Raw genomic sequence first — 72,089 nt, 5'->3', positions numbered from 1 at the left:
CAGCCTCTGTGGTACATGCAATCCCCCGGGCCAGTGTGAGGAGCACTCAGCACAAGTCCTGGGTCCTGCCGTTGAGCGGACAGGCAGCCAGTTATTCACGTTATGAGAGGCTCCTCAGGACCTAGAAGGCATTATTGACCACACATTTGGGGACAGTGCAGAACCCATTTTAAATGCTATAATATAGCCTAATATACAATCATAATAATACTCTAACCAATAGATGCATGACACACATGCCCAACTGAGGCCCAGACCAGTGAAGAGACCTACTCAGCTACCTTCAGGGAGTGAAGGGCACAAGGGAGCCCCCAGCCCAGGTGGTGTGACTAAGGCCAGTCCTCTCTTCCAATGATGCTGAGTTTCAGCTTCCACTTCCCAAAGGGTTTCTGCCTTGGCCGGTGTTGAAATGAGTTGATAAAACCTTGCAAAGGAAGAGAGCAAAGGGAAGCCAGCAAACATTTGCCCCAAATCTTCCTAGAATGGATAATCAGGACATCATTACATACTCTCACATTATTGATGGAGCATTTTGCTCCTTACTTCTTCAAACTCCTTTATTATCATCAAAGCTGCTTCAGTGGGGCTTTGGTTCATGTCCAGGAGGAAATTCTAATCCTAGACCATTAATTTCAAAATGCACTTTTCAGTGTCCAAAATATTTCCATCCCCAACATCATGCAACCTAGAAGAGCAAAATGGTAGAGTCTATAACCCTGTTTTTCTGATGAGAAAATTGGTCGGCTTGAGGTAAAATAATTTGCCCAAAGCCACACTCCTCAAGAGTGCCTCATACAGACCTAGAATCTGGATCCTCCAACACCATGCAGAGTCCCAGCCTCCAGCTGGAAACAACCTGGCACAGCCCATGCCTCATTATTGACTCGTCCCCTTTGGGGGACAGTTGCCCTTTGGGAACTCAGTGTTCCTTTGAAACATGAGAGTTTGGAGAGATGACCGCATGTAAGAACATTCTGAGTCCACGCCCCATCCAGAGTCCAAGGCACCGTCAGTACCTCTCAGAGCTGGGGCTAAAGCAGGTACTGCTTTTCCGTTCTGGAATGGATGAGCAGAATTTCAGCCTCCCGTTTTAAAGGAACAAGATGTGAGAAAACACATCAATCAGTCTGGAGTGATGGAGAGAAGATGGAATCTCTTCATCAGTTTTCTGCTTGGGAGTTTCTTCTAGAACAGACGAAGAAAGAAGGGAATTGCTAAAGGTGGAAAAGATGAGCTAATGCGGGTGTTCACTCCCCAGACTAGTGTCTCACCAGCAAAGCAGATAACAGAAACTATCTCGGAGAAGAGACAAGCAGCATATAAACCCCCAAAAGAATAAGGAAAGAATTACTTCCTCACAAATGTCTCCAAAAACAAAAATACAAGAGACACGACATGTGTGTTGCTTATATCTGAGGCATGCGCAGCAGGAACTCTCCCTCAAAATCTCCTGATATTAAAAAGATTTTTTTTTAGAGAGAAATGAGTTCTTCTTGCACAATTCTACCTTTGCGCCTACCAAGCTCAAACAGACTTCTCTGTAGAAAAATACCTGAAAGCCTTCGATTTCATTGGAAACGTGCGCACTGTGTAAAAACCTGTATCTTAGTCCACGCTCTCACCCATCGCTCCTCTGGAAAATGGCAATGGCCTCAAAACTGGCTTTCCTTTCCCTGGTCTTGAGCCACCTCCACGCTGCTGACTAGAGTCAGATCTGACCACCCCTCCCCCTTGACTGGAGACTGCCCAGGGCTCCTTATCACCCACAAGATAGAGCGCACTGCAGAGACACAGAGTCCTCACCTCCCTCTGCGATCTCAGCGCTCATCATTTCCTGCCCCACAGTTCATACTCTAATAGCATGGGGTTCTTCATAATTTCCTGCCCACAGCACACGGTTTCTCTCCTCCACGACTTTGCTCACACTGGAACCTCTGCCAGGAGCTCAACTTATAACACATCCTCCCCTAACACATGACACATCCTACCTTCTTCTCGTCCCCGCCCGCCCCCGCCCCCACCAGCCACAAAGCCCAGGTACATCTGTACCTAGAATTTAGAATGTCCGTGTCTACTACTATTCTTTTTTTTTTTTATTTTCTATTGAAGAATAATCTACACCAAAAACTGCCCAAATCTTAAGTATGTTGAATACTCACAAACATTAAATAGCACCCAGAAAACAAACAGCCGTCATATTTTGGAGGTCAGAGGCTGCGTTTTGTTCATCTTTGTAAACTCAGCACCAAGCACAAGGCTGACGTGCAGCATGGACCCCACAAGTGGTTGCTGAATGAATCAATGACTGGTTATCTGCTTGACTCCCTCACCTTTTCTACCAATTTCCACTTTACCTGAGTTGCCCAAAGGATAATTCAGGATTTCTTGCCCACGCTTTGAGAGCCTGAGTTCCGAGTCTGAGTGAAGACATGCTATGGTTGGGAGTAGCAGGACGGGGAGAGGCCTGTCTGTTGTGCAAGACCAGGGTTTGAGACTTGGTGAGATCCAGGGCCCGCCACCAGTGATGACAGAAGTCTCTTCTCTCCTTAGACTCGAGGTGATGATCGCAGCTGCCAAAGCAAGTCAAAGTACTCGCGTCGGTGAAGAACAAAAGAAGTCACTAGAGAGTCACGCATTTCAGCCTTTTTGCATTAGATTTGAGAACAAGTGGCTTTCATTTCCTCCACCCTCAGCTTCTGTGTCACCTTAACTCAATGGTTGGCAACATACCTGGGAAGGTAAGAGTCTATTCTCCCCACACCCATATAAGTAACTGTAGGATGTGTCACACGGAGTGGGCGCTCCCTAAATATTAATGTCCCTGTCTCCGCACGTTTCGGTAGAGTCCACAGCAGGAAATCATAAACCTACCATTTATTTGGCACTTACTATGTGCCAGGCACTGAGCTAAGTAACCACTTACATATATTATCACACTTACTTTTCAAAGCTACTCTCCTAAGTAGATGATATTACCCTCATCTGACAGATGAGAACACTGAGCAAACGTAGCTGGAATTTGAGCCCATATCTTTGATTCCAAAGCCAGTGATAGAACCAGTATTCCACGGCACCAGGGCTCAGCTCTGCATGCCCCGTGCCCCTGCTCCTAACAGGATCAACGGCGCTCGGTGAGAACCCCGACCTAGAGGACTCTCCAAATGAAACCATGAACCCCGGAACTCACACTGACCAGATCTGCCTCTAGTTGGGCCTCACGACGGGGTGAAAGCAGGCCCATTTGATGGCTGGCTCCATAGTCCCAGTCTCCCTGCTGGGAACTGGTTCAGTGCTACCCAGGACTGCTGCCTGACTTCTTTTTTTTTTTTTTTTTAATATTTTAATTATTTATTTGAAAGAGAGACAGCAAGAGTGAGAGACGGAACACAAGCAGGGGGAGTGGGAGATGGAGAGGCAGGCTTCCCACTGAGCAGGGAGCCTGATGCGGGGCTCAATCCCAGGACCCTGGGATCACCACCTGAGCCGAAGGCAGACACTTAATGACTGAGCCACCCAGGCGCCCTGCTGCCTGAATTCTTATGGCAGATTTTTTCCTGAGGAGTCAGAACTCCCATTTGTGTCCATTCCGAGGCTTTATTTTGAAAGAAGTGTTTGGGGGAGGTTCACAGTACTTCCTGCCCTGCTTCTCAAGGCAGCCAAGGGAGACAGGTCCTTCCAAAATGGAGGAGAACCGCTTCCCAAAGGAACATTCTGGAGATCAGCTGGGATTTCCTCAGCAAAAAGCACAACGTCAGAGAAAGTATCCTTCTACCTGCACTGAATGAGTGTTCCTTGCAGAGGGGCATGTCGCCCTGGGACTAATGCAACCCCCCTAGACAGCCCCAGGAAGGGACATTCTTCTAACCCTCTTCAGACCAATGACCAAGCCAGGGAACCTGGCAAATGCCCTGTGGCCTGAGGACAGACACAAAGCCACCCTGTTCCCCAGCCAGACCTCTTAACAAGCCAATCCTGCTCCCCACTGCTCAGACGTCCCCTGTTTACATTCTACTCAGCAGCCAGACCTAATCCCTGGGCTCCGGATCTGCACTTAATCCTGTTTCTGTATATCCTCTAGATCAATACGTGTTAATAATAGTCATCACCGTGGGTAAGAACCATGTTTGAGGACTTCTGAGTCCTTCAGGTTTGGTGCCAACAGGAGAAAATATGGAAAAGGAAACCCAAGCATTTACAAACATTCCAGAATGTTTAGTTCAGGCTGCCCCACGTAAATAAGAGACAGTCCAGGAGATACTAATTTTCCCGAGACTCACTTATTTTGTTCCAAATAAAGTTTGGCTTAAAAAAAACCAAAACACACACACACACACACACACAAAAAAAAACCCAAGTCACCAGTCTCTGCTTCTCTCTTGCTTCTCAGGGCCATAAGATCTTTTTCATGTAGTTTGCTTCAACACTATTGTATTTCTTCTGTGCTTTGAAACTGAGTCCCTCTCTTTGATGGATATTAGCAAAACGTGCTTTTGTGTCTCCCTAATGAACTTTCACTTGGAAAATACCCCAAACGAGGAAGATGCTAGAAGTGTAACGATATTTTGTTTAAAGCAAAGAGAGACCCTCTCTTCTGGTCCCCTCCTCTTTGGTCCGCCCCAGAGGAATAATCAGCCAAGAATCACAGATGGGATCATTTACAGTTTTACTTTCAAGCTTCCTCCGCCCTTCCAGACTGTGTTTATTCGGTCAAAGTCTTCAGACCCACAGGGTGGGCCTCCCGACAGCCCCCTCTTGCCCGCTCTCAGATACCCTGATTGGGATTTAATCCGTGCCGATCTGTCACAAAGCGACTGATGGAGAGGCTTCTTTGTGATGCTGGTGGTAAACTTGAGGGGACGGAGGAGTCCAGACGTGGAGTCGGTATTCTTCAGGGGACCCATCCGCCCTGGCCTGGAGTAGCCCAGGAGAGCAGGCCTGCAGTAATTACTGGCTAAACAAAGGGAAAAATCCACCCAAAATGGAAGACAGCTTGGCGCCACAGTGAAAACCCCCTTTATTGGGAGTGTTATTTATTTATTTATTTTAACAATTGAAAATATCCTGTGGGGGACGGTTCTCTAAAATCTAATCACGTTAATCTTCAAAGTAAAACTAAGAATAGAGGAAATAAGCAAGCAACAAAACTTAAAGCCATTCGACGTGCCGAGGTTGGCTGTTTGCTTAGGGAGAGATTAGCGATAATGATTAGTATTTTTGTGAGCAACATTGGGTGAAGCTGGACAGTTTGCCACAGATCCAAGACAACTGTCGAGAGCACCAACTTCTCAGTGTGACCCAATTGAAAAGGAGTGGAATGGGCCTCAGGAAGCCTGTGTTCTCCTTGCTTCTTTACTTACTAGTTGTGGAGGCTTGGGCAAGTCTGTCTTTCAACTTCTGCTTTTCTGCTTCTTCATCTATAAAATGGGGACACCCAGGTTCTGTCCTTCACATCCTGTCCAAAATCTGGGCATCAGGCAAGGCCATGAAGGTGACAGCACGGAATCCCCAACATGTGACTGCTTATCATCACCCACCCTTGGTGTGTGCACTTTAGAAGCAGAGATTCCCTCCTTCATCAAGGGCACCCTCTGTCATCATTCCTAACTCCCCAGTTCGGGGGTGCAAGGTTTCTCACCCCTGTGCTTTTGCTCATATTATTGGCTCAGCTTGGAATGCCTACCCCCCATTTGCCTCTTCTACATTTCCAAAATCCACACTTCTCTCGAGGAGGCTCAGTTCAAACGTTAACTCCTCCATACGCTTTCTCTGATTTTCCTGCCCACCGCCCTGTAAAAAGTGACCATGCCCGCCTCGAGTTCCTGCAGCACTGGTCTCTTAGGACTTTCAGCTGCCCTGTCTTCATTCTGTCATTTCTGTTCATCACCTGACCTTTCCTACCATTTTGCTCAAGTGTGGGGGCTGTGTCCAGTTGCGTTCCAGGACTGAGTCAAGCATGGCGCCAAGCACCCAGTGGGCACTCACTTTTTGCTTCAGAAATGAGAACTGCTGTTGTCACATTCTTTACCCGAATTTCACTGAAAAGCAACTACAGATTGTCATTGCTCTGCACAAAACTGTGTTCTCACTCTGCAGTCACCACGCCTCCGTGCAGGGGGCACACCCAGTTCTAACGTCACGGCTCCGTGTCTCAGTTAATTGGCACTGTCCAAAGGGTGGACTGCCTGTATACCTAAACAATAAATATACAACATAAATGTAATCTGATCAGGCGGGGAAGAAAGACCAGCAAGTTGTGTGCACTGAGGGCAGCCAGCCACATAGACTCAATGCAGAACTCGTACAGCATCTCATAAATCAGAGCCCTGGCAGAAAACAGCATTGCGTGTCCAGTCTCGGGGCGGGGATGCTTTAGCGATTGAGTGACCGTGTTGTTCCCATTTCAGAAACATTACAGTGGCCTCTGGAAGGCTGTTTATGGAAGTCCTTTCTGGGGACAAGAGGCAATCTGAAATACGTAGCTTAAATGTTGAAACATGCTCATTTCTGGAATATTTTGGTAGCTTTGGGGACAACGAGACAGAATATTTATCCTCTGTATGGTCTCAGGAATGCCTTAAAACCCCCTAAAATTGAGTAAACATCAGCCCCTCTGGTGTCCTACTTCTTCCAACAGTGAGCACTGTGGCTGGCGGAGAGACCCCCAAAACAATACATTTTAAGCCACTGAAGTACCTGGAGACTGCACAGCAAATCTGTTTCAAAAGCTAAACACGCTGAGTTTATGTACTCTGCAAAAGAAAGGGACACCAGACAGTTAGAAATGATGGAAGATGATGATAAACACGAGTTGAAGCAACTTGAAAGGGAGCCAGGCTGTCTGCCGCTGCCCGAAGCATGACCAGAGGGCAGAGCACGGGACCCACAGTGAGGACCTCAAGGTTGTGCTTCGAGCTCCCAAGGCTTCGGGGCGGGGGTGGGGAGGGGGGGTTGGCTTCGCTGGCCTTGCTTCCCGGCACCCTGGCTACGTTTAGGGTGAGGGCTACGTTCAAAGTCCACCAAAGACAAAACGGAGTAGAATAAATGGGGGCTTTGGAGGTGACAGTACGGAATCCCTAACATGTGACTGCTTATCATCACCCACCCTTGGTGTGTGCACTTTAGAAGCAGAGATTCCCTCCTTCATCAAGGGCACCCTCTGTCATCATTCCTAACTCCCCAGTTCGGGGGTGCAAGGTTTCTCACCCCTGTGCTTTTGCTCACATTATTGGCTCAGCTTGGAAAGCCAGCTGGGGTCTTCTAACTTCTTTGAGACCATTCATTCGGACAAGTGAGAAGAGTTACAGGAGAGAGTCAGTGATGGTCCCAGAGGCCGGCAGCCTTGAACAGAGGGCATCCCCTCTCCTCATTTCCATTTCTTCACCTGTAAAATGGGAGTTAGGAGTCTGCCATTTGCAGGGTTGCTATGCAGATCGAATTAGGATGTGTATGGACACACATGTACAAATCCAAACAAGCGTAAGGGATTCTTAAGACCACTTCTAAGTCCTTCTAAGAAGAGGAGGACACCATGCGAGGACAGAGGCGGAGGCAGAGATTGGAGGGGTGTGGGTCAAGCCAAGGATGGCCGGCCACCGCCAGCAGCAAGGAAGAAGCAAGGAAGGATTCTCCCCCAAGTCAGAGGGAGTGTGGCCCTGCTGATGCCCAGATTTCAAACTCCTTGCCTCTAGAACTGTGGGAGAATACATTTCTGTTGGTTAAGCTTCCGGTCTGTGGTACTTTGTATGGCGGCCCCAGGAAATGAATACATGTAAACGAACAGGGAAGTGCCTCTTCCCTGTTCAGTTTACATTTGCTCAACGTTCACCCTGTTAGACCTCTCCAAACTCCAGAATGGAGCTCTACCTGTAACAAAGCTCATACTTCTGTTTTATTTCTGAAGAACTTTGCCATTATGTTAGCAGCCTCTCCTAAAATCTCGTTAGGGAACTGCTTACGACAGATCTTCAGAGTTGGTCCTTCTGGAACCACCCTAAGCAAAAGGTCTGTCTGGTCCTCCCGGGAAGTAAATATTCTTGGGCCAGCTGAAGAGGAAGCAGCATTCTGCAGAAGGGGTGGGCTATGATGGATGAAGAACCCCATAATACACTTTTGAAGAGCCTACAGTGGGCTTGTCATTGCCCCTCTCCTTTAGCCCAACAGCAAAATGGGTCCATGGAGCTTTCTTCCCATTCTGTTCACCAACAGAAACTAAATCTACCTTGACTGGTGCCAAACCAAGAGGTCTGCACCCTGAGTCCATTGGATGAGCCCTGGACTTGGTACCAAGGACCCCGTTCGTGATCCATTCTTGGTTTGGGCACTCACTGGCTCCCCCAGACTCATCTATAAAATGGGGAGACCACCTCCCTGTGGGGTGGTCCTGGGCCACAGTGACAAGAGCCTGGATGTGCGTGTAAAATCGTCAAGTACTGTGCAAATGGTGAGTGGTGAAATCATTATCTCCCTCCTCCTCCACCGGTTGTCAGCGCCTGCAGGGTGGGGACCCTCCAAGAGCACCAGGAAAACTGGATCAAAGTGTCCAGCTGGTGAAAGAAGAGTCAGCTGCAGTGCCTGATCCTCTGGTATTGGCTGCCCAGGGGGAGAGCAGTTGAGATGAGCTCTCCCGGTGGGTAATAAAATGAGTCTACGTAGGGAGGAAGCAGGATGTATAAAGCCCAGGAGCCTGATCTGTTTCTGAGATCAAACAGAGCAGCATTGTACCGGGATGTGGAGCTGATGTCAGCGTCTAGAATGCTGGTCGGAATCGCCCTGGTTACGCAGCTGGACCGGAATAAGGCAAGTCTGTATCTGAACTCATTAATTTTTACAACCAACTGAACTGTTCTGCCTTTTTTTTGGGGGGGGGGACATTGGGGGAGGTGGTGCAGGGGGAGAACAAGGGAAGGAAGGGAAAAGGGAGGGGCTAGTATGTATGGAACAGGGGGCTTCCCACCAGCAGACACTATCTCATTATTCCCCAGCAAACCCTAGCTTCAACCTTCCAGCCAGCCCCCTGGACAGTTGGGCAGAGCTGCTGCAGCAGGGGGAGAACCGAGAACGGGGCCAGTGAAACGTAAGGATAATTAGAGTGGCACAAGCCACTCCTAGGAGTTCAAGTTATGTCAATGTTTCCATTATATGCCTCACTTTTGGGGGGTTTATAACAGAGCTATAAAAACTCACGCCAGCTGAGAATTTGGCAGGCCAGGTCGCAGCAAAGGAGGGACTGTTTTTTAATTCAATTCAGCTGCTTGTAACTTGGGGTGGGGAGCACATTGTACGTTTGGACAAGTCGGAAGGGCTAGTTTCAAGTACTGTTGCTGCCTGATCCCCCTTCTCCTCCTCCTCCTCCTCCTGTCTCCTTTGTGCTGTCACCAAAGAAACAGCATTATATAAACACATCCCACCAGCTTTCTGAGCAGGGAATCCACAGGAACCCTCCCAAGTGCCAGATAACTCGGCTTTTCCCCATCCCTCAGAAGGATATGGCTCAACCCCCTTCCAGCAAAGGTGCAAACCATTTCACCCAAACCTCGACACAAAAGACTGTCAAGCCTCTGCAAGTGAGCTGTTTGGTGCAGGAGCTACTCCAGACAAAACTCAGTACTGGGGGCCTTTCACACTGTTGTTCACAGGATTTGACTTGGCTGGTATTATCTCCATCTCAGGGGTGAGTTTGTTGGCCTCTCAAGCACAGAGTTAAGAGAGTGTCCTCCATATTTTATCCCACAGTCTCTGATTCCGTCGAAGTCCCCAAATCCCACTGGATCTTTAACAATCCAGTGCACAGGCCACCCCCACCATGAAGCCTTCTGTGATTCTCCTGCTAGAAGTCCTCCCTCTCACCCTTGGTCTCCTGTCTGCTCTTTTCCTATAAGCCATATATCATTTAATTGCTGGTTATTGTTCACCGATTTGCACACATTTTATTTCCATACCATGAGCCCCTTCTGACAGAGTCCTGAGCTTATTAATCTCTACCTACTCCAAAGTGCCAAACTTTGAGTAGGTCCCAAACCAGATGAACTCTGCTCAGGAAGTGTGAACAGAGTTAATCACTTAAATAATTAATAATGACATTCAGAAGCCAGGTGGCTGACAGCAGAGGTACAAGGAAAGCTCAGAACAGATAGGGACTTACCAGCTCCTTCTTCCTTAATGGAAGAGAAAACAGAGGAATACATAGGTTAGTAGAAAGGTTTAAGTAGAAGGGTGAAGCTATAGGTCACTGGAGAATACCAAGGACTTATAAGCAGGAAACCTGAGTTGGAATCTAAGCTCTACCACTATAGGTCACCTTCATTTCTCTGAGCCTCAGTGTCTTCATCTATAACATGGGGTCAATATGACCTACGCCACCAACATCACAGAACTGTAGTAGGTTGTATCAGTTAAGAGTGTGTTTGGCCGACATGGATGGAACTGGAGGGTATTATGTTGAGTGAAATAAGTCAAACAGAGAAAGACATGTATCATATGACCTCACTGATATGAGGAATTCTTAATCGCAGGAAACAAACTGAGTGTTGTTGGAGTGGGGGGTGGGGTGGGAGGGATGGGGTGACTGGGTGATAGACACTGGGGAGGGTATGTGCTCTGGTAAGCGCTGTGAATTGTGCAAGACTCTTGAATCTCAGATCTGTACCTCTGAAACAAATAATGCAATATATGTTAAGAAAAAAAAAAAAGAAGAAGAAGGTAGCGGGAGGGGAAGAATGAAGCGGGGGAAATCGGAGGGGTAGACGAACCATGAGAGACGATGGACTCTGAAAAACAAACAGGGTTCTAGAGGGGAGGGGGGTGGGAGGATGGGTTAGCCTGGTGGTGGGTATTGAGGAGGGCACACTCTGCATGGAGCACTGGGTGTTATGCACAAACAATGAATCACGGAACACTTCATCTAAAACTAATGATGTAATGTATGGGGATTAACATAAGAAAAAAAATAAATAAATATAATAATAGCAGATTAAAAAATAAAAGAGTGTGTTTGGCTGCAAGTAACAACAAATGGATTACCGTGGTTTCAATAAACAAGAGTATATTTTTCTCACGTAAAACAAGTCGAGGTAGGCGGTTCAAGGTGTGAACCTCAGTGATGCCTTAGGAGATCCAGGTTCTTTCTGTATTTCTATCTTAACATCCTTGCCATGTTGGTTCTCCTCCTCATGTTTGTCATCTCTTAGCCACAAGATGACTACCGTAGCTTCCGCAACATGTACACATTCAGGAAGAACAGGCAAGGGGCAGAAGCCCTTCTCCTTGTGAGTCTTTCTCAGCCAATTCATCCCCACATCTCTTTAGACACTGTGGGGCACCTGCCCACCTCCCAAGGGAGCTGAGATATGCCATGACTGATGTAGACCCATCATTATACATCTGGCACTGAGGTAGAGACAAAGCAAAGAATATTTCTGTGCTACCAGATCGATTCAGCAGGCAAGAAGGATGGCAGCTGGGTGAACAACCAACAAAGTCTGCCTCATGGTAAAACATGATAAAGCTGAGCTCCTCAAAGTGTGATCCCTACATCAACAGTATTAATAGCATCTGGGAACTTGTTAGAAATGCAAAGTGTCTGGAGACACCTGGGTGGCTCAGTCAGTGGAGCGTCCAACCCTTGGTTTCGGCTCAGGTCGTGAGATTGACCCCTGTGTTGGGCTCTGCTGCTCAGCCCAGAGTGCTTGGGATTCTCTCCCTCTCCCTCTCCCCCTTGCCCCACCCCCACCCCCTGCTCACACACTCACATGCTCTCTCTCTCAAAAAAAAAAAAAAAGAAAGGAAAAGAAGTCTGCCTCCACCCCAGACCTACTGAATCAGAAATTCTGGAGTGGGGGCCAACAACCTGTGTTTTAACAAGCCCTCCAGAGGATTCTGATGCTCACTCAGGTTTGAGAACCACTGGGATAAAGTTGAGAAAAAAACTTAGCAACCAAGCTGGAGACTCAGTGGTATTAATGACATGTATTCTTTATCAAAGCCCTCCTCTGGGAAGAGGGGAGGAAAAGAGGGAAAGGAAGGGAGGGAAGGAGAAGAAGCTAACCTGTACTGAGAACATACTCAAGGTGGGCAATGTCCTTGATGCCTTCACCTGTCTCTTCTCACTTAATCTGAACAAACCCCATTTTCACAGACTTGTCCAAAGGTATTCAACTGATGAATCATACAGCTCAAATTCAAATTCTGGTCTGATTCCAAGCCAGTGGACTTCCAACTGCTACACCTAAAAGGGAAGAGTCCTGGTAAACTTAGAAGGACTCAATTTATAAAAGTGTGATTAAAAAATAAAACTCATGTTCCTTTACTGGGCATTCAGAGCCCTCTGCCGTTTTGCTCTGATCTATCTTTTAGCCTTACCTTCACTACAGCTCCTCCCCCCCGCACTTCCATACCCTTATCCTGGCTCAGAGCCACCCCGAACACCTCCCCATTTCTTCAGCTTGCCATGCAGCTTCAAAGCCTCAACTCAACTCCTGCCCTCTGTAATGCCCTCCCTTCCCTTTTCTGCCTGTTGAACTTTATTCTTTGTAAATGATTAAACAACTAAAACTGACCCTCTATGCGTTCATGGTATAGTGCATGAGACCAACTTGGCACTCAACAATTGTGTAATAAATGAATGCAAGAATGCCTCCTTTGAATTCTTTTCCTACCAAGAGGCACCTCCAAGTTTTTCTCTCTAACCCAACAGCATTTTGCTTGCATTTCTGATTTCTCAATCTGTCCTGTGATAAGATGATATGTACGCCTCTGTCTCCCAAGCAATGTGTGAACTCCCAAAGCCAAGGTGTGGTCTCACTCATCTCTTTTATCTTCCATAGCACCCAGTGCAGGGTCTTACACTTAGTAAGTGCTCAAAAACCACACATATAGCATGGAACCACATAACCTAAAATGTACATCTGTACATTTCAAAGAACTTCAAACAACTGTATTTCTCAATTAGCTGATGAATCCTACCACTTTTAATGCACAAAAGCCTATTTCATACTAATGCTGTTGATGAAGGAGCAAACCTTTCCCTTGGATCAGTCCAGTGGATTTTACCTTGCCCAGTGCTTAGCTAATCCAATTCTGAGAATACAGCGTCACTGCTGGATGTTGAAATGGAGCCATTTTGGGAAGCTGAGCGGAAAACCTCCCAGTAGGAGTTATTTACGCACCTGCTGGATTGCCTATAATAAATGATACTGGCCAACTCACAGTGCGATCCCCTAGCCCTCTGTACCCTGGCCATTCCCTCTCTGCCTGCATTTACTGGATGACTTCCAAGAATGTTAGGAAATTAAATATATTTTGCAGCCTCCAGAAAGTATCAAGGGACAACTTTAAAAGTGATACTGAGCTGTAGATAATTGCATTTATTTTTTAAAAGTCTTTAAAAGAACACCTTTTTACAATAAATTTTGAGTGTTGGGGGAATGGATAGTGAGGGTTGGAAGGAGGGATCAGAGAGAAAATATGAAAGTGGTTGATAAAATCTGGTACTTTTCAGAAAATAGCACAGGTTCAAAGAAACCTTATAAACATAAATACCAAAAAAGGCAGAAAAATATATTCCATTACTCTGTCACTCTTGTTTGTCTCCTTAGGCATTCTCCAGCATTTTCTGGACATTCATTCCAAATAACTATCCAACAAGGACTTATTGAATACCTTCCATACCATGGGCCCAGCCTATGAGATGCAAAAAGAGAAAGGACACCAAAAGAATGACTGCCATTTCTTTTTCTTTTTTTTTTTTAAAGATTTTATTTATTTATTTGAGAGAGAGAATGAGATAGAGAGAGCATGAGAGGGAGGAGGGTCAGAGGGAGAAGCAGACTCCCTGCCGAGCAGGGAGCCCGATGCGGGACTCAATCCCGGGACTCCAGGATCATGACCTGAGCTGAAGGCAGTCGCTTAACCAACTGAGCCACCCAGGCACCCCATGACTGCCATTTCTTACACTTTTTTTAGCTTTTAAGAACTTAAAAATGCTTTCAAATACTTGATCTCATTCAATTCAATCTCACTGTATGGATGAGTAACCTGAGAGCATATGAGCAGAAGCATAGGAGCAGGATCATATGGTTATAGGTAAACTGAGTCAGGGCCCACGCACACGTCTTCTGACTCTAAGTCCTGTGCTCTTCCATCTCTACCTTTCTGCCACAAAGACAAGGACTGTTTTTAACAAGTTTACAACATACAATATATACTCCCACAATATGATAAACTTTAAAAGATGTCTTTTACGGAGTCCTGGGTAAAAAAGCATCGGAGTTAAATGTTAAACTTCTTCTACACAAGGTCCCCAATGAAATGACCCAGAGAAGAATAAAAAAGAAAAGGCTTTAGGGAAAGGGAGAACAAGAACAGGACAATATGGTTTCCTCATGGTAGAAAGTGTGGTGCCATCCCATCCAACCCTGCCATCCCATCCCACCCTGCAGGTGGGACCAGGTGACAGGAAGACACTGAGGGGCATCTCACAATTCCACCTCCTGAGAAATAGCAGTGCTTACAGGAAGTAAATGAGACTATGAGATCCCCACCAAACTTGACTGGCCCCCTTGCAATTGTGAATTTTTAAGGGTCAGAGGCAGCAATGATAAGGGTGCTGGCTCAGAGGAAGCAAAATTTACAAGAGCATAAAAGACACTTAAAAAGCCATAGCTAATTAAAATTTTCATTAAAACCAATAAAGAAGGGGTGCCTGGGTGGCTCAGTCGTTTAAGTGTCTGCCTTGGGCTCAGGTCATGATTCCAGGGTTCTGGGATTGAGCCCCTCGTTGGACTCCCAGCTCAGTGGGGAGCCTGCTTCTCCCTCTCCTCCCCGCTCGTGCTCTCTCTCACTATCTCTGTCATTATCTCTGTCTCTCTCAAATAAATAAATAAAATCTTTTAAAAAATAAAAATTTAAATTTTAAAAAGTGATAAAGAATAGAATGGGCACTGCAAAAAGTCAAAATCAGTGGTACAGTAAAGAAATTTGAAAAACTGCCATGGAATGAGGAGGAAGAAGACGAGGTGATTGAAATATGGGAGAAAAATTGTTGTAAAAAACATATAATACAGAAATCAGAGATGTTGGTGGGGGAAAAGAGAGAGAGAGAGAGAAAACAGAATAAATAAAACAAAGAAAATAAACAAAAACATAAAAGAAGAAAACTTTCCTGAGCTCATATATCCATAAGGATCCATCAGTCTCCTGTGACAGAAACGCAACACCAAACTTAAAAGAGTCTGGGAAATATAATTTCTATTCCAAGCAGCCATGTGCCCACATGAAAATCAAGAATTATGTTAGTAAGAAGGAAAATATGGATTGGGGGAACCACTATTAACCTCTGCCATAACTGAATAAAACATGCATATTTGCAGATCAAAAGATCTCACTGAGTATCCAGCAAAATTACCTCAAAGACTTCTACTACAAGATATATTCAAGTTCAAGAAACATAGAAGAATTTCACAATTATCCAGGCAGGGAGAAAAAAAAAAGCAGGCTAGCCTCAGTCCTATAACAAACATCAGATGACAATAGTGACACACCTATAGTTTTGAGTGTAATTGCCAGTCAAGAATTCTAAGCTCATCCACGTTGTCATTCATGTCTAAAGGAAATGCAGGAAATTTTTCAGCTACTCAAAGACTCCTAAAAAGTACATCCCTCACATCCTTTCTGAAAAAAGTACTTAAATTATACTCCCACCAATTGAGAAATGAATCAAAATAAGAAAGGAGAAGTTTTGATGAAATGGACCCCCCAAGGTGAGCACTCAAAGCAACTAAATATACCATCTAAGTAATTTTTAAAGGATCATTGTAAATGAGTTTTTAAATACAAACAATAATTATTGAAAAAGAAAATAATGTTAAAAAATAACACCAGGCATACAGTCTTCAAAATTCAATGAATATACACACAAAAGTTTTGTGCCTTTTATTGTTTGTAAATTTCACCTCAAAGTGGGGGAAAACTGCAAGTAATTATTAAACTCTGGTTAATGACATTTGTGCTGAAGTATTTAGGGCAAAGCACTCTGACCTCTTCAATTCACTTCAAAATGCATTTTTTTAAAAAAGATGGGTTGAATGGATAGATACATGATAAAGCAAGCAAAGTAGTATGGCAATGGTGGAAATGAGATGCTGGGTATAGGAGTGTTCACTGTAGAATTCTTCCAACTTTTCTGTAGTTTGAAAAATTTTATAGAACAATATGTTGGAAGAAAAAAGTAATACCTGGGTCTAAAATCCCAGATTAAATAAATAAAATAGGGAACTGAGTGAACTAGTGTAGAAGGGGGAAATAACAGGGCATTTGTTTCTTAACCTTACATAGGAGACAGTTGATAGGTAGCATTTTTTTAGATCAGTAATTAGAAAATTATAGGTTCCTATACCTGTGTTTTAAATTATCAAGGCAATTCGAATATAATTTAAAAATAGGACCTGTACATTCCATATTACTAGCAGGGGAAAAAAGAAAAAGAAAAAACAAACAGCATAGCAAAAAAACAAACAAACAAAAAAATTTAAGCAAAGAGCACAAAGTAGTTTAAAAAACAGAAAGCGTAAGCAACTTGACTAAAGTAAAAACTAACATAGTAACCATGACAATAAATATAAATGGTTTAAACTCCTATATTTGAAAAACGAAACCTACCAATATGCTATCCCAAGACAGCACCTAGAACAAAGAAAGGAAAGTATCAGAATAAGGAAAGATAAGCTAGCAAATATATCACACATGTAAACGCACAATCTATAAAGAAATCAGGATCACAATGTTCTCCATCCAAGTAGAATTTAAATGAAAAGCTTAAGTGAAATTTAGATAAATCCTGACAAAGTGAGCAGCTCATAAAGAAATATAATTGTCATGAACCTTTATATGTCACATAATATACAATAAAAAAAATAAAACAAGAATTCTTAGACATTCTGAGGAAAACTGATAGAAATGTAATAGTAACAGGAAGCTTTAAGACCACGTCTTTGATAGCTCAGAGAGGTAATATGCATACAATAATATAACAGTAAGTTAGGAAGCACCCCAGGTTGTGTTTCGGTCAGTGTAGAGCTGATCAGGACAATAACTCTGTTCACTGTAGAAGCTGTATTTTTCTTAATGAAAGCATACCACATGCAAGCTTCTTTGGCATCACATATGTGCACTGACATTTGGTATATGTTATCTACAAACCCCATCTGCACATGCGCTGCCAACAAACCATTCTCTACATGGGAGATCTAGCAAGACTCAGGAGCTATAAAGTCTAGAGAGGTTTCCAGTGTTGATTTAGAGGAAGAAGCAATGGGATGGGTTATAAGAACTGGAAAAGATTTCTTGTAACTGTTAAACTCAGATATTTCAAAGCGGCGGGTCCTAGTAAAAGATCAGATGATAGAACGAGGAGGTTCAGGGTCTCCCAAGCCAGTTTTGGTTCCCTAGGGCTAGATCCTGCTTTCACAAACAGAAATGAGAGAGTTGGGAAGATGAGTGAGGTGAAGGGAAAGCTGATAGATGGACATGAGGACATTATGAATTTGCAGTAATGAAAAGATAGCCCACTGGAGATGCTCTGGAGGCTGTTGGAAATTTAGAACAGGATCTGGGTTGGAAATGTGGATTGAAGAGTGACCATCACCAAAGTCAGTTAAGACCACACGATTCAAGTTACTGGCAGAGAGGATTTAGGATTAGCAAAACCCACGAAAGCCAGATGATGCGGACATGGAGAGCCAGGCAGAGAACTCTGTGCATGAATCGTAGGCAATGTAGAGCCGACAAAGGTTTTGGATCAGGAAAGTGGTTCTAATTAGTAGGAAATTTCCATTTTGAAGCCCAACTCTGCCTCCCTACATATCTGTCAGCAGCTGGTGCTTCTTCTGCCCTATGGGGTAACATAGAAATCATCTGCTGCCTCTTCCACATGTCAATAGAGGGAAAAGCAGAAACAGCATAAAGCCTTCATGCATTAACAGGGCTAGAAGGAGAAGACACAACGCACTCTGAGAAAACCACATTAATCATCAACCCAGGAAACTGGAACACTCTACAAAACCATTGCTATAAATTCAATATTTACATAAAAATCTGGACATTCAAGTTCTTGTTACCACAGGGAAGGAAAACATGTAAAGCTGCCAGAAAGAGAAGCCCACTTGCTACCTAGACTCACCGAATTCATAGTTGAGTGCAACATTCTCCTTTCACAGAGAAGAGAACAAAGTTGCCAAAAGACAATTGGCGTCTTGATCAATAGCATGTCCACACAATTTACAATTCCCACTTGACCACTCCCATGTTGGGGTTGAAGAAACCGTAGCCCCGGGGGCACAATGACCTGCCGTATGTCACATAGCCAGTAAGCATCCAAACTACGCGTAAACCCAGTTTGCCCTGCCACTCAACCACACAAACCAACCCAAGCAAGCCAGACAGGCAGAGAAGAAAAAAAGAAAAAAATGGCTGCATTGTGCCCGAAGAAGCAAACCCACGCAAACCTTATCTGTTCTTCGGAAAGATGAAAATCCCAGGTGATGGAGGCACTGCATACGCTCAGCTGGGTTTGGGGCGAAGTCACTGGGACCCTCTCTACAATTCCTAAAGAAGAAATAGCATCTGCCAGCTTCCCGCCCAGGGACCTTCTTACAAGTATGGTTTGGCTGGAGCCCAGCCAGACTTCCTGGGTCAGAATCTCAGGGTGGGGCCCTGGAACCTGAGTTCCTCAAAAGCCTCCCCAGTGAATCTCACTTAAACTCAAGTAGGGGAGCCACTGGGGTTTACATTCTTGAGCAACGAACACGTGAAGAGTGAATCCAGATCTTGTCCCCAAATCTGGGGGCAGACCGGACACAGATCATCCTCCTGCCTTCAGTGCCCAGGCCCTCCTGTGCCCTTCTGGCCCCCGCTCATTGCTCAGCTCAGCTCAGCCCAGAATGAGTCCTCCTGAAGGACATCCTTCTGCCATTTTAATTTCTAAAACCTGTCATAAAAGCAGCTCTTCTCTCCTAATGAGGTGATTGGTGCCATAATGCCATTAGGAAAGTGCCCCTGGCGTGAGGCTCAATTAAGAAAGGTGTATTAAATGATTTACATTTCTTTATTTAGCTGAAACACTAGTTCTAGACTTGCTAAGTAATATAATGTTAATGAGCCAGAGTATGGGGCTCATTTAATTCTATACTGTAGCTTTCTAATTGATGCGTTGTTCTTCCTCACCCCACTGTCCAATTTTTCTTCTCCTAATGCTGGAAACAGAGAGAGAAAAAAAAAAACCTATTCAAGGGTCAGGAGGCAAAAGGGAAAACCTACATAAAGACGGCTTCTCAGTCAGTGTGGCAGGCCGACCTTCCAGAGGGACAGGACTCTGTGTTAACTGTTGACCTTGCAGGTTTATTCTGGGCTTCAGCTAAACCCAGAGGCCAGAAGAGCGCCAATATGGAGGGCCTGGCTGCAGTGTTCCCAGCCCGAAAGATCTGCGGCTCTCCGGAGAAGCCCGGGGAAGGTCTGCGGTGTAGCCCACGGGGCCAACAGTAGCAACAGCAATTCCAGAGAGCTCACTGGAAATGCAGAAGCTCGTGCCCTACCCCACACTTATTAAATCAGAATCTGGATTTAACAAGACCCTCAAGTGCTCCTGACGCACTTTGAAATTTGAGAAGCACCGGTCTGGATCCTTCCAGAATAAATCAGAACTTCCCGGGCCTCCCTCAGAGAGATTTACCCACTAGAAGCCAGACCATTCCTATCCTCGTGGCAGCATTTCTCTTTTCTGAAATGTGACACCATCTTCATAGGAGAAAAACCTCTCTTTTATTTATTTATTTTTTTTTTTTTTAAGAAAAATTCCCCAAGTAACAGAAAAGACCAAGAAAGAGTTTCTGGACTTAAGAAGTTCGAAAGCCCGTATTTCATTTTACTCACATAACCACCAATCTCTCCTGCATCACACCCAAGGGCTGCCACTCTGTCTCTGCCAAGCCACAGTTACATGAAAAGCCAGGAGAAAAGCTCTCTTTCTGACACAGGAGAGCCAGGAGACCAACCTTCTCAGCTCACGGAATCACGGCATGTGGGAGCTGGAAGGGGCCTCAGAAGGCCCTTCCCACGCCTTCACCCCACAAAACAAGACACAGAGGCCCACAGGAGGCAAGTGATTTGTTCGAGCAACCTCTGCCCATGAGTGGCGGAGCCGGCTGGGACTGGGCCCAGATCCCTTTCCTCCAGCCCCGTTTCTGTCGTGCCGGGAGCCCCCGGGGTACTGTGCACGAGGACTAGCTCCGTGCCCATGTGCAAAAGCCATTTCACAAATTTGCACAATGTGAACCAATTCTTCTAAAGCAAACATAACACTGCACAGTTGTGAGCACCGCTGGGGAGAGGGGCTCCCCAGAAACCGCTTGGCTGCTGGTCTCCAGATCATGGATCAGCCAGGACATTGTGCAGACAGTGAACATCAACCCAAGCCATTCTCAAAAAACTTGAACTCCCTATCAGAGCAGAAAAGGGAACCAACTCTTTCTTTTCACCATCTTTTCTTTTCCTTTTTTTCTTTTCTCACTCATTTTCCCCTGGCAACCACCAATCTGTGCTTTGTTTTCTATGAGTTCAGTTTTTTAAGATTCCACATATAAGTGAGATCATATGGTATTTATCTTTCTCTGACTTATCTCACTTTACTCTCTTTCCTTAACAGGCTGCTCCATTCCAATTTTTGTACTGGAGCATTCTCTGCGTGAGAAGCCTGGTACCACCAGCTCAATGGAATATCTCCACAACTGACTGATGGCTTGCTTGTCCAAACTCACCATTTTTTTTCTTCAAATACACACAGTCTGACTTGGGGATGAAGACAGAATAACATAAATGTCCCTTAAAACCAGAAGTCTCAACCAACTGCCCCAAAATCTAGCAGACCCCAAGAAACTCAGATCCAAAATGACCAAGTAATGGCAGTGGAAACATCCACGTGAGAAAATCGGCCATGAGGAGGGGGCTTCATAAAATCCAGCCTCGTAAACCTCAATTCCCCAAAGCCCCTTTCTTTGCTACCTGCAGCAGCCAAACCACCTCTCTTCCCGTGTCAATGTGTCCCTCCAAGGTGGCCATCACCTCCTGTCCCTCTAATGCCTAAAATGACAAACATCAGCCTCATGCTCCTGTCTACGAGAAAGTGAGGTTTGTATACCCAGGGCTCCTGGAACGGACCTCCTGTTTCCTTTTCTTCCTTCCTTCCTTCCTTCCTTCCTTCCTTCCTTCCTTCCTTCCTTCCTTCCCCTTTCTTTATCTCTTTCTTTCTTTTTTCTTTCTTTCTTTCTTTCTTTCTTTCTTTCTTTCTTTCTTTCTTTCTTTCTTTCTTTCTTTCTTTCTTCCTTCCTTCCTTCCTTCCTTTCTTTCTTTCTTCTTTCTTTCCTTCTTTCTTTCTCTCTCTCTTTTTTGTCTTCCTTTTAGTCCACCCTGTCATTTTTCTAAAATGGAGAAAAGGGGGGGGAAAGCAGAGAAGCACACGAACCTTCCCCGCAGCGATGTGAGTGACTGCTATGTTTCCATGGCTCGCTTTCCACTGTTCTCCGTGACCCCTGCAGACTCCCCTTGTGAGTGAGTGTCCCGGAATGTCTCTTTATTAGGTGTCTGGAGAAGTAAAGCTGTCCTGATGCCAGCGCCCCCACACTGAGGACTTTATTAGTTTTTTAATTTTCTGTCTGGGTGCTCCTGCCGCATCAAACTTTCCACAGCTGTTAGGAGCTATTAAGTAAGTAGCTTCATCGGCCCTTTCCCCACCCCACCCCCTCCTTAATAACAAGAGAAATTTCTGGACATGCTACATGGAGCCTTTAAAATAAAGATGCTTTGTGTCTCTGGGGAGAAATTGTTGGGGGTCTGAGTGGGGAGAGGATGTCCTGCCATCAGGAAAGCACCTTGCCTTGTGGGTGCCTTGGCTTGGAGCAGGGGGGCCATGCTGACCACACGGGGGACCGTGCAGAAGTGGGGAGCCACTCCCTCAGCCATTCTGCCCAGCAAGTAGGGGACCGGGGGTAGCTCCGACTGTTTTCAGAGCGGACTTGGAATCCGGCCCAGAGCTTGATGCCCGGTTCAAAGCGTTCCCTCCTCAGTGGACATTCTTAGACCTGCAGCGAAGAATAAAATAGAATGACTTGCAAACGTTCCCTGGGGTAGGCACACAGCTGTGGTTCTGCTCAACAGGCCTGGCTCTTATTGCTCACGTCTCCCCTGAGAAAGAACTCCTGATCCCCACCCGCCCCCAGAGCCCCCTCCCTGCCTGTGTCCTCCCTTGATGCCCTGAGCCCATCATCCGCAGGACTCCTTGTGTGTAAATCCAAAGATGGGTGCACGCACACACACACACACACACACACTCACTCAGACACTCACAGGGCCATGTACTATTCGACCGGGCAGCCGGGTCCTTACCCATAGCACCCGAGGATCTGGAAGGTTATGGCCACTGGGTGGGCAGAGGAGGGCAGACTAGGCGCTTGAGAGCCCAGAGCTTTCTGAGCATCCCTCCCGGCTCCAGCCTGCCCATTTGCTTTCCAGCGGCTGCCTTTAAGCCTCTCTTTGAGAAGACCTTATTTGCAGGGTGAATGTGAAAGCCCCGAGAGAAGAAAACCCTTTGGTGATGCCCGCCTCGGGAACAATTTTGCCTCTGAGAGCAAGTTGGTATTTGGGGTTAATCCCTCTGTGGAAACACTGGGTTGAAAGCCCAGAGGAGGTCAGGGGTCTGATTAGGGCTTCTGTTGACATATAAACTTCCTGGTCCTAGGAGACAGTCGCAGGGGTGGGGGCAGGGAGCAGGGAAGAAAAGAAAAGAAGAATTTTTTTAATTAAATGGCCTTCTCTCTTAAAAATAAAATCAACGAAATAAGGTAGAGCTTGTGGAATCAAGGTTTGATAGGAATGTCTAGGTACGAATATTTTATTTTTTCAGTCAAGATTTACATAATAGGACTGAAGCATCTTTCGAAGTAAAATTTGAAATGAAATGCTGATATATATACACTCATATATGTATACATGTAATATGTATGTATGTGTGAATAGGCATATTAAAAAAAAAAAAAAAAAAACAGGAAGAAATAAGTTTAGTTATCTCCCGAGAACCACAGGAATGGTTTTGTTGTATTTTTTAGAGTGGGCTCTGATTTGTGTTTAGTTTGGTTTGGTTTGGTTTGGCCAGAGAAAATCATCATGAAGACTCTACAACAGGCAGATAAGCTGAAAATGATGGTATTTAAGCCAACTAAAAACTGCTATAAACACATACATACAAGAGAAGCCTAGATGACAGTATTAAAGACAAATAATACTTTCAAAAGAATTAAGAGAATAAAAAGACTTCTTCCATATGCTCAAAAAAAGGCAAAGTAAAACTGTGCAGTTGAGGTGGGGGGTGAGTGGGGGAAGGGGTGGGGATGCCAACATGGTTATCCAAAAAAGAGCAGTTAATTTTTAAGATCTATAATTGGAACCATTTTTTAAATTAAATTAAATTTTTTTAAAAATTCAAGTATTATTAACATACAGTGTTATATTAGTTTCTGGTAACGAGCGATTTTTAAAAGGATTAAATTTAAAGACAAAATACTTTTTTTTTTTTTTTTTTGAGAAAAAGCCAGGGTGTCAAGAGTCTGTCCCAGACATCTTTAAGAACATTAAACAAAATATCCATGAAGAAACTGTGGAAACCCTATTGTTTGGGACATTTGCAACCAGATAAAACTCAGGGATGTAGGATTTAAATCCCAAACCATCCCGTAATAGAAGAGAGATCCCCAACCCTAATGTCTAGTCTCCTTTTGTATCTCTAGCTGGTGAAATTTTTTTGAGGCTTTTGCAAATATTAAAGATGCTTCTCACTGTTTACTTTGTTAAAGAAAAAGGAAAGCATTTCTTTAAGAAATGGTCACCTTTCCACTCTGAGTCTCTAGCTAAGGAATCTTGGAAAGCCAAGCATCTAACATTTTGAAAATGAATTTGTCAACAAAAGTAACCAAAAGAAAGAAAAAAGTGAACAAAATTTGAAATCAAATCCTATAGACCATTCATTGCCCCTTCGAAAGAATCGAGAAAATTTCTAATTCTTTCATTTTTCTCAAGAAATCCTATAATCTCCCTAATTCATCAGCTACTTGGTTCAGGCTTTGCCTACTTGGCCTTTTTCCTTTTATGTCTCTCACCCCCTAAATGAGAATGGTTTCTTGATATTTTCCAACACAAATTCCGTCAAAGCATCTGACAGCAGGAAGATGGCTGTTTCAGTAGCAGGAATAAAAAGGAGACTAGAAGGAAAAGGAATGACGCACAGAAGTTAGTAACACACCTGCAGATGTAGAGTTCAGAAGTTCACAGGCTAAGGAGGTCCAGCAAGGGCACTGCTGAAGGCACGCACTGTGGAGGGCACCCTGACACAGAGGTCTGCAGCTCTCAGGAGCACTGATTTCGGTCAGCCCCCTTGCAGGACCACTTCGAGAGGGCGAGGCTGAATACAGTGGCTGGATAAAAGGGAAAGAATTCGGGACCCACAGGCGAGTATCAGAGGTTGTCAGAAAGCTAGTGGTGAGTCAGAGGGTGACATGAGACTATGTTATACGGGCAGAAGCAAGCCTGACAGTGCGCTCCCCTTTAGGCTCAAAATGCCAAGTGGCTGGGCTCTGGGGTCTGCAGTGAGCTATGTAGTCAAGATGACTACATAATTTATTCCCCCATCGGGACACTTCTGAGAGTCAAAGTCCGGGAGTCTATTAGAATTATACTGGGATAACCCATACAAGCTGGGACCACCCCAGGCAAACTGGGATGATGCTGACCCTAATTATGAATCTCCCCAAAGTCTAGGAGATAAAGTTTAGCTGCCCTCAGAACTGACTGCAGACAAGGCTACCCCCACCCCCACCCCGGCTGAGCTCCTTTTCCCCAGGGGAGAGGCCTCTCCAATGGCAAGGAGTGGACCATGAGGAAGTGCCTTGGGCAAATAAGTGTGGGAAATGGACCATTCCTACTCCCACTCTCTCTGGGAGACTCACAATATACATATTAGTAAATTAGAGAGTTTGAGAAGGCCTGCAGTAAATTAAGCTACTTAGCATTGTTCAACCGGGGGTCTTCCCAAAGGTGTTTGACCACTATGAGATCGTTTGTCTGCAGAACTACCTAGAACATTCGGGCAAACTGAGCCTTTGGAAGCCAAGTGTACAGGGCAGGGCTGGGATTCCAGGCCCTCCCTGGGAGATGGAAGCTGGCAGAGTACGCAGGAGCTTCCAGAGCTCCTGAGGATGACACTAGCAGATGTTCAGCTGGGTCAGGTAATACAAGAACCTACCCAGGGACAGCCAAAAGGCCTGTAGAAACATGTCTGAAGCCAACCCACGCTGTGAGCACGGAGCCTTTGAGTTCACAGAAACGTAGGCAGGTCTCCCTAGCCCACATGAATCCATTTCCTCCAACAAGGAAGACAACAAGGACTGCACTTGATATTAAGGCAATGGTAAGCCTGACCCAAACTCGGCTGAGACAGAGAACCCCTGTCTCCCTCTAAGCGTTTCTTCCACGGGGACCGGAGGCTAGACTCACCCATCCTGCCATGTCTCTGGCATGCATGTCCTGTGGGGAGTGCCCCAGAGAGTGTGGGTGAGGCGGCCTCAGTCAGAACCACTCCAAACGAGCAGATGGGTTCTGGTGAAGGAGGTGAGGGGTGATGGTAGAGGCTAGGAGTCAAGCCAGAGATGGGCTGGACACCAGCTTAGGCACTTGTCATGGGGCATGGTGGAGCAACGCTGACACACAGCCCATGAGGCAGAGGCTACTGGTTCCAGGGACACTCCAACCGTTCTCACCTGGATTATCACGAAGTCCTCCGACAGCATCTCTCTTGGCAGGTCCCTCGCTCTTCCTGCTTGTCCTTCGTTTGGCAGCCAGAAACATACAGACTCAATGTTCAGAGCATCAAACAGTGAGTTGGTGAGCAGGAGAGCCCTACAGGAAGATCATGGTGGGGGCGGGGGGAGCAAAGGTCAATGATTCTCCTCAATGTCCAAACATCACATGGTGCCTGTCATGAGAACTCTCTAAGAAGACACCCCAATCTCTCCTCCCTTCCAGTCACTTCTATCCCCTCCACTCCATCTACTTATATGCAGCTGCTCTTCGATCCCCAAACATACCACTCTTCTCACAATCCCTTGCTTTTCCTATTGCTGTTCCTTGCCCATAATAGCCCTGTCTTCCTAGCTAAGTTTGACTCATGTACTTTAAGACCCACCTGAGAGTTCACGTTTTTAGCTGAACAGCCTTCCCCACTGCCCCTGTATCAATGCTACCCGAGCAGATTTCGAGCCTTCCTCCTCAGGGCACTCGCATCTCCTTGTTTGGCTCTTAGCACACCAGAGGCAGTCTCCTTGGCTAGACTCTGAGTGCCTGCTGGCAGGAAATTATCACACCAGTTCCCTTGTCCTTGGTGCCTACCCCAAAACCCATTGCAGAGTCCATGCCCGGTTACTGTGGGGTCCTGGAGAAACAAACACAACTCTGTGGAGTCACGTTCAAGATTCAGAGTTTTCCTCAGGCTTTAGCATTTTAAATTTGGAAATGAAAGGCACCAGAAATGTCTTTAGGTTAGAGTCTGCAGGAAATGATCAAAATGATGAAAATGTGAAAATGGTTCAGGACTCTACAACCATGGTCGAGCAAAAGGATGTTTGCTAGAGTTTATTATCCTGTGAGTTCATTTCTCAAGACGAATGGTAGCCTGAATGGCTAACACCATTTCAAAAGGAACAGAAGCCCACCCGCCTCAACCCCACCCAATAGTCGTGATCTCCATGAGTCCTTACAGGAAGCAGGTGTGAACATTGGGGTGAGCAGGTACTTTCAGCTCAAAGAGTAAGGATTTCTTTTTTTTAACTTTTTTTTTTTAAGATTTCATTTATTTATTTGACAGAGAGAGAGAGACAGCGACAGAGGGAACACAAACAGGGGGAGTGGGAGAGGGAGAAGCAGGCTTCCCGCGGAGCAGGGAGCCCGATGCGGGGCTCCAACCCTGGAATCGTGGGATCATGACCCGAGCCAAAGGCAGACGCCTAACGACTGAGTCACCCAGGCACCTAGGAGTAAGGATTTCTAAGATGGAAGAAACTTGGGGTGTGGGGAGAGGCAAGGACTGAAGTGACAAAGAAGAGAATCAAGGAGAATGACAGGATCTAGGAGGTGAGAAGAGGACCAGAAGACTTGACAATAAAAATACGAAGCTGCAAGGAACCCCAAAGTCCTCTCAGAGAAAAAGGATCCGGTCCAAGAAGTACCTATGGCACAAAGATCTAGAACACAGAAGTAGGAGGCAGGATGGACTCATCCTCAAGATGTAAAGCTGAGTAAGCAAGCCTGTATTTTTGCAGTTCTCTGGTTAATTTCCAGCCATAAGAAATACGGCCCAAGACTTCATAAAAATATCCCTAAAACAGTCCACATGCTTCTCAAGGCAGAGGTTAATTGTTACGAACAAATCCACACAAATTCTTGTGCCAAGAGCAACAAATTAAGAATAGAATAAAGAAGGAACAAGAAACATGAAAAAGGGGGCTAGTCAGAAACCAGAATGACAAACGTGGGCCATCCTCCCCTCCCAGCAAAACCAGAGGAAAGTGAACCTTTACAGCACCTCAAAGGCTTACTGCTATTAAGAAAGATCCAGCATAGCAGTCCTAAAGGATATTTTCATCATGGAGAAAGCTCCAGGAGCACTGCTGAGGGGGCATCATGTAGATCAGGGTCGTAACTCTGCACAATCAGTCCTTGGGATCACAGCCTCTAAGACCTGGAGGGAGATGACTAAAGTCAACCCCCATCCTATCTCTGCATCACCCCCATGGGCTCCTTCATGTGACTAGCCAGTTTCTGCTTCACCACTTTAAGGTATCTTGACTTACAGAAAGTTCTTTCTTATAATGAGCCAAATCTTTCCCCTGCAGAGTAGGGGCAGGGAGGAAAAGTTGGGGACTTAACAGAGTTGGCTACCTTTCTCTATGTCAGGTCCTCAAGAATATGAAAACAAGTCTAATGCTCCAAACCAAACATCCCCTTACTTCCTGTGACGTGAGCTCTAGTCTGTCGCTCTCTTGGCCAATGTCCTAGGGCCACGCTCTGGTTGGAACTGAGCACCAGGCCTAACTCCTGTCTGCCGTTGTGCAGCTATCTGTAGCCTGTTCTGGTGCAACCGCAGTAATATCTCAAAGAACAAGAGCGCACCCCCCAAAATCAGCCAGAGTTTGCGCTGTTCCTGCCAAAAATCCATGGGAAGGAGATTGGGCCCAGCAGAGGCATCCCTGGGCTAGTGTCATTCATCTCTCCTTTCCCCTCTCCACCTCACTGTGGTCCTTACGGTGCTGAGCTTGAACCAATGGCTCCTCTTCCATTCTCTATAGGTACAACAGTTCACCGTCCCAAGGAACCCTTCACTGGGAGGGTGCCCCTCACAAACAATTGCCCCCACAACAGAAGAGCTCATTAAAAGCACCGAGGAAGGCTGAGATGCACTGAGTAAGGAAACCTTCCTTTCCCCCTCAATAAAATGAGAGCCTAATCCACCACAGATGGAAATGGAGGGCGGCTCCCAGACTGGGCAGGGGTGGCTGGACTCCATGGCCTCCAGCACTGGCTCCCCAAGGCATCCCTTCCTTTTGGAGACCCCTCTGGCGTCTCAGGTCTGGAATCCAGCCATCTCTCTTAATGGAATCAAGCCCCAGCTTTCCAAGGCTGGCCCAGATCAGAGACTCTTCGAACAGGAGAGCACCCAGAAGGAGGCGGGGCTGTTCAGATGCAGCTGCATGGCAGGGCTGGCTCCTTGCTTTTGGGCAACACCTTGCCATTTAGTGACCGTTTTTCCATTTATCACATCATTTAGTTCTCAGCATAATCCAGTGATACAGATAGGGCAGGAGTTATTTTAACTTTCCTGATGACGCAACTAAGGCCTGGAAGAGAGAAAGCGATCTTCCCAATGTATACAACACATCAGAGTTGATTCTAGAACCAGGGTCTCTAGCCTCTGTCTGAGGGTCATGCACAGCTACACTAACGGTCATTTCAAAATGTCCCCATCTTAAATACTTGATACAAACACCAGCAGCCCGATGGAAAGTCTTAAAAGTTGACCCTTTCCGGGGACCTACTCTGGCTCCAAACAAGCAGCTTCCAGCCTGCAGCTCCAGCCCTCAACCCGTGATGGCGCAGTGACATCCTCTGTGATAAAAGGCATCTGTGAGGGGCCCACACGGCCACACCCTGGGGCACTGCAGGCCCTGCTGACTCAGGAGGAGCATTCCCACGGGTGACCACAGCCTGCTCCAGCCTGTTGCCCCGGGAGACAAGGGAATCAGCAAGCAAAGAGCTGCCCGCCCTGCCCAGCCTCTCAGGGGCCATAGCTTAGCCCTGCAGCTGGCAAGCACCCACCCCTTAGGTGTGACTCGGCCGGGTGCCCAGCCCTGCAAGCCCGTCCAGGTCTCAGTTCCCGGTAACACCCTCATGCTTCGCCCTCCTGCATATGGGAGAAGAGTCATCCATCTGGCAGCAGCCCAACTCAGCAGCTGATTGGAACAGGGAGCGGCAGAAACCTGCACCAGATCAACCCTTCTTCCGCGAGGTAATTCAAACGTGAGTTTGAGTTTGAAGCTTCTGTTTCAAAGGATTGAACGTCAGGCTCATATAATGTGTCTCTCTTCTAAACAAGTGCATTTTCTCTGCCACGAGAGGAGCACCTTCGGTGCTCTTCCACCCAGCATCCTGGAAAGACATTCCTGCAGGTGTCATTCAGCGAGCGTCTATCAGGGTGTCGTCACATGCATGTAATGAGGGGATGGCACTGGCTGCCCTATGGGCAACGTGCTAGGTGAAGGGCGATGTACAGATGCTAGAGAGAGTATAAGCTTTTCGGTTCAAATCCCCGTTCACTTGCTTAATGGCTTTGTGACCTTGGGCACATTACTCAGCTTCTCTGGGCTTGTTTTCTTCTCCGCAAAATGAGATACCAGTACAGCGCACAGGGTTAGGGGAGCTAAATGAGACGGTCATACCGAAAGCACCTGAAAATGGTGCTGCGACTATAAGCCCTTGATTAATGTCAGCCATTATTACAGGAGCATGTTGACTTAATCCTTTCAACAGCCCAAGGAGATGGGAACTATCATACAGGTGAGAAAATGAGTTCAGTGGCATTAAGCACGCTTCCCAAGGTCATAGCGCTAACAAGAGGCAAACTCAAGCCCCTAAACAAGCCCCATTCTCGCATGTACAGCACTGAACAGCGCAAACGTCTCCCAAGAACTCATTGTCTTATTTGGCAGGAGGGAATCAGTATTTGTTTTGTGCCTATCAAGTGCAGGACACTTGTTGGGGCTTTGCATATATTAACATAAGTAAACAAATAACTCCGGTTCAAATCAAAATGTGATTAGAGCCTCACTAAGTGCCACTGGAAGTCAGAGGAGGGCTCCCTCTTCCCTCCTCGGCTCCTGAGATGTGTGTGTGGATCAGGAGGTCAGGCAAGCTCCTGGACCCTCTGGCAGCAGGTTCATGCAGGCATCCCTAGTCCGTCTCCTTTGCACTATTCTGAGGTCACCAAATATCAAGCCTGTAAGAGCAAGCTCCACACAATTAAGAGTTTTACTCAAGTATCCCTACCCCCTGTCCTGGTTCCATCCTCAATAACCAGTATGGACTTAAAAATTGTTTTCTTACCCATCTCAGGAGGGCAACTCTACAGAGCAAAATAAATTTAACTCTAGGCACTTAACATTAATAATATTACTAAAGGTAGTAAGTATTCAGAAGAGATAAGATATTTCAAGGGAACGGTGTCTTCACTAAAATCTAAAATGTGGATTTGAACCACCATATTTAATACATAGCCTGGAAAAATCCATTCAAATGTTTCTTTATAAAAATTTGGGAAACATTAAAATGTAAAGAAATTTGAAATGTTCTTTTTTGCATAATATAAACTTGCACATTCAGTCTTACTCGATTTTGTTTCACATATACGCATATATCCGAAAAGCCTGAAATACATCAAAATATTAATAGTGGTTACCTCTGGAGCATGACTTAATGGAAATTTTATTTCCTTCTTTATATATTCCTGTATTTTACAAGTTGAATATAGTAAGTCTGTTATTTTTATAATATAGAAAGATACAAAATTTGTTTCAGTTTTAAATTAGGTCAAGGGAAAAGAGATTTGCCCATGTTGGCAACCAGTATTTTAAACTTGTGAAAAAGTCTAAGAATTCAACAGTGATAGGAAAAGAACTAATTAAGAAAAATCAAGAGGGAGTGCCGGAGAGAGAAATAGGTGAAGCAATTTAAGAGGTACAAACTTCCAGTTATAAAGTAAGTAAGTCACAGGGATGAAAAGCACAGTATAGGGAATATAGTCAATAATATTGTAATAACATCTTATGGTGACAGATGGTAACTACACTTATCTTGGGTGAGTACTTCATAATGTATATAATTGTTGAATCACTATGTTGTACACCTGAAACTTATATAACATTGTATGTCCACCATATTTTACTCAAACAAAGAAAAATCAAGCAATGAGTTAAGGAATATAAGGGGATCATAATATATAATGTCTTTATAATTTAGCTCAAATTTTTCAACAAAGGACTAATGATACATGTGCAACAGACTCTGTTTGGCTGTTTGTATCCATTTACAAAAGGTATAATGCATGCAAACCTATTTCTAGTTTTAAGCAATAGTGTTTAACTTTGGGGAAGAGGAGTCATAGACTCATTTGAGAATCAGTGGAGAGCCACAAACAATAAGCCTTTCCCCACAATGAGGACAGAAACACACACACACACACATACACAAACGCACACCACACCTCAGAAGTTTACATATAAATTTAGAAGCTTCCTAATCCTTGATACCCATCCACTTCTTCCCTGGAATCCATGAAACACAGATCAAGAAATTCTACACCAAGAATTTTCTTCTTTCAATCTTCCCCAAGTTTTGAATTAGGATTACGTTCAAGCACTGAGAAAAACTGAAAGAATAGAACAATGAACATCCATACACGTTCCACTTAGATTTAGCAGTTCTTGACATTTTTGTCATATTACGTTTATTTACACATTCACTGAAGCATTTGAAAATTATAAACATTATAACACATCACCCATAAACACTTCAGCATGTGTTCCTTAAGAATAAAGACGTTCTGAGCGCCTGGGTGGCTCAGTTGGTTGGGCGACTGCCTTCGGCTCAGGTCATGATCCTGGAGTCCCTGGATCGAGTCCTGCATCGGGCTCCCTGCTCGGCGGGGAGTCTGCTTCTCCCTCTGACCCTTCCCCCTCTCGTGCTCTCTCTATCTCATTCTCTCTCTCAAATAAATAAATAAAATCTTTAAAAATAAAATAAAATAAAAAAATAAAATAAAAAAATAAAAAATAAAAAAGAATAAAGATGTTCTGGGGAGCCTGGGTGGCTCAGTGTTTGAGTGTCTGACTCTTGGTTTTGGCTCAGGTGGGATGATCTCTGCGTGGGATCATGCCCCGCATTGGGCTCTGAGCTCGGTGGGGAGTCTGCTTGAGGTTCTCTCTTTCCGTCTCCCTCTGCCCCTCCCCCACCCCGCTCTCTCTAAAATAAATCTTTAAAAAAAGGAATATGCTCTTCTCCATAACAACAAACAAATTACACCCAAGAATATTAACAATAATTGTGTAGTATCTATTCTCATAAACCTTTTTCATATAATAAGAAGTCATGAAGAAGCTAAAGTCCTAGGAGAGGGCATAAGAGCTGCAGGTGATGTTCAGAAAGACTGTAGAGATGTTGCCCCGGAAAGAGAAGTGAGCAAAAGCATCTGTGTCCTGTGTCTCAGCAGATCTCTGGGCAGGAGCTTCCATGCCCACCACACCAGGTCCAGAGAGAACATGCGGCCCAAGTCCTTACAGCAAAGGAGGAGACTCAGCAGGGCAGCTGCCCGGCCGGTGGCATCCCGTCCAGTGGCATCCCGTCCAGGGCACGCAGGCTCTGACCTGGGCTGCAGGGCGGCCACAAATGCACCTCTTCTACATTCTCCGTCACAGACAAAGCCAATGACCCATTTCATGGTGTCCAGGTCGGCACCTCCCAGCGAAGGAGCCATCAGTAATCTCCCCCCAGTTCCTGGTCTTCAGCTTTCTCTCATCTTCCTGCCAATTCTCCCACACCTCACGACAACTGACAGGCTTGGCTGAACTTAGCCAGACCCAAGAAATCTGACTAGGCCAGTGTTAATCCTCTCTATTCAAACTGGACTTGTTTTTTCAACCTGATGGCTTTCTACAGTGATTTCCAAATGCCAGGAAATTGTAGAGTTCAAAGGTTAAAAAAAAAAAAAAAAAAAGCACACCCATCCCTGCCCTGCCATAACCTCCACATCAACTCCGCACGTAAATTCTCCTCAGATCCCCCCAGCACTTGCAACATAGCTTGTCTGTGCTTGTTCTTTTGACGTTGTTCTTCCATTATTTGCCTCCCCCACTAGACTGAGCTCCTTGAGAACAACAACCCTGTCCTTTTCAACACTGTACCCCACAGTGGGTCGAATGGTGACCCCCAAATGATATGTCCAGGTCCTAAGCCCCAGGACCTATGAATGCAGTCTTATTTGAAAAAAGGATCCTCACAAATGTAATTGAATTAAGGATCTCCAGATGAGATTAGCCTGGATTATCCAGGTGGGCCCTAAATCCAATGTCAAGTATCCTCATAAGAGACACACAGAGGAGAGACACTCAGGAAGCAGAGGGTCCATACGAAGCTGGGGGCACAGACCCCAGGGATGTGCCCACAAGCCAAGGAACTCCGGGAGCCACCAGAGGCTGAAGGAGACAAGGGAAGAGTCTCCTCTAGAGACTTTGGAGGGAGGGTGGCCCTGCCAACACCTTGTTCCCAGACTTCTAGCTTCCAGAACTGTGAGGGAAGACATTTCTGTTGTTTTAAGCCTCCCCAGTTTGTGGTGATTTGTTACAGTAGCCTTAGGGAATGAATATACCCTCGTAGCACTGTCCCTGAAGAATAGTTTAAGAAAAGCATATTTGCTGAAGGATTGAAAAAGCTGAGGGTGTGGCCTTCTACCTTTCTCATACCCCAGGGACAGGGAAGCATCTTTGAAGGCCCCTGGACTCTGGCTAACAAATATGTAAGGATCTCTATTCTGGTGTCAACTGAACAATGTGTTCCTTTAATGAGGTGTTTTAATCTCACTTTATATTCATTGTTCTGCCCGCCTTGATTTTACTGTAAGTGACTGGATTGACTTTTGATGTATTGCCAGCACACTATAAATTATGAGCCTCTTTCTTTAAGGCTGGAGAGGGGAGGAACCCTACTTCCCTGTTCCGTTATTTCAGGCAAGGGTGGGAGCAGGTTTTCTGCGCCAGCAGCATCCTGATTATGATTCAGGATGTGCAGCCAAAGGCAAACAGTTCCTCTTCAAATTCAATCAAATAGGAAGGAGCTAAGGCCCAAACAAGAAAAGCCGGGTTCTCTTTGTGTGTGCAGCCAAGGGGTCCTGGGAAGCTGGTGGAGGATGACGCCCTATCCCAGGCTGAGCACGACCGAACTTACAAAGTACTCGGGAAATGTCTGCACACATTCGTAACGGGATTCCAAGCCTGACCTTACAGAGCCCCAGTCCAGACAATCCCAAATCCACCACCGGGGGAGTTACTTGCAGGCTATAAGGACAGAGGTTAACCAGATTTAAAACACCTATTTTTAATGTCTTCTTGGAAAAGATTCTGTGTGCCACTTCCCGCCGTGGACTGTGGCCATGAGGGGCCCTGATGATGGCTTCCGCGGACATACTGTTCTGTGCACCTCAGAGCAGTGACTTTTCACTCGATAAGTCATGACCCCTTAATGGATTGAGAAATCCATTTAGTGAGAAGTGTCAGCACTTTTGCTTAAATGAAATAAAAGAGAAGAGCAAGTATCAGAGTGTATCCTGCACAGGAAGGGTAACTATTGTATCGTGAAATGTTGCTTCAGTTTCAAATCTATATATGTGTCATATATTTGTGATAGAAAAGGGACTCCTCAACTGAGTATTGTAATACAAAAAAAAAGTTTGAAAGCCACTGTCGTAGAGAATCTGATCCACCAAACCAGAGAGAACTCCTTCCTCTTGTCCATGTCCCAGTTTTTAAGAAGATATTAGCAGTTATGATGGGCAACTCAATTAACGGGAATAATCCATTCGCTAGCTCATAAGAGAGGTTGCCATACACAAGCAGAAGCATCCCTTCCCATCAATCCACTGGAGTGCCCTCCTCCTGTTGGAGCTCTACCATGCCTGAAGCTTGGCCCCCGATTCTTATTTCTACCCTTTGGTAGAGTCTCACCTGGTTCACTTCCATCTTCCCGGGACCCACTGTCATTCCTTGATAGTCCTGGAATTCCCACAGCCTTTCACAATTACTCTGCAACAGACTCAGACAGTCTCTGAGGAGGGAAAGGAACCACCTTAATTTCTCTCACCAACCATCCTCTTTATCTTCCTGTGCCTAAGTGTCCAATTTCCCCTTTCACCAATGTGCCAGGAAGATGGTCACTCTGGCTTCCATTAAGGATTCTCTCTCACCCACGAACTTGCTGACTCTCCTAGCCCAGCGGTCCGATACTCTGGCCCATGTCCCACCACTGCGCCTTGTCCCCTGCAGGGTCTGCCTCATGGATCTGCTACTAGTGTTCTGATCACTCAGGAAGACGGTAGCTAGAGCTTTCCGATCACACATGGTTAAGAACGGTGACTAACCGGGCTAGCAGAGCGGTGTAGGCTGGAGCGTGCACTTTGGCTTCAGCAGAACCAGGTCCAAGTTTTGGTGCTCTTGCTTTCCTGGCGGTTGACCTTGAGTACATTGTTTAACTTCTCTAAAGCCTCCTCTGTAAAATCAAGATAATGCTAACACCCATCTCACAGGATTTATGAAAGCCCATTTTTTTTAAAAGATTGAACTTTCTGTGATGAATCCCTCTTGTGCATCTTATGAATGGACTTCACAAAAAGGTCTTTATTCTCTCCATGCTTTCAGGAATCTATATTACTTTGGCAAAGTATGAAAAACAGAGAATTTCTGAAAAATATGTATGTCTAAAAAGTCAAGCCATTCCTAATACCTTAGATTTATAGAAAGTAAAAAGCAAGGAACAAGGAGGGAAAGAAGGAAGAGAAAGAAAGTTCTACATATGGTCTGACCTCCTGCGATGTGCCACAGGGGTCTTCTCATTCTTGCATTAACACCAGGCCGTGCACATCTTTCTGCCAGCAGCCTGGTCTGGCTTGCCGGGTCTGCAAGTCTGTTTCAGCACAAAGGATCCGCTTAATGGAAAGCAAGTGTGCTGAGGAAGAACCAGGCTCACATTTTCTTGTGCATTCTTTGCACAAAATAAAAACGATTCAATAACCCAAAATAACTGAGGTCGTGTTTGAAGGAACTGCCCTTTACATCTGGGACTGGTCTTTCTTCTAAGGTGGCCATAGATGGTGACATAAAAAAAAAAAAAATGCAGTTGATTTTTAAAGGGTTTTAAAAACCCTCAATAATGCATCCGTGGCACACCAATAGGAAAAATACTAAGGCTCCCATTTTCTCTAAAGGTCAAAAACATAAATAGACAATTCAGAGAAGAAATTAAGTTGCTAATAAATATATAAAACTAAGTTCAACGATGATCAAAGACACATGTAAAAGCAAAACTGAAACTCTACTCAAATTTGTAAATACTGAAAGCAATACTTAACGTTAGTGTAGGAATGAGAAATCAGGCATTTTTCTCTGTTGATGGGAAGAGAGAAGATCAAACTTCTGACAAAAATTTGGTAATACAAATCAATAACTTCCAAAGTTCCATACCCTTTGGATAATAATTTAATTTCCATAAGTACACTAAAGGGGAATCACCAGACAAGTAGGTATGTAGATACATGCATAAAAATTCTCACTATAGTCATGTTTGTAATAGTGAAAAATTATAGTCTACATCTCTAATAAGGAAATTGATAAATCAATGATGGTTTCGGGCGCCTGGGTGGCTCTGTTGGTTGAGTGACTGCCTTCGGCTCAGGTCATGATCCTGGAGTCCTGGGATCAAGTCCCGCATCGGGCTCCCTGCTCAGCAGGGGGTCTGCTTCTCCCTCTGCCCTCTTCCCTCTCGTGCTCTCTGTCTCTCATTCTCTCTCTCTCAAATAAATAAATAAAATCTTTAAAAAAAAAATCAATGATGGTTTCTCACTCTGATGGAATATTATGCAGTCATTTAAATTGTATTTTAGGAATATTTAACGACATAGGCACAGCTGTAGGGTCTAAAACTTTGCACATAGAATGTTCCAAATTAGGTAAATAGAAACATAGATAAAAGAAGGTCAAAATGAAATATACTAAAATATTAACGGCAATGATCTCTGGATGGTAGGGTTATACATAAATTTATATTTTATGTATTTCCAAGCTTTGAAAACTGGGCATGTATAACTTTTATGGTTATATGTTTGGATTACTACCATGCTATACTAGAGCTCTTGCGAGAGTAAGCTGACTAAATGCACAGACATTTAGCTGTCAACTCCAATGTCCCGATTGGTGGGAAGGATTGCATGTATTCTAATGATCCCATTCCTTAAGGGGTACAACACATACAGGGATGAACAATCTGAAAAAAAAAGAATCAAGGATAATCCATAATCAGTATAGGATATGATCAGCACAAAGCCCTCCACGTTCAGGCACATCTCAGAGATATCGTGGGTTCAGTTCCAGACCATGGCAATAAACGAATACCACAATAAAGCCAGTCAAATGAGTTTTTTGGGTTTTCCAGTGCATGTAAAAGTTATGTTTACACTATAGTGTAATCTATTAAGTATGCAAGAGCATTATGCCTTAATTAAAAAGCACTTTATTGCTAAAAATGCTATTATCTGAGCTTTCAGCAACTCATAATCACTGATCACAGATCATCATAACAAATATAATAATAATGAAAAACTTTAAAATATGGTGAGAACTACCAAAATGTGACACAGAGACATAAAGTGAGCAAATGCTGTTGGAAAAATGACTAGCTCCACGCAGGGTTGCTACAAACTTTCAATTTGTAAAAAAATGCAATATCTGGGAAGTGTGATAAAGGGAACCATAATGAAACAAGGTATGTCGGTAGTAGGTACTCAATAAACTATTTACCTTCTCTTTAGTAACAGATGAACAGAATAAGCAGTAAATGCTACTGTGATCAGATGGGAAGAATCCTGTGACCCTGAGGAGAGAAAAGCACACTGTCACGGAAGGGTCCGTAGAAAGCCTGGTCCTTGCACTGGAGCTTAATGGAGTGGCTAATTGTGTGCAAGTGTGGAGGGTGGGGGAGGGGAGGACCTGTGGTGGAGACAGGCATTCCTCCCGGGCACCCCAGAGTTACGGCTCATGGCCTCCCTGGCCTGGCAGTTTCAACATACTCCTTTCAAGCTATGCTAGAGCCTCCTTAAATATTTATCCTCTTCCTAAAGCAGCAAGAAACAAATGGAGGCACGGGACTGTTGGGATCCCCAGCAAGTGGCAACCGCTGCTCAAGCATGTCCATCCCTTGGTCATAGTTTCTTCTGAGTGCTGATGAGGCTGGATCCTGAGGAACCAGTCTTTTTTTTTTTTTTTTTTTAAGATTTATTTATTTATTTGAAAGAGAGAGCTAGTGAGAAAGAGAGTTCAAGCACGGGGAGAGGGAGAAGCAGGCTCCCTGCTGAGCAAGGAGCTGGCCGTGGGGCTCCATCCCAGGAGTTTTTCAACTTTCAATGAGTACTTTTGACTTCTCGGACAGCTGTATGAATTTTTGTGAATTTGCATGGTATAGATTCCTGAGTTTTATAAACCAATTAAGCTCCCTACTAAAAGAAATGCCTCGCCTCCTGACCATTTTGTGCTTTGTAACTCCATGGGTTGGCAGTCTGAGAGACCAATTCTCTTTTGGCTTCCAGTTGTCTTAGAATGTGTGTGTGTGTTTATATTTTGGTGCTGAGTTATTTTCTAAGAGAAAGTCCTTGCTTTATCATCACTTTGTTCATTTTCCCCTGGTGACCAGGAAGATCAGAGCTGAATTTAGTGTCCAGAAAAGCCAACCTGGTTATGTTACAATCCTCTTTCAGCAATTCTTAATCTTTTCTGGCTCACAGATTTCTATGGGAATTTGACGGAAGCAAAGAGGAATCCCCCAGGAAGCATTTATATATGCCCACAACACATATGCGTAGAGTATGTTCTGATCACTCCTTTTGGAAATCCTCAACTACAGTATTTTATGTTTTATTTGTGTTACTTTCCAGTGCCTCAAATGCTGACGTACACAAGAACTTCAAGACACTGGGGAGATGCTGACAAGAGTTAGAAGGGTTTGCAAAACAGAAGAGGTAGTCAGCACTTTCTGAGGAAGAGTATTTCTCCGGGAGTGGATCGCAACTTAGTCCTGTAGTCTGGGGTAAAAGGACCAGACCAAATTGAAGTCCTGATTTTATCACTAGCAGGTTCTGTCTTGAACATACCTTTGCACTTCAGTGAGCCTCCGCTTCCTTAGCTGTAAACTGAGAACACTCCATGGGGCAGTGGGAGATTAAGGGGAAGACTCAATGTTGGAAGAGTTGGCTACACTGTAAAGTGTGGTGCCGTTGAGGGGATCCAGTAAGACTGGTTCCTCATGGGGGCACCTGGGTGGCTTAGTCAGTTAAGCGTCTGCCTTCAGTCAGGTCATGATCCCAGGGCTCTGGGATGGAGTCCTGCATCGGGCTCCCTGCTCAGCGGGGAGTCTGCTTCTCCCTCTCCCTCTGCCTCTGTTTGCTCTCTCTCTCTCTTTCTCTTTCAAAAAACAAAACAATTTAAAAAAAAAATAATAATAAATTTGAAAAACATGAAGCCAGCAGAAAAGAGACTTGCCCTAAATATATTTGGGAAACGTAGCTTAGAATCCACATAAACATGCTGGAGGTATGTATCAAATGTTGCCCTCCCCCCCAAAAAAGGTCCCAAATTATCCATTTTCAGAAATAGAAAACTTGTACATTTCATATTAACATTCAAATAATTCAGTTGCTAGTAGCTGAAGAAGAGTTTAATTTCTTAGCCATATAAAGGCTCTGCCTTTCTAATCTGGTTTACTCTGTTAATCTACTTACTATACCTTTCTTCAAAGATAATGAAGTGGTGAGTGCCCGCCTCCTTTCCAGGTCTATTTTTCCAAATCCGGAATTAACAGGATCCTAATAAATAAAAGGGTTTGTTAGTAGAATTGGATTTTTCGGTCTTGAGGGGTTTTTGTTGTTGTTGTTATTGTTGTTGTAGTTTTGTGGGTTTTAAAAAAAATCCAGAGGTTCTCTTTTCCTCACTCTATTTAACCCTGGAGAAAACGAAGTTTAAAAAAAGCATTCTTGGTAAGGCGACTTTCACAAAGCCAGTGGAACCACAAAGCCTCCCCCAAGGCTAAATCTCGCCTCCGAGCTGGTTGGTGCGAAAGTCCAGAGTTAAGGGGTCCTTTCCTCTGGCCCTTTGAAATAGACGTAATTAGCGCTTACGCAAAGGTGATGATACATTGGTATCATATACAGCAGGAGCCAGCAACTATGTCCTGTGCACCAGAGACCATGTGTCCTGCACAGACACCACTGGCCCCTTCCAGACAAGACTCGCCAACCCCTCCAAGCGTCTCACCTTGATCCTCAGGACTGCCTACGGAGAAGCAGCCTCTTGCTTCATGGTCACACGGATTTCGGAAAGAATGAGTGTTTGAGATTCCTTCTGGAATACTACTTGCAAAGAATACCAATGTACTGGGGTGAATGAGGGGACTGGGGGGAGGGGGCTGTAGGGAAGAGGGTTAGGAAGGTGACCCCAAAAGGAGAAAATGAGTCCAAAGGAGGGAGAACTGCCAGTGTCTGAGCACTAGTGCTGAACAGGAAGGCACGAAGCCGCAACTGCCCCTCCTGCTGTTGTCCCCTCCCCACGCGCCCCCTAATGTCCTTGGTGCACACGGGGGCTGGGGGGGAGGGGGGGAGAGGGGGAAGAGCCAGCTGGGCCCAGCTCCTGGGAGACAGCCGCCTGCACCTTCTCCCAGCTCCATGGGCAGTCACATCACACTGGGAGGTTGATAGCAGCTACGATAGGAATATTTATCCCAGAAAAATAGGCAGAAGCTACAAATCAGAGCTCCCCACGCCCCCGCCAAGAACTGACTGTTATCTCCCAGCACAGCCCAGCACATCCAGACGTAAGAGGAGGCTGCGGTGCCCCTCCCCGCCCAGCTGAAGGGGTGCTGGCTGCTGCCAGTTCCCAGCTCTGTCCCTCTCCCTTGGAGAACTGCCTGCAGCTGAAGGTCTGCCCTTTCCCTGTGGCACCTCCTGCAAAAGCTAGCCCCTGCTGGGTGAACAAGCCAGACCCAGCTCAGTTCAGAGGCACTCCAGCTCTGAAGTCCCCTTTGGGTTCAGCTGAAGCCTCTGTTGCAATTGTCTCAGAGAGACAGAGTGACTGAGGGACCCAAATGTTCCCCACCAACTTCCTTCTTCATCCTCTCCTGTCTTGAATGATCTGTGTTGTTTAAGGTTCTTTCTAGAGTATTTTTCTCAAACAGGTGCCTGGGTACCTGGGTAATGCATTTTTCCCCCTGACCAGCAGGATGCATTTTGGCTGGCTCTAGGATTTTTCAGACATCAAGTTCCCATTATTAGAGGTGTGATAGGTGACCCCCACCTCTTTCCTTTTCCTTTATAACTAACGTTTCCCTCTTTGTATTGAAGAGGGAAGGAGGTTCTCTTTACACCTGCCTTTCAAGAATTGTATCTGGCTGGGCTTAGGTGTGTGGCTTTTCATCCCAGTGACCCCACGAGTTCATTATAAACCTCAGACCCCAGTCTTTTTCATGCAGGGCCGTTGTCTTCTATCATTTGCCTAATTTTTCCCTGTCCTTCAGCTGTTTCCAACTGTTTCTTTTTCTCCTCCCGGAGCTCCCGTGATTGACATCTTAGGTGTCCCGCCTCCAGCCTCCTGGGCTCCTATTTTGCCCACATGATTTCCATCTCTTTGTATCCTTGTTCTGTGTTTGGGATATTGTTGTACTTGTTCTTCTAAGTCTGTATTCTGCTTTAATTAACTCAATTAGTATTTTAGTTAAAAATATGTTTTAATTCCAGGAAGTCTTTTTTTTTTTTTTTTTCCTGGTACCGTGTTTGAATGCCCTTGTTAATTCTGCTCAGGCTTTCAGTGCTATTTTCAGGAAGAGCTGTTTGGTGGGCTCTTCTTCTCCATCTCTCTGCCTGCTGAGCCCCCTCACATGCACAGTTTTCTTTTATCTGTCCTTTGAAGCTCAGGGCCAGCTTCTAGGGGTTCCTTAAGTGACAACAGTCCTGCGGGGAGCTGCAGATAGGGCGTCAGTTCCGATCAAGGCACCAGGAGGAAGGAAGCCTCTCGGCTCCGCTGTCTTCCCAGGTTCAGCTTCTCCTCAACAGCCTGGCACCAAGGAGGTGGCTCATGAATGCTGATGGAGCCCAGGGCCCACCACAGGTAGAGCCTCATCCCCACACTATCTGTGGGGTCAAAGTCCAGCTGCAGCTCCCGTCCCCAGGTCTCTAACTGAGCCCTGCTCGCCCTTGCTCCTCCAGGCTCCACCTCCATCGTTCCTAGCGGTTGCTTCACCAAGAGAAGTACCAGGTTGGAGCTGGAAGTTAAGGGCAGCCAGTGCACCATCTTATGAAAATCTCCACTCTACCCCCAGCCCCTTAATAAAAACGAAGGGCAAACTTGATCTGCCGTCCCCAGCCGATGCCTAATTTGCATTAAACTCTTTGTTTTCCAGGGGTTTCTTTGGGGGAAGTCCTTCAAAGTTATGTGTAATAATTAAATCTTTTTTGAATAATTGGATTTTCTTTAAAATTGCGATCACTGGGAAAATAACTGGGCGAAAAAGGTAGAGTACAAGATGCATGTATGTGTGTGCACGTGTGTGTCTGTGTATCTCACATCCACGGACCTACAAAATACACCCAGAAAAAAAGTTCGCACGAAAATTGTTATCTGTAGATGATGAATTTATAAATAAATTCTACTGTCTTCTGTTTCTCATCCAAATTGTCTATTAGTTCTTGCTTATGAAAGGTAAAAGAATTGTTCTCTTCAATTGTTAAGTCAGCAAAACACATTATAAAATGTTGTTTGATGCTCACAAGCCTTTCTCGAGAGTGTGAGGAGGGCGGTGGCCTACAGCCCTTAGCCTCTCCGTCTCAATGTCTGTACAACAAGGACCCATCTTGAGGACTCCATGCTTTCAGTGGACCCACACCAGGCCATTAGTAATGTGTGAGGGCAAAGGAGAAGCACAGATAGAAGCTTCTTGCCCACAGTCACCCAGGATGGCCCCACCTAGGATAAACCCAGGCCTGGAATGGGGTTCAAAGGCAAAGCTCAACCACCCCAGATTTCCCTGGTCTCCCCGAATGTCTAGCGGACTGGAGAGTTTCTCAGAGCAGAACCATTTCCAGTTTACTGCTGAATCTCCAGCACCAAGGACATGGGTTGGCACTTACTGGTCACTCAGTAAACAGTGGTTGAATGAATGAATGAATGAATGAGTGCATGCATTCATGACCTCTCACCTCACTTGATACTATAGGACATGTTAGCAGATGGCACTGCTTGTTTCGGGGCTATCTTTGGACTTGCAATCCCATCAAAGTAAGGAACAAAAATCTGAGATGTGTAGAAAGATTTCAGAGCTCAACAAAGGGGGTTCAGACTTTCATTTGTTAGGAAGATTTCAGCTCCTGTTGGTTCCTATAGGAGGCTTCTTTCAAAGAGCTCAGCTCCCCGGCAATGGGCATGACCTACAAGGGGCTGGCTCTCTCCTGTGGGGGTTGATATAGAAGGGGCCGTGCTGGCTGTAAAGAAAGACCGAATGTCCTCTAAGTTTCCTTCTGATTCAAACGCTACAGCAAATGCAATTCCTGCTGGGGAAACATTATGCAAATGCGTCTTTTTCTCCCCAAACTATTCTTCAACCCTGACGTCATTCCTGTGTTATCAAAGCCCTTCTTTGAAGCGGTCAACTAGGATTCAAGGGAACAGCTGGGTCCGTCCTTGCAGCAACCAGGGGAGTGACAGTCACCTGTTAAGAAAGCCTCCTCTGGGTGCCCTGGCCTGGTCTGGGACCGGAGAAGGGGAGTCTTGTGGAACTGTCGCTGGTCTGTTCCACAGGTCTTTGCCGGACCTAATCCCCAGGAAGACACGCTGTAGGACCGGTGACATTCTCAGTATGTAACCACTGCAAGGACACTGGCCACTCCAGAACGATGCGACACTGGAGACATGGCCTAGAAGGGTATCTGCAAGCAGCCTGCGTTTGCTCCCTGGATCCTGGGGAGGTCCTGGCTGGGGGCCGGGCGGCCAGGGCAGCAGGGGGCACTGAGGAAGCTAAGAGCGACAGCTACTGAGTAACCGGCACAGAAGGCTCTGAAGAGTGTACGAACCAGAATGGCCAGCCCAGCGCACCAGCTAGACATTGGCCCTGCTCTAAAACCACTTCGGAGCAGGGTGACCTTCTGGCACAGGAGGCAGCCCCTTTGCTCCAAGCCACATTTTATGGAGTTCTTTTATTAGTCTCGCATGTAACCCATAGCCACATCATAAAATTAAACACCCCATTCTGTACATCCAGTCCACTGGCTTCTTGAGCCCTGATTAGCACTGGGCTTTTCCCTTTGGGGGTTGTATTACAGTAACATTAAAACTTACGGAAAAGGAATCTTTGCTGGGAGCAGCCAAATCCTTCTGACCTCAGTTGACGCCCTAGCCACGGTGTCACCCAGTTTCTGAAGCCCCTTTGCCAGTTGGTCTCTCTCGGCTTCTTTCATTCCTACCCCTCCCCGCCCCGCCCTCCGGGTCCCTTCCCCGTCCCCAGGCCCTCCAGTGATGAGCCTGGGTGCTCCGAGCCTGGCCTGGAGGCAGCGGTCAGGGTAGCCCCAACTCACCCCGGAGAGTAAATTTAGCCCGTGGGTGAGATCCCAGATGGAGAGGTTATCTTTAGCCTGGCAGAGGTGAGCAGTCAGTCTGGGCCGCGCAGTGAACCAGCAGAGGGAGCGGGGAAGGAGGAAAGGGAAGGAATACTCGAGAGTCGACAATAGCCGTGCTCACGTGTACTCAGGTGGTAGAGAACTCGGAGTCGGGGCGTGCTTCCTTGAAACATGAGGCTGTTCCGGGAACACCCTGGAATAATAGCCTGTTTCATTCCATCCATGAAGGAGGAACAATTTTAATAGCAGAAACTACGGCTACATTATGGGCCGGCAGTATAAAACTGCAAGCACACGTGTTCTTTAAAAAAAAGGAACAAACTCAGCAAGATCGGTGGTTTTCAAGCTTTCCCATTCATATGTTTACTGCTTGTTCATTAGTTTTGTTGCCTGCAGGTGCTAAAGGTTTAAGAGTCAAAAAAAAAGGCACGGAAATAAAAAAAAATTTACGTGGAAAAATCACATTACCTGAATTAGGGGAAAGGCCACCACCATTCGATTTGAAAGGTAGGACATGTCAGTCGGCCTCAGGAATACCAAGGAATCAGCTTCGAAAGAAGTAGGATGCCTTTTCCTAAACTATTCTAGAAAGACCGTGGACTCTTCCTTAGGGAGATCAAAATACCTTTCCTTGTTATCATCCCAATACAAGAAATCCTTCTTCCTTTTCACTCACTGAAATCTTTCCTCATACCCACAGCCTCTTGTTTGGCCTTCCTTATTGAACAGTTCATCGGCATCTTACTTACTACCAGGGGAAACTGAGCTCCCAGTTTGAACCTGAGCTGGAGATCTGACGTGTCTGGGCTCGTCTGCCTGACAACTACAGGAGAGGCCCCGGAGCTTCCGGGAGGGAGCCTGTTCTATGGGAAAGGGGACCCGAGGAACCTGGACTAACCCAGCAAGGCAGTCCTGTCCAATGGAGGAGAAGAGCAATTAATTCTGAGTATCCCTTGGCCAAACATGCATTGGACATGAGTCTTATCAGGAGCAGCAGGACCATAAGGAAAAACTGGGAAGACCATTGCGTTGGAGTTTTTCGAGAATTCAGAGAACAGACAGTAGAGCTTTGGGACCTCACTACTGGAACTTTGTGCAGAGGGAAGGGAGACAGGCAAAGAACCTTCTTCCTCATTCCCCAGAGCTTTGGCTTCAGAGTGCCTGGGGGGGCCCAACTGTGACTTGCGTGGCTAGCAGGGACAGGCCCCGGGGGCTCCTAGGACAAGTCAGAGAGGTTGTACAGGGGGCTGGAAATCCTTGGCTATAGGCAGCCATAGGGTCCAGGGCCACAAAGAAGACATCTGTCCTCAGAAAGTGAGACCTGGGACCACCCAGCTGACTTTGCCACGCACTTAAATAATTAAGTCACCTTTTGTCCTTCTCTTTGTTGGATTACATGATGCCAGTGTGGTCACCTTTATTTTAACATTATATGAGTGCATTTTGGTCCTCTTTACTCAGCTAGAAGTTACTTTATTCATCTCTGTGACTCTCCCTCCTACCAGTACGTAGCAGAGTAACCAAGAAATGACAGGGCATTTATAAATACTTTAATGAGAGTCTACCCAATAAATACTTAGCTGCTCTCCATCGGGTATACTCCTTATGATCCACCCTGGCAGCACGGTGGTACTTGCTAAAATGGCCCAACATTTCCTATGCGTATTAAATCTGTGCCCAGCCATGTCTCCTTGGATCTTTATCCACTACCCTTGGGCCAGACCTGTCTTACCCCAGGTAGTATTTGAGATATCCAGATTTTATCATTCCACCATTATTACTAAGCATCATCATAATGTGCAAGACTAGTTCTCCAGTTCTCAAGGTCAATGAACCCTAAATCTCTTTTCCAGATCACCAACAAGCATAACATCACCATGACCTGCAAAGGTACTGAGTATGTCCACAACAACCTCAGTAGTTCATCATAAAAAATGTAAAAATACCGTATCCTACATGGCATCTCTGGGCAAAGAAACGCTGAATTAAGGCTGTTGCCTCTGGGCAGGAAGATGATGAGCTAAGGGTCTGGTTGGACCCTTGGGAATCATTTGAGTATTTAAATCATGTGCACATATCCCATTTCCAATTAAAATGTTCTAAAGCAAGTTCTAAGCAAACAGAAATACAACAAAGAACAAGACACAGCCCTGCCCCTCTGAGCAGTGGTGCTGACAGGTGCTCATAGTTGACACCGTACCCTTTGGAGTCAAGTGTCCACATCGTGTCACTGGCCCCATGGAAAGCCTCGCTGAAATCAAGAAGGATTATGCAATGACCTGCCTGGCTCTCGGCCCTCACAGTCCGTTCCTCATAACTGGGCCGACAAGACTTCCTGCTATGCCCAGGCCCCAGGACTAATCCTGCTCCTCGTCTGGAGAGATTTTAAGGGACTTCGGGCTTAGGTGACTGACTCTGCCTTTGTATTCCCTTGGCAGAGGGTGGTCCAGATCTCTGGTGAGAATACCCGTCGTCTCCATTTTTAGTTTGCTTGATCGAGAAATCCATCAAGGGGTTAAGTGATGCATCTATGAGGTCAGAGGCTTTCCCAGTCCCCCCATTTATTGACCAAATGCAATTATTCAGAACCTCTTATCTGCAGGATATTAAACCAGGTCTGGGGCAGAAGTGAGTATAAAGGGGAAAGAATAGGGGCACCTGGGTGGCTCAGTCGTTAAGCGTCTGCCTTCGGCTCAGGTCATGATCCCAGGGTCCTGGGATCGAGCCCCATATCGGGCTCCCTGCTCAGCGGGAAGCCTGCTTCTCCCTCTCCCACTCCCCCTGCTTGTGTTCCTGCTCTCGCTATCTCTCTCTCTGTCAAATAAATAAATAAAATCTTAAAAAAAAAAAGGGGGGGGGGGAAGAATAGACCAGTGCCCTCCAGGAGCTCACAGTCCAGTAATAAAGACAGAAAGAGCCCAGAGCCGAGAGCTTGACTGCGTATGGTCAAGTGTGACAGAGGAGAGATGGAAAGATTGCTTTGGGTCATGGGCTGGGAGATAAAGGGGCAGTCCAGGAAAGCTTCTGGGAGGGACGACTTTGCTCACTTGAAAGCTGGTGGGATTTCAGTAGCTGCAGATAGAGCCTGCCAGATCAAGGCTGTGGCCTGGGAAGGTGATTCTGGTTCACACAATATAAAGGCTCCACACTTTCTTGGGGAGAACACAAAATGGAAGGCGAAAGGAGCTGCGCCCTGAGAGCCTCTCACCATCCTGTCTGGTGACTACCTGGACCTCCCCCTCCATCCCTAATAACATTCCAGGCCCCAGGAAGCCCACCCCACCTCTCCCAGGCAGGATTAGTCATCCTGTCTGTTGCCCTCCTGAGGCTTGCCGTCTGTTCTCGAAAGTCAGGGAGATTTAGAGGTTGTGCGCAGACTCTGGGGATGCCATGCTGCCAGGGTTCAAATCCTGGCTCAGCCACTGACTTCCTGAGTCATCTTACGCAAGTTGCTTACCCTCTCTGGGCCTCAGTTTCACCATCTGTCAAATGGAATATTAATGGCCCCTCCCTCCTAAAGTCACTGTGAGGATTAAAGAAGTGAGTGCTCCCAGACCAGGAGAGCGGCACCTGCCTGGGTGTCTTGGCTTCTAGAGCCCCAGGGTGCAGTTACTCTTCACTGGACTGTCTGGCCTCCTGAACTCCAGAACCTTGAGGACCAGGGTCACGGCTCTTCATCTAGGAATCTCTCTCAGGCTGCGGGCTTAGAGGCGTCCAGCAAAATAGGTATGCAATTACTATCTTCCGAAGGGAGGAACAACACAGGGCCATGAAAAGGGAAAAACAAACAAAACAACAACAACAACAAAAAAAACACGAGTCAAGGCCAAACGCAAAGACAAAGCAACACACATGAAATGATGGGAAATGAACGTAGAACAACGTAGGGGCTGAGAATTTGCCATCCTTCGGAGGAGAAATAGCCCGTCACCCCCTTCCATCTCTCAACAGGGCACCAAGCGTCTGGGAGTGAAGGATTTTGCCCTTCCCTTCCAGGCCCAGCGGGCCCAGGCGCTCCCTCCCCCGCGGGCGGTCCTCTCCTCCCCACCCCCCGCCCCCCTCCTCCCCCGCCCTCCTCCTCCTCCGCCCCCCTCCCCCCACCCCGCCCCCTCCTCCTCCCCGCCCCCCACCCCAGCCTGGCCGCAGCCCTGACCTCGGCTCCCACGCGGGCCAGCAGCCGGCGGGCGGGCGGGGCAGGAAGGGGGAGACGCGGCTCCGGGCACCCGAGATCCTTAACTGCAGCTTCCAAAGCCCTGGCTGATCCTAATCAGTGTGGGAAAGGAGCGCGGGCCGCCCGCCGGCCGCAGACGCCGCCTCTTTTCATAAACTTTATCGCCGCGCACAGCCGCTGATAAAGCACCGTAAATAAGCGGGCGCCCGGAGTGTGCCGGGGCCCGGGCTGCTAGCGCCCGCCCGCCCCGGCCCCGGCGCTCCCCGGGGAGATGAATCACGCGCAGAGCTGGAAGGAGTTCCGTGTTCCCCTCCTCTGCAGACCAGCGCCACAAATAACCGTGCATTCCTCCCCTGCCCAGAAACCCCTCACCTTTTGTTTTATGGATTCAATAAAAAGCCCAGGAGTTTTCCTTCTGGCTGCCTGGCCACCCCTCCTTCCCCGGGGAGGTGAGTGTGCTGGCCCGAGTTATCCTCTTGCCTCTGGTTAAGCTTCTCGGGCTGGGTTGGACCCGGGGCCTGTGGCTCCTTGATCCCAAATCCCCTTTGGCTCCTGCACCACGGAGAGGGACTGGAGCAGGGGGAGGAGGAGTGACTTGCAGTCTCTAGTGGCAGGTGATGAGGACCCGGTTCCCACAAAACTCGTCTTGGACGTGTGTGCATGGAGAACTTGCTGAGGCCTAGTCACGGCAGGAGCCCCGGGCTCTGGGCTTGGCCTGCCCTGGGAGGATTTAAGGCAGAGAGAGTGCGGTCCCCTGGCTGCCAAGGCCCGGAGGGACCCCCACCACTTAAACTATAGTTTGAAAGTGGAAGTGCCTGAGATGTTATTTGGCAGATCTGAGGATCTGCATTCTTTAGTTCTTGAAATTGTGACTGGAGGGCCCCCACATTAACCCATGGCACAATTTGGAGACTGAAGTTTGAGGAAGACTGTGCAAGTATGAAGGAATATAGAAAGATGGGGAAGCATCTCGGCTCAGCCACCAGAGCCTGGTCTCTTGCCCAGAATTGCTACCCCCTGGCTCTGGGCCCTGGTGCAGCCACTGACCCTCTCTGGGCCTCAGGTTCCTCATCTTCCTGTCCAGTGAGTGAATAATATCTAAAAGGATCCTACTGTATAGGAAATAACATCCTGTTTATAAATCACTACATTTCTGAGGTGCCCTATCACAGGCCCGTCTGAGAAACACTGTTTTGTCCTCTTGGAAGAAACCAGGGCATGGCCAGCTTCTGGAACTGACCCCTGGTGAGTGAGGTTAACACTGGACTTTACTCCTCATGGAAGTCACAGAGGTCCAGAGTCTCTCAGGCCAGAAGGAAGTCCACCTATGAGGCAAAAAGCCATCTAAAAATAAAATCCTGCCTACCCTAACAGTGTTAGCACGGGGCTTCTTGGGGGCCCCGGTATAAGGGGCCCAATGACTGTGGCTCTGCTTCATGTTAGAGGGACTGGTTGGCTCAGAACACCTAATCTAGAAAAGTCAACGTTTCCCTCAGTGGGAAATGAGGCTAGGAGGAAAAGGGCCTCTGACGGCAGCTCTAGAGATAGCAAAACCTGGGAGCTATCTAGAGATAGCAAAACCTGGGACTCCAGTGGGAGTCCTAACGAGGTTGCCTTGGGTGTAAGGTTCCCTGGGAGTGTGGGTGGGGAGCCTCCCCTCCAGCCATGGCCAAGAGGAGGAGCTCCCTCATGAAACAGAAATGGACAAAGGCCCGCTTCTTCCAGAACCCATTTCTGACACTACCTCATGTCCCCAGGGAATGTGTGGCCCCAGACAGACTTCATTTCCTGATCTCTGGATAGAAAGCCACTCAGTCTTTTCTCCTCATTTGCATGATGTCAAAAAAAAAAAAAATGAGTCATGCTGAATTGTCATTTGTTAAGAAATTTTGGCAAGAGATTCCCAACTGAGATTAGAGTTGATTTCTGAAAAAAGGGATGCATACTAACTCAAACACTGATTTATTATGTGAATGGGATCAACGTCTTGGGCCTCAGTTTTCCCATCCATGAATCCTGATGTGTTTCTTTCCACTCTAACCTACTGGGCCTCTAACATAGTCAGGACTATCGTAAGTGGAAGTAAAATTTTTAAACTTTCCAGAGCAGAGATGAGTTAGGGAAACTTATCTAAATGGGACTCTTCCACAATCGTTCCTGCTTTCTAGTTTGTCTGCTACTGTGCAGGTGAGCAACCAAAGCAAAAAAGGAGAGAACTCGTCAAAAAGATAGGGCTCCATGTCAAGGTTGGGGTTAATCTACCAATTATTTTATAATAGAAGGGGTTCTGAACCTTTCACAGTCACAGAACTTTATAGATTTTGATGAAAATCACGTGCTCCTCTCTCTCCCCTCCCCCCAAATGCACGTACAAATACACACTTGTCTTGGCAGATCATTTCAGGGGTTCACAGACCCCCTGAAGCCCCATCCAAGGGCCCTATTAGGAAATACTAAATAATAAATATTTAATAAATGATTGATCCTCTGTTTCTTTATCTGTACAAAGGAAATACTGTTCACCTGCAACCAGTTTCCTGAAAAAGGAGGAGGGTGGATAGGCCTGTGCTGTTTTAAAACACATCGGTTCTCTGCCTGGCATCCGTGTAATATTGATGCAATTCTATTACCATTGTCCGCCCCAGTCGCTCTCTCTTCTGCTTCACGGGATGTAAATTGCCGCGCAAGACAGCAGTAGTCCCGGCTTGTGAAATTCCCGCAGCAAACCCTCTGGTACGCCAGCGCTGTCAGTCTTCACACTTGCTTGTTAGAGACGTAATGAGTCCCCACGGAGACCAAGGGGAAGGCTGGAGGTAGCTCTGCGGGCCCTCAAAGGGTAATAACCACCAAGGTAGGAATGTCCCAAATGATACCCTTGTGGCTTTAAAAGTCAATGTAACTTTCCAAAGAGTCTTCCTTTCTCCCAGAGTGTGTTGTAATATTACAGAAATGAACTCACTGAAGCAAAACCAAGGTTTAGGGGAAACGCTCTTGATGAAGTTATCAGCTAATATGTTCAATAGAGTCAGTCCATTTGGAACAGGGAGCCAAACCTCAATTTCTATGTCACCCATATAATGAAGGGATGCGATTAGATCCCATGGCCCTTGATCTTTCTGGGTTCACATCTTCCTTGGGACGTAAGCTGTGGGTCCTGGCAGAAAAGAGACATGCACTGGACACTGACTCTTACACGCTTTTATTCACAATGTAAGGGCCTTGCAGAAGGCTGGCGGTCCAGCCGGGAAACACCAGATTCCTAGAAGCTGCACTCCCCACCCCTCCCTAATGCCTCCCCTGCCTCAGTTGCTGAGGCTCTTGGGATCCCCTGATAAGTCCATCTGTGGCTGCGGGGCCGAGTCCTTGACCATTTCTCAGAGCCTCTGCAAACAGAGGACGGAGGGAAGTGTTCTTCCTGCGGCTGCTGTGAAAATAACCTGCTCTAAACTTGCCGTGGGGGCCGTTTAGGAGGCAAAGCTCCAACAGCCGTCTCCCAGACAATGGCACGCAACTGTAACTCAATGTTGGGTTTTGTTTTGTTTTTTTTGTGGAGATGAGGAATGAGGAGGGATGAGGGGACTGGAACATGGGATAAAGAGTGGGGAGCAGTCAGAACATGCAGACCGCACGGTGCTTGGAGAAGTGAGCGCTAAGGGTTTTGAGGAAGCCCGGGTGAGCAACCATCTTCCCTGTGTGGGAAGCTCTGCGGCTTCTCAACAGACAGAGGGGCTCCTCCTATAGCACCTGGGCCCTGCCTTACTGTGGTTCATAAATATTCCCTGCCCCTCCCTGGGGAAAGAGGATATTTCTCCTCCTCGCTGACATCGGACTTGGCCATATGGTTAGCCCTGGCCGGGGCAATGAGCAGAAGTGACATCCGTCACTTCCAGGCAGAAGATTCAAGAGCCACCTTGAGGTTTACCACACGCGTTTCTCCCTCTGCCACAAGACTGGCCATATTCCAAATTGACCGCTCCGTCAGCCCGGTCCCCGAGTGAAGGCCACCCAGAGCAGTCCTGCAGTCAGCCTGTCAGAAACCTCAGGCGAGTGCGAGAAAAACATTTGGCGTATGAGCTCTCGAGATCTTGGAGTTGTTTGTGACAGTCGCAGAGCCAAGCCCAAGGTACTGATACAGTCTCCTCCTTTGGAAAGGAAGAGAGATGGGTCCCCAGAATGGCCCTCACTAGCGGACAGGGCTGTGACGACAGCACCAGCCGATGTCGGCAGGGGGCAGGTGCACGCCCCTTCCATCCATCCCTCTCCCTGACCCTGCCAATAGAAGCCCCCGTACCCACCGCCAGCCGAGCATTCGTGAGCCCGGCCAGGAGCCCATCCGTCGAGCCACCTGTAGCGGGTCGAGTGGCAGCCCCCCAAAAGATAGGTCTATATCCTAACTCCCCAAACCCGTGAATGGGACCTGATTTGGAAAAAGGGTCTTTGCAGATGTAATGAAATAAGGATCTCTAGATGGGTCACCCTCGTTTTCCCCGCACACACTCTACATCCAATGACGAGCGCCCTCATGAAGGTGAAGAGGGGAAGACAGAGGCAGAAAGTGGATGACAAGAACACCAGGAGCCACCAGACGCTGAAAGAAGCAAGGAACGATCCTCCCCTAGAGCTCTTGGAGGGAGCCCAAGACCCTGCTCACATCAACGTTTCAGACTTCTGGCCTCCGGAACGGTTAAGAAAATAAATTTCTGTTGTTTTAAGCCACGCTGTTTGGAGTAATTTGATATGGCCACCGTAGAAAACTAACGCCCCACCTTGGCAAAATATCTTTTCTTCATGAGTTCCTCCCTCTAACATAATTCTTAAAGGCAAGAACTACAAACCAGTATACTAATGGATTAGGAAGAAAGCCTCTCTTTCTCTCTACCCGGTCCCCAGGGCAGGGCCGCAATTATGTTTGAAGGGGAGAATGCGAGCTCACAAAACCCGACTGGGCTATTTCCTCTCCAGAGGGGACACCAGCAGTGAGAGAGGTTGAATCCTTGATTATGGGCTGTGCAGAAACCGATGCTCAGAATAAAGAGCTCCTGGAATCAAAGCTCAGGGGATGGTGCATGGAGTTTTAGAGTCTCCAGGGTGGAGAGAGATCATGTCCGACATCTTCAGATAGAAGTTTTAGATGCACAAGAGAGTTTAAAGGATTTTTGCACATTTGTTTATTTTTTCACTTTGTTGGGGACTGTGAGGCCCAGAGAGGGGTGCAGTCTGCCCAGGGTCACAAAAGAATTAGGGGCTAATTCCTGTGCCGCCATTCAGCACAGGAAGGTGCTTACTTCTCCACAGGAGTCTGGCCATCAGCCTCTGTGCTATAACCCCTCTGAGGACTGGAGCTCTAGCCACCTGGCGTGGGTCCTTCCTAAGGCCTCAACTCTCCTAGCTTGGGGCCTTCACTCAGTATCATTTAAGCATCTTAAAATGCATGTTCATGCCACATCAAACTAATTTTTTAAGGGGGCTACAGAGGGAAAGAGAGAATCCCAAGTAGGCTCCACACCCAGCAGGGAGCCCTACATGGGGCTCGATCCCACAACCCTGAGATCATGACCTGAGCCAAAATCAAGGGTCAGACACTTAACTGGACTGAGCCACCCAGGCGCCCCAAACATCATTTTTATCTTGAAATGTTTCCATAGTTCTTTTATAATTTTTGCTTTGGAAAGTAATAGCTTATAACTAACTTGTCTGATTTTAGATGTTCTACAATGGTCTCAGCAATCTTCATTCAGACTCAAGAAAATTGAACCATAGGTTGTTTGCAAAGGCAATGAAATGTTTTGGAATGCTAAGTCTCATGATTCATAAAACTGAAATCATGCTTCCTCTGTACAGATTTAATCTAATCAGTACACACTGTACAGATAATGTGGGTATTAATTATCCCCATTTTATGTTTTCAAGCAGAGTGACCACTCTCCCAAGGATATCCAACTAGGAATGAAAGAAGCCAAAAGGACTGAAATCCAGGGTCTTCAGACTCCAAGAAGAGCCCCCTTTCTGTTGAGCCCAGCAGAGTTTCTGTTCAAAAGATTCACAGCTTCTCAAAGAATAATGAATATGTCAGGCACCCGGGTGGCTCAGTCGGTTGGGCGTCTGCCTTGGGCTCAGGTCATGATCCCTGGGTCCTGGGATCGATCCCTGCATCAGGCTCCCTGCTCAGTGGGGAGTCTGCTTCTCCCTCTGCCCCTCCCCCTGACTCGGGCATGCTCTCTCTCTCTCTCTCTCTCCCTATCGCAAAATTAAATAAATAAAATATTTTTAAAAAAAGAATAATGAATATGTCAAAAAGACACAGAGGTCAACTTGAAAACACTTCTACTGGTCAAATTTGGGGCAATTTACTTATCAAAATAAATAATGATAGTAATACATTGTAATTATTGAGAAAATAGGAATCTCTAAGTCCATACTAATACAAAAAAAAGAGAGAGGAAAGAAAGTTTTTCCTTACAGTAAACTATCAACTAATAGATGGAGTAATGATGGAATTTTTTAAATCGCCATTTAGCAGCCATTATAGCAATAATTAATTCATCCAGGAGACACCAGCAGATGTTAAAATCAGGGGTAAAGTAAAAGTGAATAAGAAATGGGAAATTTGCATAGTTTCAGAGTACCTCCACACAAAATTCTTATTCATGACAAAGAGAGAGCAATTTTATAATGAAATATCAGGAGGTAATATCAGACAAATGCAAACAGAGAGACGTTCTCCAAAATAATCAGAATATAATATTGAAAACTATCCACGTTGTAAAAGTCAAGGGAAGACTGAGGGAGAGCTCTGCGTGAATAAAGTAGGAGACATGACAGGTGACCCTGAACTGGGTCCTTTTGTTCTAACAAACCTGATTTGGTTAATTGTCAAACCCTGAACAGCATCTGAGGCTAGATGATTGGGAGGCTTCGGTGTTAATTTCCTTATTTTTATGATGGCATTACAGTGATGTAGGAGAATTTTCTTGTTTGGAGGAATTGTACACTACAGTTTTCAGGCTCAAGGAAAGAAGTTCTTTGTTTTATTTTTGCCATCTTTGAGTAAGTGTGAAATTATTTCAAAACAAAAAATAAATTTAAAGAAGAAATTTAGACACAAGTCAAAGTAGTGAATAGTAAGCATATTTTTGTCACTGTTTCCCAGAAATAGGCTGCCTCCCTCAAGGACAGGGTAGTAACCTGTGGGTTCCGGCAGCCTGGTGCAGTGTTACGAAGACAGGCGTATGATGAATGTCCGCACGCGAGTCCTACAACCTCACTAGTTCAAACTGATGGGGCTGAATGTCATTTACAATCAACCTTTGGTTAGCAATGGCTCTTTCGTTTTACCTTTAAACTTGACCCATTCCATGAAAAAGCAGTAGTGCAAAAGAAAACACTTAAGGGTATTGAAATGGGTCCCTCTAAAAGGAACACTTTAATGAATGTGTTTTTAAAAAACAAAATTTTGTATCATGAAAGCTGAGTTTCTTTGAGGCGAGGAGGGAGGGTGCACCAGAAATGAATGTGCTATTATCAGGGTGTAAGATGAACAAAAGCAACACCGACTTACCACCACACAGAACAATACACCTTCCTGCGTTGGATTCTCCTGCCATTACTACTAAGTGATGAATTTCCAATGAAACACTGTTCAGTGTGTGTGTGTGTCTACTTGTCTGCCGATGATTGCCTTGCCTGCCCTCCCTCCTTCCCTTCCTTCCTTCCTTCCTCATTGTCTTAATGCGCTCAGCATTGTCTGGGTCGATCGGAAAGTCTATTTTTCTTGCAGACTTTAGGAAATCTACAACACCTAGTGAACCTATAATTAAGCTTAATATAACCTGGGGAAGGCAGAAGAGGAAGAAAATGAAGGCTGGGAATAAGAGGTGCGTGCAGTTAGCACATACCCATTTCCGTTGCGGAAAGGTGACTAAAGTCTGCAAACATCTGGGGTTCCCTACATGTGCTGGGTCTAACTCAGATCCCTAGCTATTTCGACTCTTCTTTTTTGAAGAAATGATGCTCCTGGGGAACGTTTGGAGTATTGCCAGGGAGTTCCATAGGAAGTCGCACTGACCCTCCATTCCCTCCAAATGGAAAGGACATTAGCCAAAAGACATCAGCCAAAAGTTCTTTTTTTTTTAATTATTACTTAGAGCTTGGAAATGTTATAAATTATAGTTGGATTTCCAGATTAGCTGCAAAAGCTCCCCATAATTAGTGCATAAAGTAACTGATAGACACACGGACACGCACACACACTCCAACTTCATCATTTGAACTGTGAGGGTAGCATTTTCAGGTAATGGCTGTGAGTCAGGTGATCACAGTTCAGACACCACCTTGATGAAAGTGATACACGTTGATAAATGGCTCCTTCACTTGGAATCCTGATGTGAACAAGAACATGGTGAGAGTTCATGGTACGCAATTCCTCACTCTCCCTGACGGGCACAGACCCCCCTAAGCCTTAACGCTGAGTTTCATTATGCTCTGATCATTGTCTTTTTATTCCACTGCTCACACATCTCATTTATTCTCTTTCTCTCTCCCTGGCATAATCTGTTTCACTGAGCCCAGAAAATACGACGTTTGGGCAGAAAATAAGTTCTGAAAGAAAACTGAAGCAAGTAGCTATTATTGATCATTTCAATGCTAAATATGTATTCCATTTGGGATGGGCTTCTACTGATGCTTGGTGAAATAAAACAGCTTTAGAATATTCTATTTATCATGATAAAAAGGAAAAGGAAGAGAAGGAGGAAGACCTAAATAGCTATTGGGATCAACTCAGTGCCATAACCACACTTGGCTAGAAATTTACTAGATGTGACATGATTTAAGTTTCAAAAAATAAGACCATTGCCAGGATGATCTCATTGAAAGTACAAACATCCTTGAAATCTTTATTCTGTGATTAAAAAAAAAAAAAAGGGGCAACTCTGTCTGGTAGTCTATGTGTTCTTCCCCAAGACAAAGTTTCTAAAATAATCTCAGACCTGGCGTAACATTTGCCAGACAGCTGTTCTAGAGAATGCCAAGACGATAATCCTTGGGTCTATCATAGTCTTTTGTACTTTTTTCTCCTTTCAGTGAATTCTGTGTCCAAGCCAGTTTATAGACTCATGTTCTGAAAGTTCAAAATTTCTCCCTAAGAAGACGGTATGACTTGAGGCCTTTTATGCCTATTCTACTGACCTACTTGAGAAGGCAGTTTGTAGACTCATTGGCAAAGGGACTGACCTTAATTCTGTTTCTAGAAGGCAGTTGTCTGTGAAGATGAAGCTTCCGCTGATGTTCACGAGCCCCAAAATGTACCTGGTTTGAATGTTCCTCTCTCCATCCCAGAGATCACTCCCGTCCAGAATGGATAAAACCCTAGGACAGAAAGTTACAGACTTGTTGGTCTTCTTAGAAGAAAACTCCAGAAGTCATATGGCCCAGCATCCTCCCTTCCAATCTTTTGGTTACCCCTACTGTCCAACAGATATAAGTTTTCTAGAAAAGTAACTTCTTTCTACCAATAAACGTGTTCAGAATCCTATGAACATTCTAATATAGATGGCTTTATTTTTCATTCAAATTAGCTTATTGAGAGAATTTTAGACAGAAGAAAAGGATTTTGTGTGTTTACATAGACCTAGATCTATAAAACCTTAAGTTCGGTCCTTCCCTCACCTCTTCAAAATGCCAGTTCTCTGATGCGAGTGCTTCTCAAAGCTCCATCGTCTGTCGGAGAACAAAGAGGACTTTTACAGGAGAGGAGCTGGAGAAGCACACCATACGGGCACAGGGACTGGAGAGCAGACACCGATCTCGGGCAGAAGCAACAAGAGAGAGAAGTATTCCCAGCTCTCTTTGAGGCCCCGACAGATTGTTGCAGGAAGCAGATTTCGGGCCTTGGGGAAATGGGTTTCTCTTGTCACTAAGTTTTCTCCAGCTCTACCAAGAAAAAGGTTAGTGTTTTCTAGGACTGCCATGAAACAATCCCACAGACTGGGTGGCTTACACAACAGAAATTCATTTCCTCACAGTTGTGGTGGCTGGGAGTCCAAGATCAAGGCACTGGCAGGTTCGGTTTGTCCTGAGGCCTCTCTCCTCGGCTTGCAGACATCTGCCTTCTTGCTGTGTCCTCACATAGTCTTTCCTTTGTGCGTGGGTAGCCCTGGTGTCTCCTTCTGTGTCCAGCTTTTCCTCTTCTTATAAGGACACCAGCCAGACTGGATTAAGACCCCACTTAACAGCCTCATGTTACCTTAATCATCTCGTTAAAGGCCTGCTCTTCATCTACGGTCACATTCTGAGGCCCTGGGCGCTCCGGCTTCCAGATGCAAATTTTGAGGGGACGTAATTCAGCCCGTATCAGTTAGAAAGAGTATTTTTCAAATGAGCATGGTAAAATCCAAATAATTAGTAGATTGCAGTGTTTTTAAAGTAAGCCAAATGAGAAGTGTGGTTGGAAAAAAAAAAGGCAACAACAAGTAGAATTAATTTTAAAATATTACTTTACCTAAACATATTCAAAATAGCTCTTTGGTCTCAGCCCCAGAAACGAAATGACAGAGGGGATGTCATCATCCAGAAGGCGTTGCAAGAAGACGCACACGACGTGGCGCTGGCGTGGCACTAAGGCCTTCCACCTTCCGAAGTCGGTCTGTGGTAAATGTGGCCATCTTGCCAAGTGGAAGAGAAAGTTTAACTGGAGTGCCAAGGCTGAAAGACGAAATGCCACTGGGACCGGTCGAATGAGACACCTAAAAATGATCTACCACAGAGTCAGGCCTGGATTCCGTGACGGGACAACACCTCAACCCGAGAGGGCGGTTCATCATAAGGATGTTCAACGGTGAGTCCCCACAATACATGTTCTGGGTTTTAATTACTTAATTAGTTAATTGATCAATTCAAAATATTATCACATCAGTATGTAATCAATATTGAGACTTGCTAACGAGAGAGTTTACGTTTCTACTCGTGTTACGTCTTCAGACTCTGGTGACTTTATTATTTTTTTTTTTAAAGATTTATTTATTTATTTGAGAGAGCGAGAATGAGAGAGAGCACATGAGAGGGGGGAGGGTCAGAGGGAGAAGCAGACTCCCCGCCGAGCAGGGAGCCCGATGCGGGACTCGATCCCGGGACTCCAGGATCATGACCTGAGCTGAAGGCAGTTGCTTAACCAACTGAGCCACCCAGGCGCCCCGGACTCTGATGACTTTATTACACTGACAGCAAACGTACTGATTAGCCACCTCTCTAGTGCTCGACTCCCACCTGTGGTTGCCAAAGAAGACAGTACGGATCTAGAGAGTGGTCACTTCCACAGTGGCCCAGGAAACTGCCCTGTCTTTTGTTCCAAAAGGAAGTCTGAGGAGTTAATGAATGAGCAGGATGGGCCTGAAATTAAAGACATGTTCCTAAGGTCCTCAAGAGCAGTCAGTGCTTTCTGCAACTCCTAGAGCAGCCTACGGACTCGTGAGTGCAGCCCCGTCATCCGGGGCCTTTGCCAATTCAAGAGCCTATGGGCTCACCAAGGGCATGGCTCAGGAGCAGAGCCATCTGAGAGGAACATTGACCTTCCTTACATCACTCAGCTCTGACTTGGTAAATAGGACCGAGACAGAGCGCTCACCTCACCTTCTCTTCTCCACTAACTGGCTAGAATTTTGGTCAAATCATCCAAGCCCCTGCCCAGTAGGAATCAACTAGACCTAATAAGTAGTATTTTGTTACCTGCCCTTGCTTCTCTTTCCTCACCTTGACGGGCTTTTCCAGGAGTCCATCCCCATGGAGGTGAGGAGGAGGATATTTCCTGCACACTAGCAGGTGTATTAGAAAGACACGTTGAACGGAAAAACAGGGAAGCAGTGAATGGTTGGGGAAAAACTTTGGAAGTCAAGTAGCCTGGGAGGGATACTGACTTAGGAAAAGTATGTGGGAAGTGAGGCATCCCTTATTCCCTAAAGGGTTTTAAAGGCTTCTTTCATGCCCACAGGTAAAGCGAGTGGCCAAAAGCCTGTTTTTCCACTATAACAACAGGCTCTCTCCCGTTGCCTGTCCTGAGAGAGGTCATCTAAGTGTGTTCTTAATCAGAAAGAATCCCACTGTGATCTACACAGTTAAGGTTTGCCCTAACAACACACTCCTAATACCCCTAATATTGGCCTCTCCTATTGACATACAACATCCATAATGTGTACAAAGTCTTTCGAACCCACCAATGTCCCTGTGTCGAGAATAGAAAACTGAAGCTCCCAGAGTTGGCAAAGTCAGTGGGTTGTGGAGGATTTAAAAACCCACGTGCTCTGGCCTCAAATCTACATAAATAGTACACAGGGTCGTTTATACACAGTGTATGCCTGGAATATGATCAATAAACACCAAATAAAAGTTGGTTGAATGAATGAATGAATGAATGAATGAATAAAAAGAGACTGAATTTCTTGAAATTCCTCAGAAGACACCATTTCTACATTTAAGTATGAGGTCACACTTGAGGAAATGTCCTGAGGAAAGTGCCTTCACCTGGATAATATTGTGTAGGAAGAGCAGAAAGCATCTCCTTTAGTCTAGATTTCTTTATGGTCTTATCATCTAGAAGTGCTTTGAGAACACGCATCTCTGTTTCTCCAGGCTTCTTGCAACAATGTACAGACGTCCCAGCAGCTAGTGCTTCACATCGGGCAAAGCAGCCTCCACTGGAAAATGTTTTGTCCACAAATGACTTTGATCAGCTGCAGAGACAGAGCCAGCCAGGTGGAGAAGATGCTGGTCCAGTCAGCCTCTGCCAAGGGCTATGCTGTCCTCACTTACCTGGAGGTGGAAATTTCCAGGGAAGAAGTTGCCAGAAAGGGGGACAAATGAATTCAATTGAGGTAACTAGGTATGAGGAGCAAACCAGTTAAGAGAGAAAATTGTTTGTCTATAGGCTATTTTTGTCCTTCAAGTTCAAATCCACTGTCCTTATTTCTTGCGGAGGGCGGGTGGGGGGGATCATTCAAGTGTTTTCAGACACCCAGTGTTCAAGCTGGAAGAAATTTAGAGGTAATAATAATAATTCATAATAATAATAATATAATAACTCCTACTTACATATCCCAGGTGTGATCTGAACACTTTGCCTGTATTAACCCATTCAATCCCTAGCAGGTACCCTGATCATCTGCCTCTTCAGTACCCCATCTTGTACAATCTGGAGCACATTGTTCCCATTATCTTCGAGAGCACCAGGTGAATGGCACTCCCTAGGACTGTCCCACCCTGAAGCCTTGCTCGTTTCACAGGAGGAAACGTCGCACGTAGGGTTTTCTTCTCTGATGGAGAAACCAATGGTCGCTAACCCACCACACAGCAAGTTATTGACAGGGGGGATTCTAAGATCTTGACCTCCTCATCTTGAGTATGGTGCCTGTTGCCACCTGACATGGACTACCTTTTGGAAACTGAGTGATTTCAGGATTCCCACCTTTAAAGAGCTCATAAATAAGAGGGGGAGTGTTGGCAAGCTAAGTACACAGAAACCAGCATGTCTTCACATTCAGGTTCAGGGCAATGGTTCCATCGTCCTCTTAGTCGTCCTTGATTTCTCCTTCCTCAAGGCCCTCCGCCCGGCGGTCACCACACCCTGACATCTCAGCAGAGCACCGCAGTGGAGGACATGTGCTTTGCAGTCACACCACTGTATGATTTGGGCAAGTGTCTGTGCCTCAGTTTCCTCCCCCGTGTGGAACTAATAACAGAACTCATTGCCGAGGTTGTTACAAGAATTCAGTAAGTTGCTTTCTAAAGCATCTAAAGTAGTGCACAGCACAAGGAAGTGTAGGATGCAAGTGTCTCAAAAAAGGCTGGATTAGGGCGCCTGGGTGGCTCAGTTGGTTGAGCGACTGCCTTCAGCTCAGGTCATGATCCTGGAGTCCAGGGATCGAGTCCCGCATCGGGCTCCCTACTCAGCAGGGGGTCTGCTTCTCCCTCTGACCCTCTTCCCTCTCGTGCTCTCTGTCTCTCATTCTCTCTCTCTCAAATAAATAAATAAAATCTTTAAAAAAAAAAAAAAGGCTGGATTATTCACCAGCCACCTAGCTGCATTCACCTCCTACAGGACCGACGTCCTCTTGCTGAACCCCACGTCTGCTTCCCTCTTTCCAGGCTCCAAGGGACCTACAGCAGTAGTTCTCAACCTTCAGTTTGCACAAGAATCCCCTGGGGTGCTTGCAAAAAATGCAAACTTCTGAGCCACTCCCTGGATTCTGGTTCGGAAGGTCTGGGTGGGGCTCAAGAATCTACATTTCTAACACACAAACCCACAAGGGATTCTGATGCAGGTGGTCTGACAGCAGAATTTGAGAAAGAGAGGCTTCCCGGATGAAGTCTACTTTTAGTATGGCCTTCAGTGACCCTGGTCAGCTGGCCCTTGTCCACCATTCCAGGCTCACAGCTCAAAACCCCGCCCCTCATCCTGCCAGCCAGACCTGCGTCAGGAAAAATAAAAAGCCATGTTAAAGTCAAGCCCAGTTGCATTTCTCTATATGGATGCTGTGTTATATGAGATTAGGAAGGAATAGCTGAGCTGACACCCAGCAAAGGCTCTGTGGCCATGCCGGTGGGTCACCATGGGAACCGCATCTCTATGACTCGGTCCAGAGTGAGCATAAAAGCTGAGAGGGACAAAACACTTCATGTTGCTGAGTTCCTGTTCTCTTTCTGAAGCTCCCTGAGAGACCAGGCCCCTTGTTTTCTTCCCTTAAAGTAACTCAAGGGATTGTCAGTTCTAAATTTGGGGAAAGAAAGGTGAGGGCGCAGGACAGAGAGAGAAGGAGGCCTGAAGCCAAGGGGACAACACGCTGAGATAAACGGAAACATTAAGGTCTAGCAATGCCCCTGCTCCAAACCGTGAACTCATCCACAGAAGAAAGAGAAAATGATTTTCTCTTACGGCAAAGCAACTTAAACCGACTTAATGTGAGACTCCCTAAAAACTAAGTTTTCACAAACTCGTCCCAGAGATTTATAATACCTCTTTTCCCTAGTTAAAAAATCCAAGCACTTTTAAAAGGTCTTTGGTCAGAAAACAAAAGTCCTTATTAAATTTCACGACAAGAAGCTTCCTTCTCAGTGAATTCCAGGTCAGACCCATTTGGTTTTGTATCTAAAGTGGATTTCATCGACCACCAGAGGACCACACTCCATTTTCTGCCTGTCCTGGCTTCAACAGTGTCCCTTCCCCAAAATGCGTGTCTAGCTGAAATCTGTGAATGTGATCTTATTTGGAAATAGGGTCCATGAAGACGTCATTAAAATGTAAGTTAAGATGAGGTCATACTGGTTTTCTGTCTTTGTCTGTTGGGGCTGCTGAACAGAAATACCACAGACTGGGTGGCTTATAAACAAGAGCAATTTTATTTCTCAGTCCTGGAGGCTGGAAATCTGGTGAGGGCCCTCTCCTGGTTCATAGAAAGTGTCCTAACATGATAGGAGGGTGGAAGGAGCTCTCTGGGGCCTCCTTTTATAAGGGCACTAATTTCATTCACGAGGGCCCCACCCCCATGACCGCATCACCTCCCAAAGGCCCCACCTCCTGATTCCATCACATTTGGGGGAGGATTTCCACATATGAATCTAGGGGGACACAAACATTCTAAGCCTGAAGTCACGCTGGATGAGAGTGGAACCTAAATGCGATTACTGATGTCTTTAAAGAAGAGGAAACAAAGAGAGGAAAGCACCATTTGAAGAGAGACACACAGGAAAGAAGACAGAGTGACAGCAGAGGCAGAGAATGGAGTGAGTTTGGGGCCAGCCAAGGAATGCCAAGAATTGGCGGCTACCCCCAGAAGCTGGAAGAGTTGAGGAAGGATTCTCTTCTGGAGCCTTCAGAGGGAGCAGGCCCTGCCAACACCTTGATTTCAGACGTCTGGCCTCCAGAACTGGAAAAGAATAAAGAACAAATTCCTGTTCTTTAAAGGCCCCTTTCTTGGTGATAGAAAAATCATATTCTCCCAGCCTTGGACAATCATTGGGTCAGAACATTGCAAGGATAAGCTCAAATAATGGAAAACAGTAAAAGGCAGCTTTATTTTTGAATCAGGAAATTTCCTTAAGCAAAGCCAGTGTGCGATTGAGTTAAGAGTACCCCGCTGGAAGCAAGTCCTTTCTCTTGAGAGAGTTCTAGTTTCCTTTCGGGCGTCTGTCCTCTCCCCACCTTGTAGGCAGTTTTGGCAAGGCTGATGAAATTCCTTGACATCTCCTAACAAGGAGCTGCCTCATGACCCAAGCTGTGCCACCCGAACACTCTTCTAGGATTTTTGTCCCAAGCACAGTGATGCCGGAAGGAAGAGCAGCACGTTGTTCATCCACTGCTGAGCCCCAAAGGGACTGTGCCCCAGGACCTGTGCCTGGACGCGAGGAGGTAACCCAGTCTGGCTCTACTACTCTGTCCTCTAAAAGACTTCCTCTTCCGTCGGGTTGGCCGGAAGCCAACTTTTATTCCCTGCTCCCCCAAACTACCGTGGAGACACCTGTCTGCATCCAACCACCCTAAGCCCCCTTGTCCTCAAAGGGAGAGGGGGGACAGAAGGGAATTCCTGGGAGTGTCCAAAATGTCACAATTGCCCCCCCCCCCCCCACTGCATGTACATACAGCTGCATCTGTGGCAAAAATACAGCTAAAAATAGTCATCGTGTTTTTCAAAATGCCTTATTTACAGATTTTTGACATAAATTTATTTCAGAAATCAGTGCAGTGCTAGATAAAGGTCTTCTCATCTGAACGACTGTCATTTTTTTCTGCAGACAAAGCACATCGCTTAACTTGTGTTTCCCTTCTCCCTACGTGTGCCTTTTGGTTCGCAGAGCTACGACCCAATCATAACCATTACGTTAGTTGATGACTTGAAGTACATTCCTTCCCCTCTTCTGTTGTTATTGATCTTTGATGATCATTTCAAATATTTGTCATGATATCCCTAAACTCTCTTGTGAAAATAGGTGAGATGTATATTATAAGTAAATAAATAAATAAACACAGAGAGGGATCAAATGGTCTCCATAACTCTTATCAAGTGAGATCCAGAAGTGATCTAAATTTAGCTTCCAGAAGCATTTAACTTACCCTCCAGACACATGGGGATTGGGAAGAAGACAGATTGGATCACAAAATAAAACATGCCCCACCCCATCCCCCTGGATGCTGCTGACGTCTTCATGTTATCCCCAAACTCCGACACCATGACCTTCAAAGACCTGCCACAGACGCATGAAATAGGTCCTGCCAAGGGTTCGACGGCATTCACGAAATAAACCAGACGAATTCCTGAACCACCCGTCAGAGATCCCAAAGGCGAAAGGCCATGCCACTCCCTCACCTTCCACCGAAACCTGTGAAAAGTACGCGCCACACTGGTCCGGTTTTGTTTGGTTTTCATATTTTTTAACTGAGTCGGTGTTGCTCACCTGAGAGAGCTCACCCATCAGGGAGGGATTTCACGGGGTGACCATTTGGCCAGAGAAAAGCCATCTTTGTCTTTCAACCCCCCTCTACTGTCCCCAGGGCCTGAAAATAACACCAACACCAACTTCTCTCACATCTGAGGCACTATTGTGCGAACTTGAATAAGTCAGTTACTCTTTCTTTGCCTTGGGGAGGAGGAAAAAAACAAAACAAAACACAGACGGGACTCCTCGCATAAACCAGACCGTAGCACTGAAAAGATTAATATTTTCCACAGTCAGATGAAAGATGGTATGGAAATGCAAAATGGGTCACTGTACATTATTACATTTCTATTACACTCGAATTAGTTATAAAGTGACATTTTGACTGTTTCCTCCAAGTAATTCTCATAACTCCACCTGTCTGACATTTCCTTCCTCTCTGGGGTCCGTGCAGAACAGGTCCCACTTTGTGGGAGAGAGGCCATCCTGCAGAATTTCACGAACACATTCCAGGGAAGTCTGTTGCCGAGGCACACACAGGAAATTTCAAACACTCGCAGATATCAAGAGGTTAATCGCCCCAGGACTTGATCATTCAAGAACTACCCAAGGAAGAACAGAGAGAGTTCTTCATGAAAAAGAGAAAGAATTCCAAATCCTTTCACCTCCCCGATAGCTCTCAGGGACAAAAACTCATTGAGTAACCGAAGAGACACTTCCCTCCGGATCTGAGTGGGCATTCTGAGAAAAATCCGAAACATTAAAGGGTTAGCACCCCTTATCCTAAAGAAATGCAGAGAGCAGTGAGCGTCCTGGGAGAGGGGAAATCGCGTGCCAAGAACTGAGATTTATGAAAAAGAAAAGAGAGAGAAAGAAAAGACAAAAGGTAATGACCTCCAACAAGCATAACCTTTCCCTCACTGAGGCAAATGACAGGCAGAATGTTTATGAGGTGCCCATGCCGGATCCCCACCCCTGTTTTTTCCTTGGGTCATGGCCAGGAGTTCAGATGGCATCACAGATGAGATTCAGAGATTCTAGCACCTACCTCACTTGAAGATAACTAGTTCAAGCACAAATTTCACTCTAATGCATATTCTTTAGTCTTGGATAAATCCAAGGGGCATTACCTGATGAAAGCCCCAGAAGGATCCTGCTGTCATGTAGTGGGGAGGGCTGGAGACTTGCCCCCTAACCTGGCTCTGTTGTACGATGATTTCCTAACAGTGGTGTTAGCGCCCAGCCCTGAGGACAGGCCTTGATGGCCTGTCATTTGAAGCCAGAGCTTCTCATTTCTCCCTAAAGTATTTCAAAAACGAGAAGGAAATGAAAGCCTACTCTCAGAGGCTTGCTAGCAAGGCCCTGAGTGTTTTGCGCACTTACCCCCAACCTCCCTCCTGCCTACACTCATGCCCAAACTCACCCTAAAGCCTGGGGTTAAGCTTAGAAAGTCATGCAGAATTTGTGTCCTACTACTCTATGATATATCTGTGTTTTATTGTAAATATATTGCAAATTACTTACCACTCCGTGAATTCATATCCCATGAAGATGGACCAAGTTTATCCTCTGGACTAACGTCTTTCTCTGGGTCACCACCCCAAAATGAGGCTATGTGCCCCAGTTTGAGGAGCATGGTCTTAACCAATACTTCTCTTAGAAGAAGTAAAGGTCTGGACAGTTGTTCTGGAGACACAATCAGGCAGCTGTATGTGGGCACATTTTATTTTCAGTTGTCACCAAGAAAGTTCTTTGACAGATGAACAACATTCCTCCAATTCAACGCAAAGGGGGAAGCTTCTCCACCGGTGGTGTGCCTGGCTCTCTTGCCTCGTGGTCCTCTCCCAGGAAGCTGGGGAAACATGGTCAAGTCCTAATGGGCCTTCGTTCTAAAAGTAGCACCTGCCTTGCTGCAAAGCCCTCTACTTCAGTACAAAGGAAGTGGTTCCCCTCTTGTCCATGTGAGTCTGAGCCTCTTCTCTAATAATTTGTCCAGGACGCCAGCTCTTCTAGAACCTACTGGGCAGTACAGTTGGCCTCCGCAACACCCATTCTACCCTTACTCCACTTTATAATGCTCATTCAGTCTTGTACAACTGGTCCCAACCTAACTCTAAGATCTAAATCAATCCTGGTAATTCTCTTCCTCTTTCCACAGTTCAGGAGTGGACGTATGACTTCAGATCATCCAATCAGACGGAAGCCCAGGACTTTGTCTGATCATTGGAGGAGAAACAATCTGAACTTTCATCCTTCCTCTGCACATGGACAAGAAAGCCGGTATCCTGGAGGCTCTTAACAGACACTGTGTAGCCAAAACAGGAGAGCCCATTCTAGGATGAAGGCAGAGAGGAAAAAGCAAAAGGAACTGGGTTCTTGGTTATATCCCTGAGCCACTGAATTAAAGCAATGTTGAGGCCTACCCTCTAGCATGTTTATTTCTTTTTTTTTTTTAAGATTTTATTTATTTTTCTGACAGAGAGAGATCCAGCGAGAGAGGGAACACAAGCAGGGGGAGTGGGAGAGGGAGAAGCAGGCTTTCCGCTGAGCAGGGAGCCCGATGCGGGGCTCGATCCCAGGACCCTGGGATCATGACCCAAGCTGAAGGCAGCTGCTTAACCGACTGAGCCATCCAGGCACCCCTAGCATGTTTATTTCTAAGAGCCAATGCACAGCTTCATTATTTAAGGCAGTTTGACTGGGGATACAATAGATGAGTTTCCTACCCTCAGGGAAGGTACAGTCCAGTCAAGGAGAGAGAAAAATACAAAACATAATGAATACTAATCCTGGAGGAAGTAGAATGTTCCGAGAAGCATAGCGCTGGGCCACCTAATTCCACCTTGGAATCCAAACTTGGAAGAAGTGACCATGACTTGATGGGTGGATACCCATTAGGCAGCCAGCATGAACGGGGAGAAGAAAGAGAAGACGAAGAATATGGAATTCCACACACACAGAGAGCCACTTACATAAAGACTTAAAGTAAGAAAGAACATGGTGTTTTCATGCAACCAAAAATGGTCCCACAGTTTGGTTCTGTCTTAAAATCAGCCACTGAGAGAGTAGTCCCCTTGGATCCTGCCAGGGATCCTGCCATCCCTTAAAAATGACAGGGCTTGAGGGGCGGACCCTGGTGCCATCTTCAGCCCAAAGACATCCTTGCACAAGCCATTGCAAGTGGAGGCAGCAGGTACTGAGCCACCGGGTTTGGGGGAGCCGCACACACAGGTCTACACACCCAGCCACGTGCACTGCCAGCTAACACGAAACTTCCCACAGTCCACCTCATCCCAGTCCTCCTGACCAGCCAGGATGTGCACAACACGATACCGGGTCAGTGTGGTATCGTGTTATCTAGCAAGAGTCTAGCCTCATCATTTGTGGATTCACCTATTTTTATCCCCAGAGTCAATACCGTGGTGTTTTAGCAGTCATTTGTAGACATTTGCCAAGGGACGAAGAATTTGAGTCCGTTCGACACGCATGTTCCCAGCGGAGGTCCATGTTGTGCCTTCTTGTTTAAGCTCTCATACTGTGAAGTGTCCTATTCACAATCTATTTAGTGCCAGGGTGGGGTTTTGGGGTTTTTTTGTTTGTTTTGGGGTGGGTTTTTTGCATTTTTGTACTTTAAGAAAAAAAAATGATTTCACTGTTTAAAATGATCCCCAAGAATAGTGCCGACGTGCCGTCTAGTGTTGCTTAGTGCAAGAAGGCTGGGATGTACCTTGGGGAGCAAATAATATGCCTGTTAGATAAGTTTCACTCCAGTGTGAGTTACAGTGCTGTTGGCTGTGAGTTCACTGTTAATGAACTAGTAATATATTTAAATAAGTTATCTTTAAACAGAAACACACATCAAATAAGATTAGTATTGATCAAAATGTTGTGACCAGAGACTCACAGAAAGCTAACCCTGAATTTCTCCTAGGAGCAGTGGCTCCGTATTTGCTAATTCAGTATTCACAGCAACTTTATAGAACCTAATTACCACAAAGAATGAAAATAGACAGTATAGGTTTATAGATTACAAAGACCAGAGGCTATCTCTCTAGCTCAAATGTTTGTTCTATATGAATTAGCATAAGTGCACTGCTCTGGCAAACAGACTCCAAAATCCATAACAGTTCAAATACAATAGGTGTTTATTTCTTGGTCACATATCAGTTTTGAGCTGGTGAAGGAGTCAACCCAGTGACCCTCCTCCACTTGGGTCTGCAAGCATCCAGGCTGGAGGGACATGGCCATCGTAATACATGGCACGCAAGGGTACCTGGGCATTATCTTCATTTGGCCCAAAAGGGAAAGGAACATGTAGGAGTGCATCTGACATGTTCTGATAGGCCAGACCTGGAAGTGGCACTCATCGCTCCTGTTCACATTCCACTGGCTAGACCTCTATCACATGACTGTGCTTAGCTGCAAGGGAGTCTGGGAAATGTAGTCTGGCTGATGACCAGGAAGAAGAAAACAAGATTATCTTGACTGCAAGCAGTCTCTGCCACAGTTTGTTTTAAGGACTCATAGGAAGTCATGTTCATACTAAGACCTGTGACTGCCCCAGGAAGATTAATAATTTGTTCCCTCCTCCCTCAATTCTTCTTTAAATATTTGCTCCAAGTTTATTTTGAGGTGAAACTACAATCTGTACGAAGGTGGGGAGGAAGGGAGCTGTACCTTGACCTGAGGAAATCTTGCCCAAACCCTTGCTCTGGTTCCCAAACTGCCTCCAGATGTGATAAAGATTCCCCAGCCCTTCCCTAGGGCAGCCTGGAAGGGCAGCGTTTTCCCAATCCTCCTGCCAGCCAGAGCCCTTGGGTGTGAGGCAGCCCAAAGGCTGAGGGAGGGCCCTCAGGCCCCCATGGAGAGCCGCCTCTGGGACCAGCCAGCCCACGCCCTCAGAGAGAGGGAGCCACAGGGAACCCCCAGCTCCCTGAGTAGTGCTGAGCCTAGCAGCTCCCAGAGGCAAGTGGTAGGTGAAACCTGAGCCAGACCCGACTTGACTGTCTGAGCCCCTTCCCACCCTGTGAGACCAACCATGAGGAACCTGAATGGAGTGTCACTGTGTGAGAGAGCCTCTTCCGATAAGAGAGGCCTGAGCAAGAGCGGGGAATGGAGGAGGGACCTCATCTCAGGCCCATGTCCTAAGAAGAAGGCGGCCTCTCTTTGTGCCTTGGAAGCATTTGTAAGAGATCCTGTAGCCACAGGCTGCCTACAAGGCCTCCTCACCTTATAGCCCCACATACCCTAGCTGAAGGAAAAAGCAACACAGACAGGTGATGTCCCACAAAAAAGCACCACAGATATTGTTTTCCCTCTTGTATCTCACCTGGGTGCCAAAAGAAAGACTCCTGTCCTATAAACAAGCAGCTTTCTGGGGTCTGGAAAGGATCC

At 46.1% G+C, this 72,089-nt stretch overlaps 1 long non-coding RNA gene across 5 annotated transcripts; it reads right to left on the bottom strand.

The window, feature by feature from the left end:
* Positions 1 to 15,834: 15,834 nt before the first annotated feature.
* Positions 15,835 to 49,531, bottom strand: LOC123863507 (uncharacterized). Of its 5 annotated transcripts, XR_010408007.1 has the most exons (10): positions 49,260 to 49,531; positions 48,681 to 48,843; positions 40,234 to 40,312; positions 38,256 to 38,328; positions 37,623 to 37,722; positions 35,825 to 35,952; positions 35,412 to 35,511; positions 25,851 to 25,989; positions 24,338 to 24,509; positions 15,835 to 22,124 (listed from the first exon to the last, which is right to left on the bottom strand). It is a non-coding gene; the product is annotated as an uncharacterized LOC123863507 (long non-coding RNA). The 5 variants fall into 5 exon arrangements; XR_010408009.1 differs by lacking the exon at positions 24,338 to 24,509 and having other exon boundaries at positions 48,681 to 48,847; XR_010408003.1 differs by lacking the exon at positions 24,338 to 24,509.
* Between the last annotated feature and the right edge of the window lie 22,558 nt (positions 49,532 to 72,089).

Source organism: Mirounga angustirostris, unplaced genomic scaffold (assembly GCF_029215605.1).
Source record: "Mirounga angustirostris isolate CCGP_5_RB_7025 unplaced genomic scaffold, mMirAng1.0.hap1 SCAF_1, whole genome shotgun sequence".
Lineage (NCBI taxonomy): Eukaryota > Metazoa > Chordata > Mammalia > Carnivora > Phocidae > Mirounga > Mirounga angustirostris.
The sequence above is the reverse complement of the archived record's forward strand: the minus strand, read 5'-3'. Positions and strand labels throughout refer to the sequence as shown.